This window comes from Triticum urartu, chromosome 3 (genome assembly GCF_003073215.2).
Source record: "Triticum urartu cultivar G1812 chromosome 3, Tu2.1, whole genome shotgun sequence".
In the NCBI taxonomy this organism is placed as follows: domain Eukaryota; kingdom Viridiplantae; phylum Streptophyta; class Magnoliopsida; order Poales; family Poaceae; genus Triticum; species Triticum urartu.
The window spans coordinates 239,043,143-239,115,231 of record NC_053024.1 but is presented as its reverse complement, the minus strand read 5'-3'; the positions used below and the strand labels follow the sequence as shown (position 1 = coordinate 239,115,231).

The window sequence follows — 72,089 nt, the reverse complement described above, 5'->3', positions numbered from 1 at the left end:
AAATCAACCAAGGAATATCTCATACCGGCATGGTGCATAAAAGAAAAATGAAAACTAAATGCAAAAGACGCTCCAAGATTGCACATATCGCATGAAAGAAACGAATCCGAAAACATACCGATACTTGTTGAAGAAAGAGGGGATATTTCAAGAGAATCAACGGGATCATAACAATCGTCATAGCAATCATCATTCAGTAAGCACGAAGGGAAATTAAACAATGTATGAGTTGGAGAGTTACTCTCATTATAAGGTGGGCACGGGTAGCTAATCCGCTCTTCCTCCTTTTGTTCTTCGCTCTCCTCATCATCTTTTTCATCCAATGAGCTCATAGTTTCATCAATTTCTTCTTCCATAAACTCCTGCAAAATATTAGTCTCTTATTGGACAGCGGAGACTTTCTCAATAAGTGCATTAATATCATAATTGTATTCATAATTCTCATAACAATATTTAAGGATACCTAAATTTTCAGGTCTATAAACTGAATCATCAAAAATTTCAAACTCTTTAAACAAAGATTCAATTTCATAAGCACCCATAAAAGCAACAAATTCTTCTATTTGTTCCACATCATAGTAATCATATATACCTCTAGCATAAGAAGCTAAGGTTTTATTATCATTAAATTCACATGAAAAGGGAAGGTGTGGATCCTTCACCTTAGAGCAACAAGTATAATCATATCTCAAGCATAGTTGCCTAGCATACCAATTCAATATATGAATTTGATCCCATAATAATTTCCCTTTTTGTGTCAAGCGGAATCCCTAAAGTATTCACGTTGATCCAACGTTACTCCCATTACATAATTGAATGGGGTTTTCTCAGGATTATTAAAGTAGTACATAATATTTTTCACATAACCAGCATCAAGGGTTTTAGGAGGCTCCCCATCTCCATGAGTAGCAAGTACACCTATTTTTTTGGTATTTCGTGTTCCATATCCATAACTAAAGATAGAGAACAACTAAGAACATCAAATAAAAATTACTTAGTGATAAAGCAAACAAGCACACACGAGAATATTCACCCCACGCTATTGCTCCCCGGCAACGGCGCCAGAAAAAGGGTCTTGATAACCCACAAGTATAGGGGATCGCAACAGTTTTCGATAAGTAAGAGTGTTGAACCCAACGAGGAGCTAAAGGTAGAACAAATATTCCCTCAAGTTCTATCGACCACCAATACAACTCTACGCACGCTTGACGTTCGCTTTACCTAGAACAAGTATGAAACTAGAAGTACTTTGTAGGTGTTGTTGGATAGGTTTGCAAGATAATAAAGAGTACGTAAATAAAAAGTAGGGACTGTTTAGATAAAGAAACAATAAAGTAAATATAGCGAGTGTGGAAAAGTGGTGATAGGAGTTGCGAAATTGCCCCTAAGCAATTGACTACTTTACTAGACCGATAGCAAGTATTATGTGGGAGAGGCCACTGCTAGCATGTCATCCCTGACTTGGAATTCTATGCACTTATGATTGGAACTATTAGCAAGCATCCGCAACTACTAACGTTCATTAAGGTAAAACCCAACCATAGCATTAAGATATATTGGTCCCCCTTCAATCTCGTATGCATCAATTTCTATGCTAGGTTGAAGCTTCTGTCACTCTTGCCCTCCAATACATAGTACTATCAACATACAACTAACCCTAGGGTGTGATCCACGCGCGCAATCATATGATGGGCACCAAAGGACAGCAACATAACCACAAGCAAATTAAATCAATCATAGCAATTCATCAACCACCGATATGACAACGAAAATCTACTCAGACATCATAGGATGGCAACACATCATTGGATAATAATATGAAGCATAAAGAACCATGTTCAAGTAGAGGGTACAGCGGGTTGCGGTAGAGTGGACCGCTGTAGATAGAGGGGGAAGGTGATGGAGATGTTGATGAAGATGGCGGAGGTGTTGGTGTAGATCGCGGTGATGATGATGGCCCCCGGTGGCACTCTGGTGCCACCGGAAGCGAGGGGGGGAGAGCCCCCCTCCTTCTTCTTCTTCGTTGACCTCCTCCCTAGATGGGAGAAGGGTTTCCACTCTGGTCCATGGCCTCCATGGCAAGGGAGGGGCGAGATCCCTTCCGAGATTGGATATGTCTCTCTGTCTCTCTCTGTTTCTGCGTTGTCAGATTCTTCCCTTTCACCGTTTCTTATATTCCCAGATATCCAACTCCGATTCGGCTGAAATTTTGACATGATCTCTATCCGGATATTAGCTTTCTTGCGGCGAAAGAAGGGCATCAACCGCCTTACGGGTGGCCCACGAGGGTCAGGGGCGCGCCCCCTGCCTCGTGGCCTCCTCGGGCACCGTCTCGCGTGGATTTTTCTTTCCAAAAATCATATATATCCCAAAAAAATCTCCGTCAATTTTTATCCCGTTTGGACTCCGTTTGATATGGATATTCTGCGAAACAAAAAACATGCAACAAACAGGAACTGGCACTGGGCACTGGATCAATATGTTAGTCCCGAAAATAGTATAAAAAGTTGCCAAAAGTATATGAAAGTTGCAGAATATTGGCATGGAACAATCAAAAATTATAGATACGACGGAGACGTATCAACATGTAAAATAGCCTTGATGGTTATGGCATTATATGTAATAGCACGTTTTGACGTATCAATCAAATTATAAGGGAAACCGTTTTTACCAACCCTTGTTCGGTATTGGTTCATTTCACAATCTATATTCCCCCTTTGCGTTAGACTGCCATGTATACTCTGGTACAGCCTAAGTGCCAGGGGGCTCTATTCGGCCACATATATTTTTTTAAAAGTCTGAACACTTCTGTAGTAGACTTCGGCGTCCCAAACATTGCATTATATGCATCAGCTCTGAATCATGTCTTTGGTCAATAGTTGGGTTGCCCGGCTCCTGTGGTTACTACCTTATGTTCCGCTTGTTCCGCTAGGGTAGTAAAGGGAGAACTACTGCGACTGTGTTTCCGGTTCGCCTGGTCAAACACCTCAGTAGAGAAAGGCAAAAACTGACTGTCATGATAAGGCGAGAGCTGGTCGGCGGTTTGGCGACTTGTTATAAATCTTTTGTGATTTCTTCTGTATTATACGAAGGACTATGCTTCATCCAGTCACGCGTCTCAGGCATCCCAGTTCGGATAGCTGCATACGCACCAGGGGCTAGTACTTCGCCCAACTGTCAAACTCCTATGGCGAAGTGAAAGTGATAAAGCAACATTGTCTGATTGCCTGGTTCGCTATGCAGACACCTCCTTTACGGACCAAGATGTTGTGTCAAGCGTGATCGTGCATTCTACCGAACACCCCCGTAGCATCTACGTGGGGGCTGAAGCCGACGACTGGCAAACTTCTAGAATAATAAAATACGGCCGCACAGGAGGAAAGTAATTTCAGACAAAAGCATACACATATTACATGCCCTGGTTAATAACACAAAGTCTGGATAACTATATTACATTTACTCAAAGATGATATCCTTTGAGCATTGGCCCTCTACTATCCGGGCACCCTCCAGGACGTCGTCAAAATACCGCACCGGCTTGCGGTGGTCCTTGCCTTCGGGCGGGCCCTCCGTCGCCACGATGGTGGCCTTCATATTCGCCTAGTGCATCTTGACACGTGCAAAGGCCATCCACGCACCCTCTATGCACGCCGAGCGCTTTACAGCTTCGACTCGAGGCAGGGCGTCGGCGAGTCGCTTCACCAGGCCGAAGTAGCTGATAGGAATGGGTTCGGCTGGCCATAGCCGGACTATGATGTCCTTCATGGCCAAGCCGGACATCCTATGCAGCTCCGCCAGCTGCATCATATGGTTGTTCCACAGCGCCGGATGCTCCAGTGCCAGGTACTGTGACCAGAAGAGCTTCTCCGTTGTGTTTCCCTCTTGGGCCCGGAAAAACCGCGCAGCGTCAGCAGTGCTCTTTGGAAGATCCGCAAAGGCATCTAGAGAACTCCATAGTCGAGTAAGCAAGGCATATTTATGACTGCCAAAATTACTCTGCAAAAGAAAGGGCTTACCAGCCGCTATCTGTTCGGCCTGCCGGATCTCCTCGCGAGCCGCCCGAGACTCGTTCCGTGCCTCCTTAGCCTCTTGGAGGGCCTTGGCGAGATCGATCGCTTGGGTCGTATTCTTCTCCTCCAAGGCCTCGCACTTGCTGGCGGCGTCCTTAAGCTCTTGCTCCATCTCGGTCACCCTCTCCTCATACTGGCGGCGGGCGATCTGCTCGGCCTTTAAATTCGCAGCCTCTTTGTCTGCGGCTGCTTTGCTCACTCTCGCCTGCTCTTTGGCTTGCGCAAGGGCGCCCTTGAGGGTCTCGACCTCGGTGGCGCTACCTGCAATCATATTCATGGCAGCGCATGAGCTTAAACTACGCATTTGAAATATCACTTCAGGCGCGTAAAACAAATCTTTTGAAACATACCTTGCGCCTCATCGAACCGCTTGTTGATGCGGTTGATATCATCATCGGCCAGCTTCAGTTTCCGCTTGAGTTTAGAAACTTCAGCGGCCTAAGCGGTCGCCGCCAACAGGGAAGCCTATTTACCAATAGACAAGTATGTTACCTCCTGTGATTATTACTTGATCCTCTGTTCGGACGTTTTTTCAAAATGAAATAGAGTCTCAGGGGCTACTATCTATACACAGGCATATTTTTCATATGAAAAGCGGCTAAGAATATTACGTCGCGTACCTCGAAGCTTGTTAGCAGGCTGGTGAAGGCTTCGTTCAGCCCGCTCTTGGCGGACTGAACCTTCTCAACCACCACACCCATCAGGGTGCGGTGCTACTCCATGATGGAAGCATGTCACAGTGCCTCCATCAAAGTGTTGGGCGCCTCCAGATTAGTGGAGGTCGCCGCCGGAGTTGACGCTCCCCCTCCTTTGAAGGGGGTTGCTCGCTTGATTCCAGAGCCACATGAGTCTCTGGAATGGTATTCGGCTGGGGGATAGACTGGTCAGGGCCCCCGTCATCAGTTTCCATGGGGATTGCGCCCCCTGTGTTCTCGGTAGCCGAGGCATTACCCTCTAGCGCCGTCTTGGCGGCCTCCCGCACCTATCTATGGCCCATAGAGGCCCTTCAGGACAACACCTCGGTGTTATCCACCGTGGCTGGCGGAGAGGCTCGCGGAGGCATCTCGCTCTCCACCATCTCCAGTGCCAGAGAGTTCCCCTCAAATGATGATGGTTGGGGGAGGTTGCGGGCCGGACTGAAACACACAATATAATATGTTATATTACAATCATAAAAGACGGATATCTGTAAAGTATCCTTTGGCACTTATGATGTGGCCAGGGGCTTTTCCCTGGAGCACCTCTTGGGGGTGTGTTTGGCATCCGTGTCTGAACCATCCGAGAGGGTTATCTTCCCCCTCTTGGATGCCTCTGCCTCCGGGTCTACGGAGGCGACCCTTTTCTTCTTCCTCCCCTTAAGGGGAGAATCGCTTTCTGCCTCCTCCTCCTCTTTGTCTTCATCTCCCTCATGGGAGGAGAGAGCTTCAGTATCTCCGGACACTGCGTCCGGAGTACCTTTATGACGGAGGCCACCCTTGGACTCCTTGCTCTTCTTCTTGGTCTTCTTTTCCGGCTCCTGATACGGCGCTGGGACCAGCATCCTCGATAGCAGAGGAATGGCTAGGTCTTCAGGTAGCGGAGCCGGACACTTAATCCGCTCCGCCTTCGTTGTCCAGCCCTGAAGGAGGAATGAAAAACTCAGTATACCCTTTGATTTGTGAACCAAAGTTATGTTCAGAAACAAAATACTTACCGGAGTGGCCGGATTTGCGCTCTCGAGGCCGATGTCGTCGGCCTTCTTCGGCCACGTCTTCTAGGACTTGAAGAGCCGCTTCCAGATCTCTTCATGTGTTGTGCCAAAGAATCACTACAGGGTCCGCGGCCCTTCCGGGTTGAACTCCCACATATGGAGAGGCCGGCGCTGGCAGGGGAGGGTCCGGCGGAAAAGCACCAGTTGAATCACGTCAGTGAGACTGGTGTTCCTGCCTACGGTATGTTTCATGCGCTTGTGCAGCATCATCACTTTGTTGGTCGACCCCCAGTCCAGACCCTTGTTGGTCCACGACGCGAGCCGCATAGGGGGCCAGATCTGAACTCAGGAGTGGTCGCCCATCCGGCGACGCAAGGTTCGGTGATGTAGAACCACTCCTGCTACCATACCTTGACGGTCTCCATGAAGGCTCCTTTGGGCCAGGTAGTTGATACGTCTCCAACGTATCTACTTTTTCTCACGCTTTTCCTCCTGTTTTGGACTCTAATTTGCATGATTTGAATGAAACTAACCCCGGACTGACGCTTTTTTAGTAGAACTACCATGTTGTTGTTTTTGTGCAGAAATAAAAGTTCTCGGAATGGAACGAAACTTTTTGAGGAATTTTTATACCAATAATAAGAATTTCTAGAGCCAAGACATACCAGAGAGGGGCCCCTGGGTGGGCACAATCCACCAGGGCGTGCCCCCCTCTCCTGGCGCGCCCAGGTGGGTTGTACCCACCTCGTGGCCCCGCTGACGACCCCCTGATACTATAAATTCACATATTTCCAGGAAAAAATCAGGGAGAAAGAATTATCACGATCCACGAGACGGAGCCATCGCCAGGCCCTGTTCTTCCTTGGGAGGGTAGATCTGGAGTCTGTTTGGGGCTCCGGAGAGGGGGGGGGGGTCTTTGATCTTGGTCATCACCAACCTATCTCCATCGACAATTCCATGATGCTCCCCACCGGGAGTGAGTAATTCCTTCGTAGGCTCGCTGGTCGGTGAGGAGTTGGATGAGATTCATCATGTAATCGAGTTAGTTTTGTTAGGGCTTCATCCCTAGTATTCATTATGTTCTTAGATTGATGTTCCTATGACTTTGCCATGCTTAATGCTTGACACTTTGGGCCCAGGTGCCATGATTTAAGATCTGAACCATTTATGTTATCATCATTATATCCATGTTATAGATCCGATCTTGCAAGTTATAGTCACCTACTACGGTTATGATCCGGCAACCCCGAAGTGACAACAACCGGGCCCACTCTCGGTGATGACCGTAGTTTGAGGAGTTCATGTATTTACTATGTGTTAATGCTTTGTTCTGGTTCTCTATTAAAAGGAGGCCTTAATATCCCTTAGTTTCCAATATGGACCCCACTGCCATGGGAGGGTAGGACAAAAGATGGCATGCAAGTTCTTTTAATAAAGCATGTATGACTATTTACGGAATACATGCCTACATTATATCGATGAACTCGAGCTAGTGTCGTATCGCCCTAGGTTATAACTATCTCATGGTGAATATCATCCAACAAGTCATCGATCGAATGCCTACGAGCTTTTCCATATTGTTTCTGCTAAGTTACTACTCCTATCATCACTGTTACACTTGCTAAAAATTACTGCTATCACTGTCACTGTTACCATTGCTACTGTCACTACTATCAAAACTATCAAACTACTTTGCTATTGATCATATTGCTGCAGATAATTAATCTCCAAGTGTGGTTGAATTGATAACTCAGCTCCTAATACCTTCAAATATTCTTTGGCTCCCCTTGTGTCGAATCTATAAATTTGGGTTGAATACTCTACCCTCAAAAACTGTTGTGATCCCCTATACTTGTGGGTTATCAAGACCTTTTTCTGACGCCGTTGCCGGGGAGCATAGCTATATTTGTTGAGTCACTTGGGATTATTATCATATTATCACTATGAATAATCTGAAGGATCCAAAGACCAAGATTTATCCCTCTAAGACAAGGGGAGGTAAGGAGCTGCCATCCAGTTCTGCTTTAGATTCACCTTCTGTTATGAGTAAATTTGCAACACCACCACATGCTATAAATTCTGATATGTCTGAAGTTATTTATGATGCTACTTCTACTATGAATGATGCTAGTACCTTGCTTGATAATGATGATGTGCCACTTGGTGAATTTCTTGATAGACAAATTGCTAGAGTTATACAACATGATGTTGTTGAATCTGATGATGAGCTTGAAACTGAATCTCCTGAAACACCTGCTAGAACTAGCCTTCCTAGATATGAATTGCCTAAGATACCAGAAGGTTATGTTATGAGTGAATAAGCAACTAGAGATATTCTTGCTTGCAATGATAGATATGATCTAGAGAAATTACTATGCAAGTATAAAGAAAATCTTTGAATGCTAGACTGAAATATGATCCTAAGTTTGCTACTTCACCTATGTGTATTGCTGATAAGGATTATGAATTCTCTGTCGACCCAAATTAATCACTTTGGTTGAATCTGATCCTTTCCATGCTTATGAAACTAAATTTGTTGTGGCACATCTTACTAAGTTGAATGATATAGGCACCCTTTTTACTCATGATGAGAAAACTCGTTATTACTTTATTATCAAATTATTTCCTTTCTCATTAAAGGGTGATGCTAAAGCTTGGTACAATACTCTTGCTCCCGATTGTGTGCGTAGTCCCCAGGATATGGTTTATTACTTCTTTGAAAAATATTTTCCTGCTCATATGAAACAAGCTGCCTTACAGGAAATATTTAACTTTGTGCAAACTAAAGAAGATAGTCTCCCACTAGCTTGGGGAGGCTTTGCCAGTTACTTAATGCTTTTCCTGATCATCCTCTTAAGAAAAATGAAATACTTGATATCTTCTATAATGGACTAACTGATGCTTCTAGGGACTTCCTAGATAGTTGTGCTGGTTGTGTTTTCAGGGAACGAACTATTGCTCAAGCTGAAGAATTATTGAATAACATATTGAAGAATTATGATGATTGGACTCTTCCCGAACCACCGCCTAAACCCACTCCAAATAAGAGGGGTATATTATATCTCAGTCCTGAAGATATGCAAGAGGCAAAGAAATCTATGAAGGAAAAAGGTATTAAAGTCGAGGATGTTAAAAATTTACCTCCTATTGAAGAAATACATGGGCTTAATACACCACCATTTCCTAAGGTGGTAGAGGTAAATTCTCTTATGAAGTTTAATGAAAATGACAATCCTCACAATATGCATCCTAGTCAATACCTGTACGAGTTTGAAAACTATATTAGAAAACAAGATCACTTCAATGCAAATGTTATGAAACAATTGAAATATAATTCAAACTCAATTAGAAGAAGTTGTAATTTAGAATATCAGAATTATATTTCAATTGTTTCATAACATGCTTCTATGGTTCAAACTCAATTAGAAGAAGTTGCTAAATCTCAAAGAGAATTACTTGATGAAATGAATCATAATATGCATGACTTTGTTGTTAGAGTTGCAACTAGAGGAGGTAAAATGACTCTGGAACCACTTTATCCTGAGGGACACCCAAAAAGAATTGAACAAGATTCACAAAGAGCTAACACTAGTGCACCTAGACCTTCTAAAAAGAAGAAGAAAAAGAAAAATGATAGGACTTTGCACACTTCTAGTGAACCTGAAATAGAAAAACCTCCTGGCAATGAAAATGAAACTTGTATCTCAGATGCTGAAACTCCACTTGGTAATGAACACTCACCTAATGAAAAAGATAACGATGAGGTTCATGAAGACTCTCAACCAAGCAATGATAAAGAACCAGATAATGATGTTGAGATAGAACCACCGGTTGATCTTGATAACCCACAATCTAAAAATAAAAGATATGATAAAAGAGACTTTGTTGCTAGAAAACACGGTAAGGAAAGAGAACCGTGGGTTCAAAAACCTATGCCTTTTCCACCCAAGTCAACTAAAAATAATGGTGATGAAGAATTTGAACGCTTTGCTGAAATGCTGAGGCCGGTCTTTTTGCGTACTCGCTTGATTGATATCCTGAAAATGCCTCCTTATGCAAAGTATATGAAAGACATCATCACAAATAAGAGAAAAATACCGGAAGCTGAAATCTCCACTATGCTTGCTAATTATACTTCTAAAGATGGAGTACCTAAAAAACTTGGAGATCCAGGAATACCAACTATACCTTGCTCTATCAAAAAGAATTATGTGAAAACTGCTTTGTGTGATTTAGGAGCTGGTGTTAGTGTTATGCCTTTCTCTTTATATAAAAGACTTGACTTGAATAAACTCACATGTACTGAAATTTCTTTGCAAATGGCTGACAAATCAATTGCCATACCTATCGGTATCTGTGAGGATCTGCCCGTTGTTGTTGCTAATGTTACTATTTTGACTGACTTTGTTATACTTGAGATGCCCGAGGATGACAACATGTTGATTATCCTTGGTAGACCCTTCTTGAATACTGCAGGGGCTGTTATTGATTGCAATAAAGCAAGGTCACTTTTCATATCAATGGTAATGAGCATACGGTGCACTTTCCGAAGAAACAATTCCAAGTGAATGGTATTAATGTTATTGAAAGATCTTTGACAATCACTATTGGAAGTTTTCAAATACCTCTACCTACTGTCGAAAAGAAATATGAAATGCTTATTGTTGGGGAAATGCATATCCCCATTGAGGTAACTTAGTGATTTACGAAAGTTCTTCGGTTTCATGCTAACCGAAAGTGGTTGTTAATAAGACTTGATCAACCTTATTAATGAATCATTTTTGAACGGTATGAAGTTGATGAATTTAGTAAGCACTACTTTCTGTCCCTACTTTTTATTCTCTGTTTTTATTAGTTAAATAAAATAAAATACCATGTTTTGTCTGTTTTCTGAATTTCCCGTTCAATAAGAAAGTGACCCAAAAATAAAAGTTCTCAGAATGCCCTGAAAATTGTATATGATTTTTTCTGAATATTTAAGGATTTTTGGTGCAAAAATAACCAGAGGGGGTGCACCAGGTGGGCACAACCCACCTGGGCGCGCCAGCACCCCCTAACACGCCCTGGGGGTTGTGGTCCCCACGTGGGGCCCCCTCACTTATCTCTTTAGCCCACATTGTCACCTACCTCCAGAAAAAAATCACTCACCCTCTCTCTCCAGAGTTCTTGCTCATTTTGCTGCCAAATTCGATCTCTTTGCTCGAAGCTCCATTTCCGGAACTGTTTCGGGAGATTGTTTCTTGATATGTGACTCCACCATTTGTCGAATTAGTTTTTTTGTGGTTTATACTTTGAATAATTAGCTACTCTTGGTGCTGTTGTAGATGTGCTTGCATGTTGAATCCTTAGTGTTCTAAGTTGTTTGAATGCTTGTTATGGCCTCTATGCATCCCATGAGTAGTTGTTATCAATCTTACAAAGTTTTGTTGACAAATTTTTGTCACTCCAAAATTTTTTATTTTTATAAAATTGTACGCGGACATGATGAACCTATTTGGAAGGAGTTCTTCGAGGAGACGATCCTCAGGGGCATCCTCCAGTGACAGTTCTGCCCGACGGTCTTACGTTGAACCAAGTGAAAGTTCCACGCGAGATGCAGCCACCAAAACATGCTTATGGCCTTGCGATGAGTATATGATGCATGTGGGCATTAAGGAGGAATTTGAGCAATATGTTCACAATGCCGGCCTCGGTCCCTACCTATCAGATAAGTGTGCACAACACCATCTTCTCACTGAATCATTTGACAAAGGATTTAAATATTTTTCACGTGAGTCCAGGGTGTCGTTTATGCTTTATGATGAACCATTTACCATTCCACTAGAAAATTTTGCTTACCATTGCAAACTTCCATTTTGGGGTTCGCTTGATGAGCCAACAAAGGCTGAGTATGAGTCTTTCTTGACTAGCCTCTGTTACGGTGAAAATAGGGGAGTGAGACAAGGAAGAATAAAGAGCATTCACTTTCCCGCAATTCAGTACCTTGCATTATTTAACGGGAAATGCATAGTAGGCAAGTAAGACTGTAGCATACTTTGCTCGCTGGACTTGAGCCTCATCCACACCGCTCTCACTGGTGAAAGGAATTATAACCTTGGAGCGATTGTTGCACGTAGACTTCAGAATAACGCCAAAAGTGGTTGGTTCTATGGTGGAATTTATGCAACACGTTTAGCACGAGGACTGGGTGTTTCACCTTTTCCCTTTGACCCTGTCCTACCCACTCGATATTTAGATTTTGATGCTCCAAAAGAGCATAAGATTCTCTCGGGAAGGGCTGATAAATTCACTTATAATTTTTTGTTTAACCAATCACACGTTGTGGACACATATTTGCCTGCACCTGCTCTCTTTGATTATCACAACAAGGAAAGATATTTTGTTCTTGAGAGCGAGCCCGAGCTCACAACGCAGCAGTGTTGGCGGCACGGCGTGCTGAGGCCTCCGCACCGAGAGCCTCCGTGAGCTACCATGCCGACTACTACCCTCCAGGCTACTGATCGACTACCAACTAAGGCCAAAAGCCTAATCTTGGGGGAGTACATGTTTCTCACCGACCTTATATTCATGCTCACATATCATTCTATCTGTCGGTGTTCACACTTTTCCATTGTATCATCCATGTTTAGATTTATTTTCTTGCTTTCTTCTTGTGTGTTTGAAAAACTTTAGAAAAACCAAAAAAATAGTTGTAGTAATTTACTTTCTATGCATGCTTAGTAGTAGTACTAAAAGAAAATCCAAAAAGATTTCCTTGTTCTTCTTTTGCTTGTTGGGAGCTTTCCCGTGTAAATAGTTTTTCTTGTTTTTGCTTTTTATTTGCTTGTTGAAGAAAACCAAAAACTCCAAAAATATTTCAGCGTGTTCCTCCGAATTTCTTTTCTTTTATTTGAGTTGTACCGAGGAGAAGGCCACGATGAAAATGTTGAGTGGCTCTCATATGAATAATTGTTGAACTAATAAGAGCCCATTTTACCTTGTCTTCTCCTGTTGAATAAAATGTTTGCAGATTCCAGCTTAGTCTATGGCACACTTGCACTATTATTATTTTCATATCATTCGGTCGTTCAAGTGAAAGGCAATAATGACGACATTTGATGAGCTGGCCGTGGCAAAGAGAAACTGGTATGAACTCGACATGTCTTGTCTGTGTAAATATGTTTAACCTAGTGCCAATGATTCAGCCCGTTATGATTAAACATGTTTGCAATGACAATTAGAGATTATATTTTCTCATGCCATGCATAAGTAGCTGAGAGTGGATAATGATTTATCTTGGATATCAACATAGTGTTAAAATGATTGTGATGTGGTATGATGATATGGTATCCTCCCCTGAATGTTCGAGTGGCTTGACTTGGTACATGTTCATGCATGTAGTTGAATCAAAACCAACATAGCCTCTATAATATTTATGTTCATGGTGCTCATATCCTACTCATGCTAGTGCCCAATGTTACTTATGCATAATGCCTGGTCATGATCATTGTTGCTCTCTAGCTGGCCGCTTCCCAGTCTTAAAATTGCTAGCCTTCGCCTGTACTAAGTGGGGATTTTTCTTGTACATCAAAAACCTTGAACCCAAAGTTATTCTAGATGAGTCCACCATACCTACCTATATACGGTATTACCCTGCCGTCCTCAGTAAATTTGCATGTGCCACCTCTAAAAACTTCTAAAAAATTATCCGCTTTGTGTGCCTGGATCATTCATGGAATGATAGGAGGTAGTCGATATCTTTCGTGCTAAGCATGTTATCCTCAGGTTGAGTGTCTATTCACTCACCATCGCACGAGGAAATGGGCGGTAATAGGGATTCGCAGTCCCGAACTCAAAAAATGCAAATAATTAAACAAAACTCCCCCGGGACTGTTGTTGGTTTGGACGGCACCCGTTGTTTCGGACAAGCTGTGGAATGCGATTGTTGGTGGAGGGGGAGTAAACCTTTACTTTTATCGCTTGGGAACCCCCACTAGCGTGCTTAGCATGGAAGATGTTGATAACTGATGGTCGTGAAATGAATAAGAAGGGTGCATGTCTCAAAATATCATTTATCTCTATTTTAAAATTTGAACTCTGGCACCTCTGCAAATCACTGCTTCCCTCTACGAAGGGACTTTCTATTTACTTTTATGTTGTGTCGTCACCTTCTAACAAACAAGCACCAGAAACTGAGTAGAGCACAGCGGTCATGATTTATGCATTGTGTATAGCTAATGTTGGGTGCATCATGACTAGATCTTTTCTACCATGAATTACAATGTTTAGTCGCTGCTTGAACTTCGGAGGTGCTCTGCTTTTATGTTTTGTAGAATCAGAAAGGGCTAGTGAGATACCATTATTGTCATATTATATCATGATTGTTTTGACAACGTGTTGATGTTTGAGATATCTTATTATTGCTCGCTAGCTCATTATGTCATTGATATGAATCATTATAATCTTTAAGAGTTATTGTTGACATGGTTAGTTATAATGCTGGCTAAAAACCTAGGTGTTGTTTAAGCTTATTTATGCAAACAAGAGCAAAAGAGTTCGTAAAAGTTTTTCTTTCTCACTTTCAGTTTATCAACTGAATTGCTTGACGACAAGCAAAGGTTTAAACTTGGGGGAGTTGATACGTCTCCAACGTATCTACTTTTTCTCATGCTTTTCCTCTTGTTTTGGACTCTAATTTGCATGATTTGAATGAAACTAACCCCGGACTGATGTTGTTTTCAGCAGAACTACCATGGTGTTGTTTTTGTGCAGAAGTAAAGTTCTCGGAATGGAACAAAAGTATTTGATGAATTTTTATACCAATAATAAGAATTTCTGGAGCCAAGACCTACCGGAGAGGGGCCCCTGGGTGGGCACAACCCACCAGGGCGCGGCCCCCTCTCCTGGCGCGCCCAGGTGGGTTGTGCCCACCTGGTGGCCCCGCTGACGACCCTCTTGATACTATAAATTCACATACTTCCAGAAAAAAATCAGGGAGAAAGAATTATCGCGATCCACGAGACGGAGCCACCGCCAGGCCCTGTTCTTCCTCGGGAGGGCAGATCAGGAGTCCGTTTGGGGCTCCGGAGCGGGTGATCTTCGATCTTCGTCATCACCAACCTATCTCCATCGCCAATTCCATGATGCTCCCCACTGGGAGTGAGTAATTCCTTTGTAGGCTCGCTGGTCGGTGAGGAGTTGCATGAGATTCATCATGTAATCGAGTTAGTTTTGTTAGGGCTTGATCCCTAGTATTCATTATGTTCTTAGATTGATGTTGCTATGACTTTGCCATGCTTAATGCTTGACACTTTGGGCCCGGGTTCCATGATTTCAGATCTGAACCATTTATGTTATCATCATTATATCCATGTTCTAGATCCGACCTTGCAAGTTATAGTCACCTACTACAGTTATGATCCGGCAACCCCGGAGTGACAACAACCGGGCCCACTCCCGGTGATGACCGTAGTTTGAGGAGTTCATGTATTCACTATGTGTTAATGCTTTGTTCCGGTTCTCTATTAAAAGGAGGCCTTAATATCCCTTAGTTTCCAATATGGACCCCGCTGCCACGGGAGGGTAGGACAAAAGATGTCATGCAAGTTCTTTTAATAAAGCACATATGACTACTTACGGAATACATGTCTACATTATATCGATGAACTGGAGCTAGTGCCGTATCGCCCTAGGTTATAACTATCTCATGATGAATATCATCCAACAAGTCACCGATCCAATGCCTATGAACTTTTCCATATTGTTTCTGCTAAGTTACTACTACTATCATCACTGTTACACTTGCTACAAATTATTGCTATCACTGTTACTGTTACCGTTGCTACTGTCACTACTATCAAAACTATCAAACTACTTTGCTATTGATCATATTGCTGCAGATAATAAATCTCCAGGTCTGGTTGAATTGACAACTCAGCTGCTAATACCTTCAAATATTCTTTGGCTCCCCTTGTGTGGAATCTATAAATTTGGGTTGAATACTCTATCCTCGAAAACTGTTGCAATCCCCTATACTTGTGGGTTATCAGTAGTGTTGGGGAACTTGCTCACCATGGCACCGCCGCAGTCCGCGTGCTGCCCATCGACCACCTTAGGCTTCATGTTGAAGACCTTGAGCCATAGGCTGAAGTGTGGGGGATGCGGAGAAGTGCCTCGCACACGACGATAAACGTCGAGATGTGGAGGAAGGAATTTGGGGCTAGATCATGGAAATCTAGCCTATAGTAGAACATGAGGCCGTGGACAAAGGGGTGGAGGGGAAACCCTAGTCCGTAGAGGAAGTGGGGTATAAACACCACTCTTTCGCCAGGCTCCGGAGTGGGGATGACTTGCTTTTTGGCAGGGAGCCTGTGCGCGATGTCCGCGGTTAGGTACCCCGCCTCCTGGAGCTCCTTGACGTCCTTCTTCGTGACGGAGGAGGCCATCCACTTGCCCCGTGAGCCAGATCCGGACATGGCCGGAGAGTTCATGGCGGTGGGAAAGATTGAAGCTTGGGCATTGGAGCTCAAGGATGGGAAAGCAGAGGAAGGAACAAGGCGTGGGGTAAAAAGAAGGGATCTTTATCCACTTATATAGGCGGTGAATATCAAGCGCCCCCTCAAGCCTTAAAACTCGCCTGTTCCCAAGGGGTCGTGCGAATGACACAGTTGGATTACCCAAACCTGTATTGATGAGGATCCCGCAATAAGCGGACATGATACCTGTTTTGACAAGACGTGTCAGTGGAGGTCGTGCCTCGAAACGCGAAGCGGGAGGCCAAAAAATGGTTCGAAAGGATAAAGAGGCCAGACGTGACATTTCACCGAAAAAGTTGTCAGTTGGCAGAACTTATTTTGATTAAGTATTCTTGCCTTCATGATTGAGGGTTGTGATACAGAGCCAGATACAGTTCTCTTACTCAAAAGATTTCTTTGAAGTATTCGGAGGAGGTTCCTGCCTTGCAATGCCGAAGACAATATGCGCGCCGAACACATCGTCATTGAAGACTGGTTCAGGGGCTACTTGTTGGGGAACGCAGTAATTTCAAAATTTTCCTGCGCACATGCAATATCTATCATGGTGATGCATAGCAACGAGAGGGGAAGAGTGTTGTCCATGTACCCTCGTAGACAGTAAGCAGAAGCGTTATGACAACGCGGTTGATGTAGTCATACGTCTTCACGATCCGACCGATCCTAGTACCGAAAGTATGACACCTCCGTGATCTGCACACGTTCGGCTCGGTGACATCCCACGAACTCTCGATCCAGTTGAGTGTCGAGGGAGAGCTTTGTCAGCATGACGGAGTTATGACGGGGATGATGAAGTTACCGACGCAGGGCTTCGCCTAAGCACTATGACAATATGACCGAGGTGGATTATGGTGGAGGGGGGCACCGCACATGGCTAAGACAATTGTCTGTTGTGTGTTCTAGGGTGCCCCCTGCCCCCGTATAGAAAGGAGCAAGGGGAGGCCGGCCGGCCCTAGGGCGCGCCAAGGAGGGGAGGAATCCCCCTCCTAGTAGGAGTAGGATTCCTCCTTTCCTAGTCCTACTAGGAGGGGGAAGGAAGGAGTGGGAGAGGGGAAGGAAAGGGGGGGCGCCACCCCCCTCCTAGTCCAATTCGGACTCAAGGGGGAGGGGCGCGCGGCCTGCCCTGGAAGCCCGTCTCTCTCTCCACTAAGGCCCATCTAGGCCCACTAGTTCCCCGGGGGGGTTCCGGTAACCCTCTGGCACTCCGGTTTTCTCTCAAATCACCCGGAACACGTCCTGTGTCCAAATATAGCCGTGCAATATATCAATATTTATTTCTCGACCATTTTGAGACTCCTCGTCATGTCCGTGATCCTATCCAGGACTCCGAACTATCTTCGGTACATCAAAACACATAAACTCATAATACCAATCGTCACCGAACGTTAAGCGTGCGGACCCTACGGGTTCGAGAACTATGTAGACATGACCGAGACATGTCTCCGATCAATAACCAATAGCGGAACCTGGATGTTCAAATTGGCTCCTACACATTCTACGGAGATCTTTATTGGTCAAACCGCATAACAACTTACGTAGTTCCCTTTGTCATCGGTATGTTACTTGCCCGAGATTCAATCGTCGGTATCTCAATACCTAATTCAATCTCGTTACCCGCAAGTCTCTTTACTCGTTTCGTCATGCTACATCCCATAACTAACTCATTACTCACATTGCTTGCAAGGCTTATAGTGTTGTGCATTACCAAGAGGGCCTAGAGATACGTCTCCGATACGCGGAGTGACAAATCCTAATCTCGATCTATGCCAACTCAACAAACACCAATGGATACACCTGTAGAGCATCTTTATAGTCACCCAGTTATGTTGTGAGTTTGATAGTACACTAAGTGTTCCTCCGGTATTCGGGAGTTGCATAATCTCATAGTCATAGGAACATGTATAAGTTATGGAGAAAGCAATAGCAATAAACTAAACGATCATAGTGCTAAGCTAACGGATGGGTCAAGTCAATCACATCATTCTGTAATGATGTGATCCCGTTTACCAAATGACAACTCTTTGTCCATGGCTAGGAAACTTAACCATCTTTGATTAACGAGCTAGTCAAGTAGAGGCATACTAGTGACACTCTGTTTGTCTATGTATTCACACATGTACTAAGTTTCCGGTTAATACAATTCTAGCATGAATAATAAACATTTATCAAGATATAAGGAAATATAAATAACAACTTTATTATTTCCTCTAGGGCATATTTCCTTCAGTCTCCCACTTGCACTAGAGTCAATAATCTAGATTACCTTGTAATGATTCTAACACCCATGGAGTCTTGGTATTGATCATGTTTTGCTCGTGAGAGAGGCTTAGTCAACGGGTCTGCTACATTCAGATCCATATGTATCTTGCAAATCTCTATGTCTCCCTCCTTGACTTGATCACGGATGGAATTCAAGCGTCTCTTGGTGTGCTTGGTTCTCTTGTGAAATCTGGATTCCTTTGCCAAGGCAATTGCACCAGTATTGTCACAAAAGATTTTCATTGGACCCGATGCACTAGGTATGACACCTAGATCAGATATGAACTCCTTCATCCAGACTCCTTCATTTGTTGCTTCCGAAGCAGCTATGTACTCCGCTTCACACGTAGATCCCGCCACGACGCTCTGCTTGGCACTACACCAACTGACAGCTCCACCATTCAATAAAAATACGTATCCGGTTTGTGACTTAGAGTCATCCGGATCAGTGTCAAAGCTTGCATCGACGTAACCGTTTACAACGAGCTCTTTGTCACCTCCTTAAACGAGAAACATATCCTTATTCCTTTTCAGGTATTTCAGGATGTCCTTGACCGTTGTCCAGTGATCCACTCCTAGATTACTTTGGTACCTCCCTACTAAACTAATAGAAAGGCACACATCAGGTCTGGTACACAACATTGCATACATGATAGAACATATGGCTGAAGCATAGGGAATGACTTTCATTTTCTCTCTATCTTCTGAAGTGGTCGAGCATTGAGTCTGACTCAACTTCACACCTTGTAACACAGCCAAGAACCCTTTCTTTGCTTGATCCATTTTGAACTTCTTCAAAACTTAATCAAGGTATGTGTTTTGTGAAAGTCCAATTAAGCGTCTTGATCCATCTCTATAGATCTTGATGCCCAATATATAAGCAGCTTCACCGAGGTCTTTCATTGAAAAATTCTTATTCAAGTATCCTTTTATGCTATTCAGAAATTCAGTATCATTTCCGATCAACAAAATGTCATCCACATATAATATCAGAAATGCTACAGAGCTCCCACACTTTCTTGTAAATACAGGCTTCTCCAAAAGTCTGTATAAAACCATATGCTTTGATCACACTATCAAAGCGTATATTCCAACTCCGAGAGGCTTGCACCAGTCCATAAATGGACCGCTGGAGCTTGCACACTTTGTTAGCACCTTTTGGATCGACAAAACCTTCTGGTTGCATCATATACAACTCTTCTTTAAGATATCCATTAAGGAATGCAATTTTGACATCCATTTGCCAAATTTCATAATCATAAAATACGGCAATTGCTAACATGATTCAGACAGACTTAAGCATCGCTACGGGTGAGAAGGTCTCATCGTAGTCAACTCCTTGATCTTATCGAAAACCTTTTGCAACAAGTCGAGCTTTGTAGACAGTAACATTACCGTCAGCACCAGTCTTCTTCTTGAAGATCCATTTATTCTTTATGGCCTGCCGATCAATGGGCAAGTCAACCAAAGTCCACACTTTGTTCTCATACATGGATCCCATCTCAGATTTCATGGCTTCAAGCCATTTTGTGGAATCTGGGCTCATCATCGCTTCCTCATAGTTTGTAGGTTCGTCATGGTCAAGTAACATGACTTCCAGAACAGGATTACCGTACCACTCTGGTGCGGATCTTACTCTGGTTGACCTATGAGGTTTGGTAGTAACTTGATCAGAAGTTCCATGATCATCATCATTAGTTTCCTCACTTACTGGTTTAGGAATCACTGGAACTGATTTCTGTGATGAACTATTTTCCAATAAGGGGGTAGGTACAATTACCTCGTCAAGTTCTACTTTCCTCCACTCACTTCTTTCGAGAGAAACTCCTTTCTAGAAAGGATCCATTCTTAGCAACGAATATCTTGCCTTCGGATCTGTGATAGAAGGTGTACCCAATAGTTTCCTTTGGGTATCCTATGAAGACACATTTCTCCGATTTGGGTTCGAGCTTATCAGGTTGAAGCTTTTTCACATAAGCATTTCAGCCCCAAACTTTAAGAAATGACAACTTGGGTTTCTTGCCAAACCACAGTTCATAAGGTGACGTCTCAACGGATTTTGATGGTACCCTATTTAATGTGAATGCAACCGTCTCTAAAGCATAACCCCAAAATGATAGCGGTAAATCAGTGAGAGACTTCATAGATCGTACCATATCTAATAAAGTGCGATTACGACGTTCGGACACACCATTACGTTGTGGTGTTCCAGGTGGAGTGAGTTGCGAAACTATTCTGCATTGTTTCAAATGAAGACCAAACTCGTAACTCAAATATTCTCCTCCACGATCAGATCGTAGAAACTTAATTTTCTTGTTACGATGATTTTCCACTTCACTCTGAAATTCTTTGAACTTTTCAAATGTTTCAGACTTATGTTTCATCAAGTAGACATACCCATCTCTGCTTAAATCATCTGTGAAGGTAAGAAAATAATGATACCCGCCGCGAGCATCAACACCCATCGGACTGCATACATCAATATGTATTATTTCCAATAAGTCTGTTGTTCGCTCCATTGTTCTGGAGAACAAATTCTTAGTCATCTTGCCCATGAGGCATGGTTCGCAAGCATCAAGTGATTCGAAAAGTCCATCAGCATGGAGTTTCTTCATGTGCTTTACACCAATATGACCTAAACGCCAGTGCCACAAATAAGTTGCACTATCATTATTAAACTTATATCTTTTGGCTTCAATAATATGAACATGTGTATCACTACTATCAAGATTTATTAAAAATAGACCACTCATCAAGGGTGCATTAGCATAAAAGATATTACTCATATAAATAGAACAACCATTATTCTCTGATTTAAATGAATAACTGTCTCGCATCAAACAAGATCCAAATATAATGTGCATGCTCAACGCTGGCACCAAATAACAATTATTTAGGTCTAAAACTAATCCCGAAGGTAGATGTAGAGGTAGCGTGCCGATGGCGATCACATCGACTTTGAACTATTTCCCACGCGCATCGTCATCTCGTCCTTAGCCAATCTTTGCTTAATCCCTAGCCCCTATTTCGAGTTGCAAATATTAGCAACAGAACCAGTATCAAATACTCAGGCGCTACTGCGAGCATTAGTAAGGTACACATCAATAACATGTATATCAAATATACCTTTCACTTTGCCATCCTTCTTCGCCAAATACTTGGGGCAGTTCCGCTTCCAGTGACCAGTCCCTTTGCAGTAGCAGCACTCAGTCTCAGGCTTAGGTCCAGACTTGGGCTTCTTCACTTGAGCAGCAACTTGCTTGCCGTTCTTATTGAAGTTCCCCTTCTTCCCTTTACCCTTTTTCTTGAAACTGGTGGTCTTGTTGACCATCAACACTTGATGCTCCTTCTTGATTTCTACCTCTGCAGCCTTTAGAATTGTGAAGAGCTCGGGAATAGTATTATCCATCCCTTGCATATTATAGTTCATCACAAAGCTCTTGTAGCTTGGTGGCAGTGATTGAAGAACTCTGTCAATGACACTATCATTAGGAAGATTAATTCCCAGCTGAGTCAAGTGGTTGTGGTACCCAGACATTCTGAGTATATGTTCACTGATAGAACTATTCTCCTCCATTTTGCAGCTATAGAACTTATTGGAGACTTCATATCTCTCAATCCGGGCATTTGCTTGAAATATTAACTTCAACTCCTAAAACATCTCATATGCTCCATGACGTTCAAAACGTCGTTGAAGTCCTGGTTCTAAGCCGTAAATCATGGCACACTGAACTATCGAGTAGTCATCAGCTTTACTTTGCCAGGTGTTCACAACATCTGGTGTTGCTCCTGTAGCGGGTTTGTCACCTAGCGGTGCTTCCAGGACGTAATTCTTCTGTGCAGCAATGAGGATAATCCTCAAGTTACAGACCCAGTCCGTGTAATTGCTACCATCATCTTTCAACTTAGCTTTCTCTAGGAACACACTAAAATTCAATGGAACAACAGCACGGGCCACCTATCTACAACAACATAGACATGCAAAATACTATCAGGTACTAAGTTCATGATAAATTAAAGTTCAGTTAATCAAATTACTTAAGAACTCCCACTTAGATAGACATCCCTCTAATCATCTAAGTGATCACATGATCCATATGAACTAAACCATGTTTGAGCATCACATGAGATGGAGTAGTTTTCAATGGTGAACATCACTATGTTGATCATATCTACTATATGATTCAAGCTCGACCTTTCCGTCTCAGTGTTCCGAGGCCATATCTGCATATGCTAGGCTCGTCAAGTTTAACCCGAGTATTCCGCATGTGCAGAACTGGCTTGCACCCGTTGTATGTGAACGTAGAGCTTATCACACCCGATCATCACGTGGTGTCTCGGCACGACGAACTGTAGCAACGGTGCATACTCAGGGAGAACACTTATACCTTGAAATTTAGTGAGAGATCATCTTATAATGCTACCGCCGAACTAAGCAAAATAAGATGCATAAAGGATAAACATCACATGCAATCAATATAAGTGATATGATATGGCCATCATCATCATCTTGTGCCTTTGATCTCCATCTCCAAAGCACCGTCATGATCACCGTCGTCACCGGCTTGACACCCTGATCTCCATCAAAGCATCATTGTCGTTTCGCCAACTATTGCTTCTATGACTATCGCTACCGCTTAGTGATAGAGTAAAGCAATTACATGGCGATTGCATTTCATACAATAAAGCGACAACCATATGGCTCCTGCCAGTTGCCGATAACTTTGTTAAAAAACATGATCATCTCATACAATAAAATTTAGCATCATGTCTTGACCATATCACATCACAACATGCCCTGCAAAAACAAGTTAGACGTCCTCTACTTTGTTGTTGCAAGTTTTACGTGGCTGCTACGGGCTGAGCAAGAACTGTTCTTACCTACACATCAAAAACCACAACGCGGTATAGTGATTGCTTTTTGATCTTTAGAAAGAACCCTGTTCATTGAATCCGATTCAACTAAAGTTGGAGAAACTGACACCCACGTAGACCTGGCTCGGATGCCACTATTGGGGAATGCGGTAATTTCAAAATGTTCCTGCACACACGCAAGATCTATCATGGTGATGCATAGCAACGAGAGGGGAAGAGTGTTGTCCACGTACCCTCATAGACCGTAAGCGGAAGCGTTATGACAACGCGGGTGATGTAGTCGTACGTCTTCACGATCCGATGATCCTAGTACCGAAAGTACGACACCTTCGCGATCTGCACACGTTTGGCTCGGTGACGTCCCACGAACTCTCAATCCAGCTGAGTGTCGAGGGAGAGCTTCGTCAGCACGACGGCGTGATGACGGTGATGATGAAGATACCAGTGCAGGGCTTCACCTAAGCACTATGACGATATGACCGAGGTGGATTATGATGGAGGGGGGCGCCGCACACGGCTAAGACAGTTGTCTGTTGTGTGTTCTAGGGTGCCCCCTGTCCCCATATATAAAGGAGCAAGGGGGGGCGGCCGGCCCTAGGGCGCGCCAAGCAGGGGAGGAATCCTCCTCCTAGTAGGAGTAGGATTCCTCCTTTCCTAGTCCTACTAGGAGGGGGAAGGAAGGAGTGGGAGAGGGGAAGGAAAGGGGGGCGCCACCCCCCTCCTAGTCCAATTCAGACTCAAGGGGGAGGGGGCGCGCAGCCTGCCCTGGCAGCCCCTCTCTCTCTCCACTAAGGCCCATCTAGGCCCACTAGTTCCCGGGGGGGTTGGTAACCCTCAGGCACTCCGGTTTTCTCCGAAATCACCCGGAACACTTCTGGTGTCCGAATATAGCCGTCCAATATATCAATCTTTATCTCTCGACCATTTCGAGACTCCTCGTCGTGTCCGTGATCCTATCCGAGACTCCGAACTATCTTCGGTACATCAAAACACATAAACTCATAATACTGATCGTCACCGAACGTTAAGCTTGCGGACCCTACGGGTTCGAGAACTATGTAGACATGACCGAGACATGTTTCCGGTCAGTAACCAATAGCGGAACCTGGATGTTCATATTAGCTCCTACACATTCTACGGAGATCTTTATTGGTCAAACCGCATAACAACTTACGTAGTTCCCTTTGTCATCGGTATGTTACTTGCCCGAGATTCAATCGTCGGTATCTCAATACCTAATTCAATCTCGTTACCCGCAAGTCTCTTTACTCGTTTCGTCATGCTACATCCCATAACTAACTCATTACTCACATTGCTTGCAAGGCTTATAGTGTTGTGCATTACCAAGAGGGCCCAGAGATACGTCTCCGATACGCGGAGTGACAAATCCTAATCTCGATCTATGCCAACTCAACAAACACCATCAAAGACACCCGTAGAGCATCTTTATAGTCACCCAGTTACGTTGTGATGTTTGATAGCACACTAAGTGTTCCTCCGGTATTCGGGAGTTGCATAATCTCATAGTCATAGGAACATGTATAAGTTATGGAGAAAGCAATAGCAATAAACTAAACGGTCATAGTGCTAAGCTAACGGATGGGTCAAGTCAATCACATCATTCTCTAATGACGTGATCTCGTTTATCAAATGACAACTCTTTGTCCATGGCTAGGAAACTTAACCATCTTTGATTAACGAGCTAGTCGAGTAGAGGCATACTAGTGACACTCTGCTTGTCTATGTATTCACACATGTACTAAGTTTCCGGTTAATACAATTCTAGCATGAATAATAAACATTTATCATGATATAAGGAAATATAAATAACTTTATTATTGCCTCTAGGGCATATCCGAAACCATTTCGGTGTCCGAATATAGCCGTCCAATATATCAATCTTTACCTCTCGACCATTTCGAGACTCCTCGTCATGTCCATGATCTCATCCAGGATTCCGAACAATCTTCGGTCACCAAAACACACAACTCATAATACAAATCGTCATTGAACGTTAAGCGTGCAGACCCTATGGGTTCGAGAACTATGTAGACATGACCGAGACACATCTCCGGTCAATAACCAACAGCGGAACCTGGATGCTCAGATTGGTTCCTACATATTCTACGAAGATCTTTATCGGTCAAACCGCAATGACAACATACATCATTCCCTTTATTATTGGTATGTTACTTGCCCGAGATTCGATCGTTGGTATCTTCATACCTAGTTCAATCTCGTTACCGGCAAGTCTCTTTACTCGTTCAATAATGCATCATCCCGCAACTAACTCATTAGCATATTGCTTCCAAGGCTTATCGTGATGTGCATTACCGAGAGGGCCCAGAGATACCTCTCTGATACTCGGAGTGACAAATCCTAATCTCGATCTATGCCAACCCAACAAACACCTTCGGAGACACCTGTAGAGCATCTTTATAATCACCCAGTTACGTTGTGACGTTTGATAGCACACAAGGTGTTCCTCCGGTATTCAGGAGTTGCATAATCTCATAGTCAAAGGAATATGTATAACTCATGAAGCAAGCAATATCAATAAAACTTCATGATCATTATGCTAAGCTAACGGATGGGTCTTGTCCATCACATCATTCTCCTAATGATGTGATCTCGTTCATCAAATGACAACACATGTCTATGGTCAGGAAACTTAACCATCTTTGATTAACGAGCTAGTCAAGTAGAGGCATACTAGGGACACTTTGTTTTGTCTATGTACTCACACATGTATCAAGTTTCCGGTTAATACAATTCTAGCATGAATAATGAACATTTATCATGATATAAGGAAATATAAATAATAACTTTATTATTGCCTCTAGGGCATATTTCCTTCAAAAATATTGACATATGGAGAGATGCATGGATCCTGAATTGTGCGAATAGGAGAATTATTACTCCTAGACGAGGGAATCTACCGACGAAAGTTTCTGACCTTATTGATCCAGTCATGAACGGTTGGGATGAAGGTTTGGTGAGACAAACATTGTGGCCAATTGATGCTCGAAGAGTCCTAGCGATCCCTCTCCCTATGCATAATATGTCGGATTTCATTGCTTGGAGCTATACTAAAAATGGTTTGTTTACTGTACGATCAACTTATTTGGAGGAATAGAATAAACAACACAGTAGGAAACTGTAATACACAAATGGTATGGGTAGAAGTAAGGGCAATCCTATTTGGGGTAAGATCTGGAAATTAGCTTTAGCAGTGTGTGTGTGTGTGTGGGGGGGGGGTGTATGAGACAGTTAAAAGAGCTTGTGTGGTCGATCGGGCGGGAGAGACAATCCTTGAATTAGTACTCGTCATGCCAGATCAAGAACTATCTATATTGGGTTTTCAGAATGCACTGGAGATGATCATTATAACCGTGTGGTATCTATGGTGAAATAGACGGAAGCTAGTTCATGAGGGAATGTTTAAAGAGGCGTACTAAACCTCGATGGGGATTTGTGCTAGAACGACAAATTATGTTAATGCCCCCTAATGCAAAGAGAAAAAATGAAGGATGGATCAGACCCCCTAGGGGGTTTGTTAAGCTGAATGTGGATGTTTTTTAATCATGATTTGTTAAGGGGCACATCGGGTGCCGTTCTTAGGGATGACAAAGGAAATTTCATTGCTGGCGGAAATTAGAAAATTGAATGGTGTGTTGATGTGCTGACAGCTAAAGCATTGGCACTTAGGTTCGGCTTATTGCCGACACAAAAGGTGGGTTGCAATCGTCTCGTTATTAACTCTGACAACATTCAACATGAAAGTCATTGACACAATGAAGAATGAAGGACATTCTGCAGGAGCGACGACCGCAGTTTTTGATGATTGCTATTTTATAGCTTGCGATTTTCCACTTACTAGTTTTGAACATTGGAAAGCAAATAAAGTAGCTCATGAACTTGCTAGTCTAGCAAAATGTTTCGTGACAAGGGATTGGGTGGAGGAACCTATGAAACAAATTGTACCTCTTCTTATAAACTACGTAACCATTATTTCTAATTAATAAAGTTGCTGATGTTTTTCAAAAAAAAGAACTTGCTTTTCAAAAGATTTTTTTGTCAAAACATGGCAGTGCGGTATCAGTTTCGAAGATGTCTTGAGAACACACGATGAAAACATATTTTGATTTGGACACACGGTTTGGAGGAATGCATTTTCTAATACTCGACGATCAAGTTTCATATATAACCATGCGCCAACCTTCCGGGGTGATCACAATTAGTATTATTTTCTTTCTTCACTATTATGACAGCCCGAGCCCCAAATGTTATGCTATATACTACTCCCTCTGTTGAAAAATACCCGCTCCGTTTCTAATATATGACGTTTTAGTAGTTCAATGTCACATATTTAGGAATGAAGGGAGTACTAAATATATGATGTTTTAGTAGTTCAATGTCACATATTTAGGAATGAAGGGAGTATAAGATGTTCTAACTTTTTTCTGAATTGGATGTACATAGACACATTTAAGTGTGTTTGTTCACTCATTTCAGTCTGTATGTAGTTCATATTGAAATATCCAAAACATCTTAAGGGATTTTTCTTTATCAGTAGCTTCGAGTAAATATTATGATACGAATGCAGGAGGAACTTAGATCTGATTCATGTGTGCATAATGAAACTGCTTTCAGGCTGCAAAACAATTTTACACTATGATTGAAATGTTTATGTATCACCTATCCTACAAGCTGAATTTCAAATGGTACATTGCCTCTGAGTTGAGAAAACTCTTTAGTATTGACATGTGACCACACTAACTGCAGCAAATGTTTCCCGGCTTCCTAAGCTGTCAACTAGGAAGGAACATGTTCAACTTCTCCAAACCACTACCATGAGTTCACCGATCTGTTGTCGAATGCGCGGGGAACAACCATTCATGGCCAGATATAACCAGTTCAGCCCGCCATATCATTTCTGGCTCAATGAGACTGCGCTTCAAGCAGGATGTTTGTGGCTACATTGATATCATTTCTGGCTCGCACGAGGGCCTGTCTCGCAGCATTGCTGTCAAAGCCCATCGATACCAGCATAGCAATGGAGGACTCTGGGGGCTCCACAACAGGAGCAAACCCAGTAGACGGCTGGTTCTGTTTGCAAAAGGAACATGATCAAAAGATTAACCAGCGTAAATAGCATCAGGTTGTTGATATCCTTTTGTGAAGTGCATAGAAATTCAATATTATTCATAATAAGTTTAAAGTCTTGTAACCCCTCAATCAACAGTTGTCGTGTGCAGTAGAAAAATAATACAGATGATGGTTTGTATGTACCAAATGAAACCTAGTAACCCGTTAGATGTGAACTATCAATAGTCTTGTGAACAATATCAACCATACAGGCAAGTCTGCTATTTATACTTGGGTTAAGGTTAAATATCTAATTGGTCCATGTTCACTTCAGTGACTGTAGATCTTCGACACATATGATTGAATGGTACCACAAAAATAATATCTAACTCGGTGAAAGTTGCCCGTTATAATATGCTTACGTGGCCATCTGCACTTCATGTGAACAGACACTGTCTAAACAATGAACAATCAACGCCAGAATCCAGAATGACGAAGAAAATATTAACCTTGCAGGCATTTTTATATTTATAAAGGACAGTACTTTAGCGTTGCTAATATTTAACCAGGCAATTTCTGAGTTCAACTCGACAGCTGTACTTCACGTGAACAGAATCTAGAGGGATCAATGCATGGAGAAATCAAGCTTCCAAAATAGCATTTCAGAAACTAACCTGAACAGTACGGCCTGTATGCGAAGGCACATTTCCAACAAGACTTCTTGACGGCCGAGATGAGCTTGCTGAAGGAGGTGCAAAAAATCTTGCGAAAAATGATGCAACAATCTGTGGAAGCTGCACAAAGGAGAAGGAACTTAACAAGAAAACAAAACAGGAAGAATAGAGCATCTACACTCTACAGGGATTTATATATGAAAATAATTGCAAAGAACACCGACAATATTAATCAATAATTTGAGCATTAATATACTCCAATTAACACCACCTGCTACCATTAGTCAGCATGGACCATACTGGCTGTCTTGTATGTTTTCTTAATTACTTGATAACACCAGTACCTAGACATAACCTATGCCAACATTACATTACTTGCTGATTGCATATCTAATAATTTGGAAAGCTGGGTCATGGACAGCAGCCAAGGGTATCATCCAAGGGGCACTAACTTCTTTAAATGAAAAGGAGCTAGAACTACCATGGTGCTGATAAGATATAATGCATAATTTCAGGCAAGCCAGAGAACTACACAGAAAAATGAAAATCAACCATATAAAATGACAACCAAAAAGATACAAGGTCAATAGCAGTCCATCACGCAAAGAAAAAGGTAACAGGACTACACAGAAGTGCAAAAGGAAAAAAAAAAAGAGATCTTATAACCTTCCTCCGGCGGATGCCAAACACATTGAGACGATAGAGCGAACCGGCAATCAGGCCACAAATACCAGGAATAAGGGAACGCTTCCAAGAAGATACAAGAAGCTGCCATGAGAAACAGGATAGGTGAGTAATTTAATATTCAAATTTAAATGGTATAGAAATGGTTCAGTTCTGATACAAACTAACCTGCAGGCCAGCTAGGTATATGAATGATTTATCACTGAAATTAATGCCAAAAATACGAAATCGTGAAGTGATGGGAATGTCGAGGAAAAAAGGAATAAACGAGGCAAATATAAGGCCATAAGGTCCAGATGCAAGAGCAGTGATGTAGTTTGTATCTGCAAGAAAAACATGAAAGGGGGTGTCTAAATAATCTCATAACTGGATAACAGAGAACTCAACGAGTACATATGCTCACAATATGCAATGCTCATGATCACACGGGTGAAACAAAGCAATGCTCATGATTACACGACTAATTGCCATATAATATTACTGTGTAACCTCCTAGCACCAGCATTTCTATTGAAAAACTATGTTTGGAAGAAATCAATAGTCTAACTGTATGATGGCATGCAACCAACATCTCTAGATAAGGCTCACTGTAGTTAACTTGAATTAACAGCATACAACAGCAAAGCAGAGTGCAGCCAAAGAAAGCCTAAATCTTAGATTTAACACACAAAAATATCATATGTTAAGGGAAAATTCTGTCTCACAAAGATACATCTACTAAACTCCGCCTATGTTGTCTCAACATAGCCGGTCCCAAGCCCGGGTAAAGGAGGAGGGTTGTGATAGGCTTGGCGAGCCAACATAAAAACTCAGCCACTCTTATGGAGATGAAACCCAAAAGATTTTCGTTGGGGCGTAACCCTCTCAGCGACGCGCTACATCGGAACCCGGGTGTGGTGGAAAATGGGCAAGGGCCGGGCCGTCACCCCAAGGTGGCGCGCTGTATCTTGATCCGGATACGGTGGCAAGTGAGCGAGGATCGGGTCGTCGCATCCTTAGTGGCGCGCTACATCGGCGCCCGGATGTAGTGGAAAATGGGCAAGGGTCTTCGCATTTGACTCGACGAGTGCGAAGGGTAAGGAAGCTAGCCGAGCCTAGGAGGATTCGCTTAGGTAGCTGGAACGTAGGGTCTCTGACAGGGAAGCTTCGGGAGCTAGTTGATGCAGCGGTGAGGAGAGGTGTTGATATCCTTTGCGTCCAAGAAACCAAATGGAGAGGACAGACGGCGAAGGAGGTGGAGGATACCGGCTTCAAGCTGTGGTACACAGGGACGGCTGCAAACAGAAATGGCGTAGGCATCTTGATCAACAAGAGCCTCAAGTATGGAGTGGTAGACGTCAAGAGACGTGGGGACCGGATTATCCTGGTCAAGCTGGTAGTTGAGGACTTGGTTCTCAATGTTATCAGCGCGTATGCCCCGCAAGTAGGCCACAATGAGAACACCAAGAGGGAGTTCTGGGAAGGCCTGGAAGACATGGTTAGGAGTGTACCGATTGGTGAGAAGCTCTTCATAGGAGGAGACCTCAATGGCCACGTGGGTACATCTAACACAGGTTTTGAAGGGGCGCACGGAGGCTTTGGCTATGGCATCAGGAATCAAGAAGGAGAAGATGTCTTAAGCTTTGCTCTAGCCTACAACATGATTGTAGCTAACACCCTCTTTAGAAAGAGAGAATCACATCTGGTGACTTTTAGTAGTGGCCAACACTCTAGCCAGATTGATTTCATCCTCTCGAGAAGAGAAGATAGGCGTGCGTGCCTAGACTGTAAGGTGATACCTGGAGAGAGTGTTGTACCCCAGCATAAGCTGGTGGTTGCTGACTTCCGCTTTCGGATTCGTGTCCAGCGGGATAAGCGTGCCAAAGTCGCTAGAACGAAGTGGTGGAAGCTCAAGGGGGAGGTAGCTCTAGCGTTCAAGGAGAGGGTCATTAAGGAGGGCCCTTGGGAGGAAGGAGGAGATGCGAACAATGTGTGGACAAAGATGGCGACTTGCATTCGTAAGGTGGCCTCGGAGGAGCTTGGAGTGTCCAGGGGAAGGAGAAGCGAAGATAAGGATACCTGGTGGTGGAATGATGATGTCCAGAAGGCGATTAAAGAGAAGAAAGATTGCTTCAAACGCCTATACCTGGATAGGAGTGCAGACAACATAGAGAAGTACAAGATGGCGAAGAAGGCCGCAAAGCGAGCTGTTGGTGAAGCAAGGGGTCGGGCATATGAGGACCTCTACCAACGGTTAGGCACGAAGGAAGGTGAAAGGGACATCTATAAGATGGCCAAGATCCGAGAGAGGAAGACGAGGGATATTGGCCAAGTCAAATGCATCAAGGACGGAGCAGGCCAACTCTTGGTGAAGGACGAGGAGATTAAGCATAGATGGCGGGAGTACTTCGACAAGCTGTTCAATGGGGAGAATGAGAGTTCTACCATTGAACTGGACGACTCCTTTGATGAGACCAGCATGCGTTTTGTGCGGCGAATCCAGGAGTCTGAGGTCAAGGAGGCTTTAAAAAGGATGAAAGGAGGCAAGGCGATGGGCCCTGATTGTATCCCCATTGAGGTGTGGAAAGGTCTCGGGGACATAGCGATAGTATGGCTGACCAAGCTTTTCAACCTCATTTTTCGGGCAAACAAGATGCCAGAAGAATGGAGACGGAGTATATTAGTACCAATCTTCAAGAACAAGGGGGATGTTCAGAGTTGTACTAATTACCGTGGAATTAAGCTGATGGGCCATACAATGAAGCTATGGGAGAGAGTCATTGAGCACCGCTTAAGAAGAATGACAAGCGTGACCAAAAATCAGTTTGGTTTCATGCCTGGGAGGTCGACCATGGAAGCCATTTTCTTGGTACGACAACTTATGGAGAGATATAGGGAGCAAAAGAAGGACTTGCATATGGTGTTCATTGACTTGGAGAAGGCCTATGATAAGATACCGCGGAATGTCATGTGGTGGGCCTTGGAGAAACACAAAGTCCCAGCAAAGTACATTACCCTCATCAAGGACATGTACGATAATGTTGTGACAAGTGTTCGAACAAGTGATGTCGACACTGATGACTTCCCGATTAAGATAGGACTGCATCAGGGGTCAGCTTTGAGCCCTTATCTTTTTGCATTGGTGATGGATGAGGTCACAAGGGATATACAAGGAGATATCCCATGGTGCATGCTCTTTGCGGATGATGTGGTGCTAGTTGACGATAGTCGGACGGGGGTAAATGGGAAGTTAGAGTTATGGAGACAAACCTTGGAATCGAAAGGGTTTAGGCTTAGTATAGAACTAAAACCGAGTACATGATGTGCGGTTTCAGTACTACTAGGTGTGAGGACGAGGTTAGCCTTGATGGCCAGGTGGTACCTCAGAAGGACACCTTTCGGTATTTGGGGTCAATGCTGCAGGAGGATGGGGGTATTGATGAAGATGTGAACCATCGAATCAAAGCCGGATGGATGAAGTGGCGCCAAGCTTCTGGCATTCTCTGTGACAAGAGAGTGCCACAAAAGCTAAAAGGCAAGTTCTACAGGACGGCGGTTCGACCCGCAATGTTGTATGGCGCTGAGTGTTGGCCGACTAAAAGGCGACATGTTCAACAGTTAGGTGTGGCGGAGATGCGTATGTTGAGATGGATGTGTGGCCACACGAGGAAGGATCGAGTCCGGAATGATGATATACGAGATAGAGTTGGGGTAGCACCAATTGAAGAGAAGCTTGTCCAACATCGTCTGAGATGGTTTGGGCATATTCAGCGCAGGCCTCCAGAAGCTCCGGTGCATAGTGGACGGCTAAAGCGTGCGGAGAATGTCAAGAGAGGGCGGGGTAGACCGAATTTGACATGGGAGGAGTCCGTTAAGAGAGACCTGAAGGATTGGAGTATCACCAAAGAGCTAGCTATGGACAGGGGTGCGTGGAAGCTTGCTATCCATGTGCCAGAGCCATGAGTTGGTTGCGAGATCTTATGGGTTTCACCTCTAGCCTACCCCAACTTGTTTGGGACTAAAGGCTTTGTTGTTGTTGTTGTTGTTGTTGTAAAGATACATCTACTAGTTGCAGCACTAAATGACGCTTTACGCTGCTAATTGGTCTACTGACATTTTATCAGGAGTTAGATATCCAGAAAATTGTATTGATCCCTCTGTAAACAAATGCAAATGTTTTAGGTCACTTTTTATATTTGTTTACAGAGGGAGTACAATATTTGTACATTTCCTTTTTGAGCAAGTACAACCAGCCATCTCAAGAACATCTTAATTACAGAGGTTCTAGAGGAGAATGGTAACAGTGTTACAAAGTAGCAGAGCCCATAGGTCATTAGCAATGTCCTCTTTTTCTTTTCCTTAAAGAAGGGTCTAGAGATGTTAGTCTCAGCAGTTTATCTAAATAGCATACCTTTCAGGAGAACCAAAGATAGAATCTCAAGAGGTAATGATACTGCGATAGAGAATAAACTAAAAACCTGCACAGCAGATTGAAATATATAAGCACTTGTGTTGTAGTTTTCTTACTAAGAAGCTTAAATATTTCATCTACTTCAATGTAACTTATTGAACTGAATCTGCTTGTCACGTTAATTGCATTGTATGGCCCCAAACTTTCTTGGGCATAACACAGACTCGTTAACTTGAGAACTTAACATTTAACTCTTTATACACTGCCAAAGTGATTCACTTGGGTCAATTAGGTCAATATTGGAGGCAATGCATACAGAATAGGTTTAAACCACCTTAAAAGTTTATGGACTTGAGTTCTCAAGCCCAGACATAATAATGCGATTTACTCCTGCTTCAGCCGTATTATTGATGTTGTTTATCTATCTTCATTAAATACCCGAGAGAATAACAAGTACTTACAGAGTATTTGTTAGAGCCCATCTGCCTCTCAAACACACGGAAATAATACAGAAGGTAGAGTCCAAACATCAACTCTGGTGTTGACTGAAAGGCAAATACAGATGCAAATATCCTCCAAACTCGAAAGTTCTTTATGATGTCCTGCAAGAATAATAGAAAAATGTTCAAACTTCATAAATATGTAACAAATCTCCAAGTAATAGAACATATGCAGCCGACCACATGTTTTGCATTGAAGTAGCTCGATCTCAAGGATAAATGAAATATTAATTGAACATCACTGACAGCTACAGGTTTGGATGCAATCACTACCGAGATTTAACTATTCACCTCTGGTTCCCCAAGAAAGGCTTGCAACATTTAGTATCACTAAAAGTTTAAAACTGGAAGGTGCACATATAAAATGGAACATAAGAAAGTAGCATCGTGCGCCAAAGGTCATATTGGTCAACTTGTCACCATACAAGTTTCCTAACGATTATCCATAAGATTGGTTAACATTTAAGCAATATGCCCTGTAAATTTTAAAGTTGAAGTGTTCTGAATAAATTTGGAAGACGCGTGCCCAGATTCCAGTAAATGAAAGTTCCATCATGGCCATCAGTCAGTTAACAGTTGAGAAACCTAAGCTGACAACCTTCTGTAGCTCCTTATGGAATTCCAATAGGTGTACTTCAATGAAACTTGTATGCCCCGTAATGAATGAGGGTTAAATGCCTATAGGAGAACTTCCTGACATGCTTTGGAGCAAAGAAATAGTTCATAAGGATTCCTGTCAAATTCTTCAACAAATGGGCTATGAGATAAGAATTTTAGAAGAAAACTACCAGTCTTACCTTAAGTTTTCTTCTCTTTGTCTAGAATTGATGTGTGAAGTCTGACATAAGACATTTGAAGTTCTCCTATGTTTTTGGTTCCAGTAGGATTCTAGGGTACATGACAGCCCAATTACTGTGGCTTTATATTTCTGCGTTTTCGAGTAACTGTCCAAATTGAGTCTTAACAGGTGTTATTGAGATGGGATGCCTCTACTAACTAAAGTACCAATAGCCAATTATTCCTGCTGATTTGTGTACCAAGCCATGTAAGTATGGGGAACCGGTCGTCGCCTCATCGGTATAGCTCCAGTGCAGGCATCGGGGTAGAAACTAAAGTTATTGTCATGAAGGAAAACAAAAAAGGTACGGCCATGTATTGGAATGTCCCAGTAGAAACACCTTAATCCAAAGCCCAGCCCACCAAGGATTCATGCTACTGTGGCACACAACATAGGCCTCCAGCCCAGTAAGGATTCATATAGCTGTGGCACACAACACAGGACATTCTTTTGTACTAGTTCCACTGGTGTGGTTGGAGCTAAAAAAGGGAAATGGATTACAGCAAGCTAACAAAGGGAAATGAACCACAGCAATCCGCAGTTCCACGGTTTAATTTTAAACCAGATTTGAACACCCCTGCCCTAGCATACCAGCAGAATTTACCAACCAATTCTGGAATTTACCAACCAAGCACAATAGGCACGCTAACACCTATAGTTCTTACCACAAAGAAGAACACCACCAATTCGACGATTAGACACCCATCCACCCAAATGGACACATGGGCGAGCAATCCTAGCCACTCCACTTATGACCAAACTTTTGTGTCCGATTACCGGTGTAAAATTCGGAGCCCAAAGTTTTTCCAAGCAAGGCCGAAAAACTTGCTTGGATGTCCGTTTTAGTTTTCTTAAATACCAGCGTTATACCATTCCTGGGCCACTTACACCTGAGAAATGTTATAGACCTCAATGGGCCACACTTATTTTCCGATGAAAGTTGATGACCGGCGGGAGATAGAGGCGAGACGATGCGAAAGAGCTAGTAACAGCGGCGATGACCATGGGAGTGAGCTCTATGGCGGCGGCGGCAGTGAACTCATGACGCTTGGCTGCGACGAGAGTGGGCCCTACAGCAGCAAGCCATGAAGTGGCGGCAAGACGGTGACGAGAGCGAGTTCATGGACGACGAGAGAAGGTCATCTAGACCGCCTGGCAGACTGGAACTAGCACGAGGGCAGCAGTATGTTCAGTTGGTATCCAATCTCTACTTCCCTGTAGCTGTCACTGAATGGCAGTTCATCAAAACAGAACTTTCACAACCGAAAATGTATTCAAGAGTTTTGTTGGTGGCTAGTAGAACACCGGACCGCCCTGTAAAATGTTCACAGGGGTATATATTTCAGAGCTCCTAAGCCGGGCCTAACCAACGGATTCACGCCTAAGGGCATCACGTCGCGTCTAAGGTACCAGAACTACTCAAGATTCGGCCCGAGGCTACCTACTGACCTGGTAGGAGAGGCCGAGGGCGCGGGCTCGGCGGTTCACACTGAAGACGACAGAGAGGAGGCCGCTGGCGAGGACGATCGCCCGCGTCACCGGCGCGTTATCTGCAAACAAGACGGGGCCGTTCCGATCAGGCGATCAGAACACGCCAGCTGAATCGAGAAAGGCGATTTGTGGGGCGGGGGTGAACCCGAGGTGGGAGCTTACGGAATCCGGAGACGCCTCCGCCCTGCATCGTTATCCCGCCGGGAACACGGCCGCCGGGCGGGGAGGCAGATGCGCTGTTCGTCCGATGAGGCGAGGGGGCCGTGGGCAGCCGGCCAGCCGGCCAGTATGCACCCGCGGCCGCCGCCTCCTCTTCTCGGCGGGCTCTCGTTTACTGGTTCCGGCGGGTCAGTCCCCGAGAAGAGAAGGGAAGGAGATGCGTAGGTGCGGCGGCAACAGCTGGAGGAGAACGAGTTTTTGGTTGCAGCCAGGGGTAGATGGCTATAGTCGCGGTATTCTGAGGGAGATGGAACGGAACACGTTGACGGTAGAGGTTGTTCGGGGGAGCTTTGGGCTCTCCGGCGTGGAGATTTCCACACGAATAAAATACACTAAAGGCCTTAGAAGTATTTCAAAGTGTGTCAATTATTCCCCTTAAAAAAATATAAGAGTGTTTAGTGATCTATAAACATTTTTATATTATGGAGCAGCTACCCCATTAGCCGGCGGATCTTTTAAAAAGATTCATCGCCTCACAAGCCTTCGGATGACACAATTGATAAGTCAAACATCTTCATCTACTTTGCAAAAAAGTTATGTTGCGTTTTTTTTTTGTTATATGAAGACATTCGCAACATGAAGACATTCGCAACAGAGGTTATGTTGTGTGTTTTTTTGTCACATAGATTGTGTTGCGGATGGGTCGTGTTGCGGATTTTTTTGCAACATGGGTCGTGTTGCAGGATTTTCTTGCAACATAGGCTGATTTGTAGGATCTAGCCTATGAGGGATCTATCCCTTAGCCGGTTTGCAACAAGGGGATTTTTCGAAAAGGGGCGTTTTATTACTTAAAAGATTTAAGCATTACACCCGATCTCTGCATAACTAAGATGCACATAGCCAAATAAGGTCCTCTCGCACAAACAAAAAATAAATAAAGCGAAATAAAAAATCCATATAACGCTTAAAGCGTAGGGGGCCAATTCTAAGATCATGCTGCCACCCATATTGGGTAAAAGTATTCCTCGCCGTAGCCTCTAATCGTGTACACACCTCCGTAAATAGGTCTCGATTCTCCACGCGCTGTAGAGAGGACCATAAATGAAGAGTCACGGTACATCTGTAGATAACCTGTATCAGAGAAATACTTTTACCATTAAAAACCTTATCATTTCTACATAGCCAAAGCAACCAAATAACGACAAGCGCTCCCACCCTGACAAGAGTTCTAAACTTGTGATCAATCCCATGTAACCAGTTGCCAAATACATTAGCAACACTACAAGGAGGATACCAGCCAGAAGCTATCTGGATGACTGACCATATAGAACGAGCCAATTTGCATTGGAAGAATAAATGTTTTATTGTCTCATCATGGTGACAAAAATCACATTGCGGAATTCCATGCCAATTCCTCTTAATAAGGTTATCTTTAGTAAGAATGACTCCACGACGAAGATACCATGCAAAAAATTTATTCTTAAGAGGTATCTTCATCTTTCAAATCTTCTTATTATTATCAACTGGTGCATCAGATTGGAGCAAAGCTCTGTACATGGACTCCACTAAGAATTGACCATTCCCATGTAGGTTCCAACAAAATACATCAGACCCATGTGACAATTGCACCGTGGACAACCGCTGGAGCAGGATGTTCCATGATTGGAGTCTGGGTCCAATTAAATCTCTTCTGAATGTCACATTTGGTGGAAATGATTCCATTACCGTGGCGATAGTATCACCCTTGTGACACACAATATTATACAGAGTTGGATATTGTTCTGGAGTGTGGCATTTCCTAGCCACTTGTCCTCCCGGAATCTAATTTCCAAGCCGTCCTTGATTGAGAAGGATCCATAGCAGAAGAAATATTTCTTCCTAGCCCTTAGACCCGCCCAACAGTGGGAATTCCCAGACTTCCAATATACTTGGGATACCTCCTTAGAACCCACATATTTCCTTCTTAGGAGGGTTTGCCATAAACCATCTTCTGTCAATAATTTAAACAACCATTTCCCGAGTAGGGCCCTATTCTTAACCTCAAGGTCATGAATGCCCAACCTGCCTTGGTCTTTGGGACGACAAACCACAGTCCATTTAGCCTGTCGATATTTCTTTCTCTCGTTATCTCCTTGCCAAAAGAATCTTGATCGGAAATAATCCAATCTATGTAAAACTCCTTTCGGCAACTGGAAGAAGGAAATCATATATAGTGTAACGCCCTCGATGCGGCTATAGCTCCCACGTGTCGAGGCACGACTTAGAGACATAACCGCATTGAAAGCAATGTCGCAAGTTAGGAAATCATCACAAAACATCCCATGTAATACATAATAAAGGGGAGATACATAGTTGGCTTACACTTGCCATGTCACATCAAAGTACATAAATAACATCCATCATACAAATCACTCATGGCCCGACTACAGTGCCAAAATAGAAAAGACCCCCAACATGCGACAAGGCCCTGAATCGATAACCCCAACTAGGCACCACTACTGATCATCGGGAAAGGAAACATAATAACGCTGAGAGTCCTCGTCGAACTCCCACTTGAGCTCGTACTCGTCACCTGGAGCGGAAGCACCTGGACCTGCATCTGGAGTTGTAGTATCTGTGAGCCACAGGGACTCAGCAATCTCACACCCACGCGATCAAGACTATTTAAGCTTATAGGAAGGATAAGGCAAGTATATGTGGAGCTGCAGCAAGCGACTAGCATATATGGTGGCTAACTTATCCGCAAAAGAGAGCGAGAAGAGGAGGCAAGGAGCGAGCGAGAAACTAGAGGAACAACCTGCGCAAGCATAACTCCAACACCGTGTCCACTTCCCGGGCTCCGCCGAAAAGAGGCCATCACGGTAACACACTCAGTTGATTCATTTTAATTAATTAAGGTTTACGTTGTCTACAACCGGACATTAACAAATTCCCATCTGCCCATAACCGCGGGCACGGCTTTCGAAAGTTCAATCCCTGCAGGGGAGTCCCAACTTAGCCCATGACAAGCTCTCACGGTCAACGAAGGAAAAGACCTCCTCCCGAGACGTTCCGATTAGACTCGGTATCTCGGTAACTCAAGACACTTCGACAGGTTAAAACAAGACCAGCAACACCGTCCGAATGTGCCGACAAATACCGATAGGAGCTGCACATATCTCTTTCTCAGGGCACACTCAGATTGTCCTAGGTACGGGTAGGCCAGCCCAGAGTTGCCCCTGGTGGCCACCGGTAGCTGACAGGTGGACCAACACTCAGAGGAGCACTGGCCCGGGGGGGTTAAAATAAGATGACCCTTGAGTCTGCAGAACCCAAGGGAAAGAAAAGGCTAGGTGGCAAATGGTAAAACCAAGGTTGGGCATTGCTGGAAAAGCTTTAATCAAGGCGAAATATCAAGGGGTTCCCATTATAACCCAACCGCGTAAGGAACGCAAAATCCGGGAACATAACACCGATGTGACGGAAACTAGGGCGGCAAGAGTGGAACAAAACACTAGGCGAGAGGCCGAGCCTTCCACCCTTTACCAAGTATATAGATGCATTAAGATAACATAGAAATATAGTGATATCCCAACAAGCAAATAAAAGATGTTCCAATAGGAACGGCTCCAATCTTCACCTGCAACTAGCAACGCTATAAGAGGGGCTGAGCAAAGCGGTAACATAGCCAGACAACGGTTTGCTAGGACAAGGTGGGTTAAAGGTTCAATCATGCAATTGGGAGGCTGACAAGCAAATGGTAGGCATCGTAGCAGTGGCAAAGCAAAAGAGCGAGCAAACTAGCATAGCAAAGATAGTAGTGATTTCGAGGGTATGATCATCTTGCCTGCACAGTTGTCAGAGTTGACTGGATCCTCACAAGCAAACTCAACGGGCTCCTCGGTAGCGAACTCGTCTCCCGGCTCTACCCAACAAGACAAACAAGCAACAAGGATACAATCAACCACGTGCAAGACCAAGCAATATGATGAAATGATGACATGCTATGCGGGATGCGATGCGGGATGCAAAATGCAAGATATGACAGGAAATGCATGAACCTGGCCTCAACTTGGAATTCCAAGGGTGCCACTGGATATAGGGGATGAAATCGCTTGAAAACGATATAAAGATCATTGGAATCGGAGTTACGGTTTGGAAATGGCAAGCGTTTTAAGATATGACACCGGTCTGCGATTACAGCAAGTAGGCATCTAAATGCAACGAAATGAACATGCTACAGCCACCAAACATGAAAACAAACTACATGGCAGTGATTTACACAAGATGGTTAACAAAACACTAGCACTAAGCCATAGGCAAATTCATCCATTAAGAGGTTCAAACAAGCATGGCAAAAACGAATATGCAAAACAGATTCCAGACTTAGTGAAATTAACACTAGCCTGAAATTTCAGATCACGAAGCCCTCTTCGGAGCAGCAAAACAACATGATAGATAACCTGAACATGACAAGTAAGAACATGGCATGGAGATACTCAACAAGCTTAACAAAACACCCAAAGTGACCTGGGGCCAAAAGGGTTCACAAAATACTCTACCGAGCTCACGAACATAGCTCGAACACAATCAGTTTTCAGACTTAGTGAAAACTGAGACATGCTGAAATTATAACTCACGAAGGCATGTAAACGAGCTCGATGCACTCACTACGGTGCAAGTCATAGCAAGGCAAGCATATAACCAACAAGAAGGCACAATATGCTAGCTACACATGGCAAGAATAAAGACATAGCATGCATGGAACACTAACGGTAGCATCGGCAAAATCGCAAACAAGTTGACGATCTGCCCAGATTAACAACGAAGCAAAAGTTGAGCTCGATTGAGTCAACCTAGAGCACTCCACATATGCAAACAAAGACATGGATGGATAGAGCATAACATAAATATCAAAACTCCCTTACTGATCATCCTCAAAAGAGGCACGGATCACTAGGAAACAAGCTGGACACATAGCATCATGAACTAAAATATCCCAGACTTAGTGAAAATCACTAAGTCCCTGAAATCAGCAATCTCAGGTACCTCTCTTCGCAAGCTTGCACAAGACAACACACACATCCTAAAAATGCATGGGTGGCACCTATGGAAAGAAGACAAAATGCTTAACAATTCATCCCAAAGGGGCACAGGCATATCATGCACGAATTAAACATGGCAAAAATGACAAAAGTGCATGATGAACTAACGGATCTACAATTTAACTCACGAAGCCTCCTTCTAACAGCATTTTGAGCATCAAGATGACCTCAAATGCAAATGATGCAATGGAATGAAATGATGTACATGTCGAGGCGAAGATTTTGATATATTATACGCCCAAATCGGAGCTACGGATGCAAAGTTACGGGCAGTCAAAGAATGCATCATGAGCTAGGGTTTGGGGGAAAAAGTCAACCGATGCCCAGATCCAGATCTGGATCGGCACGCTTCCCGAGGCGGCGCCGGAGTTACTGTAGCTCGCCGGAGAACGTGGGGGGTCACCGGTCGGGGAGGAGGAAGAAGAAGCCGGGGCGAGGCCGGGCGGCGCCGGAGGAGGGGGCAGCGACCGCGGGCGGCGGCGCCCGGGGCGGCGGACGGTGCCGGGGAGCGGCCGGGCGGCGGGCGGCGAGGTCCGGCTCGGCGGCGGTGGCGGCCCGCGGCGGCGGCGCCCTCCTGAGCCGGGGAAGGCGGCGGCGCTGGAGGAGGCACAGGGGCGCGGGGCGCTCGGGCCGGGGGGGGCTCCCCGCGGGCCTGGCGGGCCCGGCGGCGGCGATGTGGGCGCGGCCCACGTGGCGGCGCGCGATTTGCTGCGGCGGCGGGGCGGACAACGTCCGGCGCGGGCGGACACGTCCGGCCCGGCGCGGGGAAGGAGATCTGTTTTTTTAGGAGGGGGACGGGGAGGAAGACGAGATCCGAAATGGGGGGGTGTTTAAATAGGCATAAGTGGAGCTAGGAGAGTCCAAAAGAGGTGCGGTTTTCGCCCACGCGATCGTGATCGAACGCTCTAGGACATGGATCAGAGTTTGGTGGGTTTTGGGCCAAATTTGGGGGGTGTTGGGCTGCAACACACACGAGGCCTTTTCGGTCCCTCGGTTAACCGTTGGAGTATCAAACGAAGTCCAAATGATACGAAACTTGACAGGCGGTCTACCGGTAGTAAACCAAGGCCGCATGGCAAGTCTCGGTCCAATCCGGAAATGTTTAATCCCCACACACGAAAGAAAGCTCGAAATGGCCACCGGAGGAGAACGAAGCGCCGGAATGCAAAACGGACAACGGGGAAAATGCTCAAATGCATGAGATGAACATGTATGCAAATGCAATGCACGAGATGACATGATATGCGATGCACGAAAAACGAAAACAACACACGGAGACGGAGACCCGAACCCGAGAAATAAATATAAGTTAACGCCGGAAACGGCAAGAGTTGGATACAAATATGGAAAGTTACATCCGGGGTGTTACATATAGTACCATATTACTTAGTACTGAATTTATGCGGACCAATCTTCCACCCATAGACAACAGTTTACCTTTCCAACAGCTAAGTCTTTTTTGCAGTCTCTCCTCGATGTGTTTCCATTCAGCATTTGTGAGTCTCCGATAATGTATCAGTATCCCTAAATATGTGATCGAAACTGTCCCAACCCGCATCTGAATAGTTCAGCATACATGTGGGCCTTGTCCTGAGCGTCGTCAAAGCAAAATAATTCACTTTTATGAAAAATGATCTTAAGACCTGAGAGTTGCTCGAATGCTGATAAAATCCGTTTCATATTTCTCGCTTTCTCGAGGTCATGATCCATGAAGAGAATCGTATCGTCGGCATACTGAAGTATAGAGAGACCGCCATCAACTAAATGATTTACTACCCCATCAATTTGGCCATCAACCTTGGCACGCTCAATCATGACTGCTAGCATATCCGCCACTATATTGAATAGCATGGGCAATGCCGAGTCACCTTGTCGTAATCCCTTGTTCGTTTGGAAATAGTTTCCAATGTCATCATTGACCTTAATGGCAACACTACCTCCAGAAACGAAGCTATGGATCATAACGCGCCACTCTGCAGAAAATCCTTTCATTCTGAGAGTCTGTTGAAGAAAGTGCCAATTGTCTTTGTCATAAGCCTTTTCAAAGTCAATTTTGAGTACCACCCATTCAACTTTTTCCGGTGTAATTCATGGATTGTTTCATGAAGGATAACAACTCCATCTAGGGCGTGTCTGCCTTGCATAAAAGTTGTCTATGATGGACGAACCACATGTTCAACAACCAAATTTAGCCTAATAGTCGCAACCTTCGTGAATATTTTGAAACTAACATTAAGGAGGCAAATAGGTCTATATTGTTGTATCCTTTCAGCCTCATTAACCTTAGTTAATAAAATAATCTCACCGAAGTCTAAGTGAAACAATTCTAGTTGGCCAGCATGAAGGTCGCTAAACAAAAGTAGGGGATCCGGTTTGATGACTTCCCAGAAGTTCTGATAGAACTCTGCGGGAAATCCATCTGGACCTGGGGCTTTGTTACGCTCCATTAGGAAAACCACCTTTCTAACTTACTCCTCGGAGTATGGGGCTGTTAGAAGGTTATTTTCCTCATGAGAGACCTGGGGGATGTCATCTGTTCGGGATTCATCCATCAAGAAGTTTCCTTCCTCTGATGCTCCGAACAGATTTTTGTAATAATTAGTGATATAAGATTTAAGTTGCTCATGTCCCTCAATCGTGTCCTCATCCTGTTGTAGTGAATGAATAATTTTCTTCTGGTGTCTGCCATTGGCGACTCCATGAAAATATCTAGTATTCGAATCACCTTTCAGGATAAACTGAGAGTTGGAATGTTGGTACCATTTGCATTCCTCCTCACGCAGCATGTTAGCTATCTGTGCATCCGAATGATTCTTGATCTCAATTTCATACTCAAATAGAGGTCTAACCTCTGCCAAAGCTTCTAATTCATCGATGATAGATGAAAGACGAAGGTTCTCTTTTTTGAGGATGCCCACCGTATGCCTAGCCCAACCACCAAGGAATTTACGTAATGCACGCATTTTGTTATTCCATCTGTGTATTGGGGTAGACCCATCCACCGGTTTCTCCCACACCTCCTTGACCATGTCATGGAAGCCATCACGAAGCAACCACCCAAGTTCGAACTTGAACTTGCGTCTATGTTGTGGTCATGGCAAACCAGTAGTTAGGAGAATGGGTGCGTGGTCTGATATAGCCTCGATACGAGGTAGAGCACGAACAGACACCATAGGAAATTTTGATTCCCAATCGGTATCCATTAAAATGTGATCTAGTTTCTCATATGCCAGTTCTGGAAGACTATTCGCCCAAGTGAATTGTCTTCCAATCATGGAAACCTCTCGATGATCCAAACTATCGATGACAACATTGAATAGGAAAGGCCAATGATTATCAAACCTACCGCAGCTTTTATCATTTGGGAAACGAAGCAAATTGAAACCCCCACCTATAAGAATGCACTATAAAAAATACACTTCTGTGATGATACGTGTTTGTCACAGTAGGTCACATTTTCTATCATGCATGTACATCCATGACGATTTTATGACAGAATCAAGATAGTCATACCTGTGCTGTCGTAGAAGTGTTCCATGACATTACTGAAATTATCATCACGAAAGTGTCCACTTCCATGACGATAAATCGCGCGTCATAGAAGTGCTTTCGTCAAGAGTAACCGACACGTGGCATCCATCGTAATGGGTCGCCTTTAAGCTATTGGGTTCGGTTTTGGATCCGGTAACCCGCTAACAGCCATGACCAATGCAATTTTCCACGTGTAAAATTCTCATTGGCCGATGGAACCACGTGTCAGCTCCGCGTTGGCATAGGTGTCACTCATCCAATGGGCGAGATGCGCCTATGATATGTTGACACGTGGACCGGCCCAAAAGTGCCCCATAAAGATTAAATGGGCCGGCCCAACTAAAGGCCCACAAGATTTTGCCAACCATAATGGGCCGGCCCAGCTAAAGGCCCATAAGATTTTGCAGACCATAATGGGCCGGCCCAGCTAAAGGCCCACAAGATTTTGAGGACACTAGTGGGCTGGCCTGTTAACAGGGTGCCATGTTTTGGGCCAAATGCCGGCCCATATTTGATCTGGTCCATTAACAGCCTGCCACGTTCTGGGCCTAATAAAGGCCCATATGAGATCCGACCCTTTAATAGCCTACCACGTTCTGGGCCATATTACGGCCCAGATTAGATCCGGCCCTTTAAGAGCCTTTGGGCTAAATTATGGCCCATATCAGATTCGACCCGTCAACTGGACGTTGTGCTTTTGGGCCCACTTGAGGCCGGATCAGGATTTCTGTTTGCTAAAGGCCCATTTAGTAATACGGCATGATATTAGTTCCGGCCTGTTAAAGGCCTGTTTAGCATTTCGGCCCTATATTTATTTTGGTTTGTTAAAAGCCCGTCATATAGTTGGGCCTAACTATGGCCTGCTTTGTATCTGGCCTGCTCACAGCCGATAATCTGATTGGGCCAAATAAGGAACAAGACAATTTTGGCATGTTAACGGCCCATGATGTGATTGGCACAATCATGGGCCGAGGTCTATTTCGGCCTGCTGTCGGCCCGTGAGCTGTTTGGCACGTTTCAGGTCCAACCTACTTTTCAGCCTACTAAAATCCCATTGAATTTTCTTGCGGAAATAGGGCCGGTGATTTACTCGGCCTATTAAAGGCCCGAAACTACTAGTGGGCCAGTTTACATTTAGGCCTTTTAACAGACCAAGATGACTGGGCCCATGATGCGGATCATACATAGTGATTTGCATGACGGCCCGATTATGTAACGTAATTTTACGGTTTGGCCGGTTTACTGCGAAGACAGGATATATATACAGTAAAATAACTGCAGCATCGTGAATAAGAAAAAACCTAGACTATACAATAAAGAAACTATAGCATATTACATCCACCGGGCATCAAAGTTCGCCACTATGAGAATAAAGCACAAGCAGACAACAGATTACATACACTGGGCATCAAAGATCGCCAGCAGTGCAAATAAACACGCCAACAAAATAATATACAAAACCGACAGCACTTCAATAGAGTTCAAGAAAGGTTAGCCCTGCTCGGGAGCTGCAGCGCAAGCAGCTGAGCAAGCTGATGAGACTGCGCTTGTTTGATGCTTATATCCTCCTCACTCTGAAAGAGAAACAAGCAGACAGATGACAGGTTTTGCACATATAAGTATTAGTGTTGACAATTCATTACATTTCTTATTGACGAATAAAGTGACACAGTTTAAAAAAGTATTAACACAATATGGTATTGTTCAGGTTAAGACATGGCAGGAAATGACATTGTGAAGGAGTTGGCAGCTTCATGACACCACTGGATTACAGATCAAGAACTCATAAGTATCAATGGTTAGTGTGTTGTCAATTTATCCCATTTCAGAACGGCAAATAAAGAGACGATTTAAATAATAGTAGAATGATATGACATTGTTCATAGTTAAGACATTGCAAAATATGACATTGTGCTGTAGTGAGTAGGTTCACCACACCACTAGATTACGGATCAAGAACAGAAGCATACATGCAGTGCAAAATAAGATCACTTGCTCTGTATAGTTTAATTTACACTGTATGAAGAAGGAACTTGGTTATACAACTGAAAACTTCAATTGAGAAGGGCAAACTTTTGTTTTATGAACTACATAATAAACTTTAAACATGCAATTTGATTCAAACACCAAAAATAAACAGCTGTTGCAGTCATGCCTAACCAAATATACACAACAAAGTTTGAAGGCTTGAGAAGGACAAACTTACATTAGTGGTGAAGACAGACTCTATAAAACCCTTGTCCATGTTGATGGGGGGGAATTCAAGAAGTTTACAACAGAATCTTCTTCATAAGCATTGCCTTTATTATACATTTTGTTAAGAGTAAATATGGATGTGATAATATAAGAAAAAATGGAGAATATTTAAGATAAGATGAAGAGTGATGCTACATAACCAAGTAGCTATAAATGTAAGTACAGCGATACAGGCAAAAGGTACAGCCAAGAGCAATGCAGAGCTAAACTTCTTCAGTACCATCGGTGTTATCCAACCTTATGGTAAGAGTAAATATATATCTGATGTGTAGAAAATGGAGGGCAAAGGAAAATAAGCTGCAGAGTGATGGTACATGAACAACTAGCTGTCAGTATAAGTACACTGATAAAGGACAGCAGGTACTTACAAGAACAATGTAGAGCTAAAAAAATTCGTTGGCATTGGATATATTCTACACTAATGTAACCATTCATACAGATCAGATAATTTGGAGCGAACAATTTATAAGCAAGCTATCATGCATACTACTGTCACATAATGAACCATGTATGAATGCAAATACAGTGATACAGGACAACATGTACTAACAAGAGCAAAGCAGCGGGCAACATATTTGCGATATCCTGTTGTCCTTTTTAAACCGGAATTCTTCTTCGAGCAGATTTCCTACAAAAGAGATCCATAAGGCACATGCGGAAAAGTAGAAGTTATATCATAGACAATACCTCATCCTGGGAACGAGACTAGTGCATAACAAGGTTTTTCCATTCAATGTCTTCTAAATTTAGCATATGAGACTTCACCGGAAATTCGTTTATAGACTTGTCATCAAAATGTGATTTCCTCAGATAACACCGATACTGCTGCAACGCTTCCTTGAAAAGCGCAAGCAATCTTTGCTCGTCATGACTATCCAGATTGACCCTCGCCTACTTACAACAATGTAATGTAAATCATTGATGTGTTCAATCAGCAGAAAACAGGAAAATAATCACCATGAATACTAGCACTTACACATAAGTGGGACAGGAAGATGTGAAAATGGTGGTTGTCTTTGCTATAATCTTCCCATGATGGGAATATATGCACGTAGTCCCTAACAACATTGAAAGCATTGTCTTTTAAACTAGGAATAACTGAAATGGGGTTCCAATCTGTAGGAATTGGTCATCTCTGTAGTTGGGATAGGTCTTCGGCCGGTGGACTTGCTGTACTTTTTGCTGGAGTGGGATTTTTCTGTGGTACGGCTGATGCTATGGCAACTGAAATCGGCATACCTTTTGCTGGAGTGCAGGTCTTGTATGGTGGGGCTTGTGGTGTGGTAGTGAAGTATGGGTACAGTCTGCTGGAGTCAGTCCTATGTTTTGTGTCACTGGTTGTAGAGCCAATATAAGTGGGGTGCTGTTTGATTTCTCCGGCACCACCACGTTTTCAAGGACTTTGCTAACGCTCCTTCAAGTTCGGCAATTACCCTCTTCCTTTTTGATGTCTGGTGCACAAGAACATCATTTGAGTGGAAAAAAATGGTATGATGACAAACGAAATATGGATTGATAATGGATGGGCATGGCATCTTGACATATATGATGAGTAAACTAAGTAGATGGCGGTGCAACAAAGTAGAAGAAATGCAAGACACCTTATGCAAGATACGCGCAATCAATAAAACCTTGCCAAATTAGAACAGGCACCTCGATGGGTGAATAGGATACGCCATCTGCCTTTGACTCCTCGAGGTCAGAATAGTCATTACGATGATATTCTAAACAAGAATCTATAGGTGGGGAGCGTATGAGTTTCATTGCATCCAGAATGGCACTCAATGCCTTGGTGCCAATTTTGTAAGTCATTGTAGTGTTCCACAATATTCTTCTGATGCGCGGATTCTGATATTCGTTGTGATTACGTATAATATCTGAGAAGCATGAAAACATAAATAGTAGTGAGATTATCTTTGTAATGCAGAGCATATTCTAATATGGGGCACCTTGTAAACCCTTGTGTGCTATCACTGGATTCTGATGAGAGAGCCCATGTGTGCTGTAATATGGTGCGTGCATTAATATAATCTGGCAAAAATACACAAAAAATAGGCCTTGGAAGTAAGGATAGTTGGCAGATGATAGGTCCATAATATACTGTATAGAGAGTTTATTGCAAACCATGATAACAAGAGCACACAACAACTAGGCAGATCGTAGTGTACATAAAAGGGGTACACCATAACCAGGATATATAAATCAGGAAAGTGGAACTGGCTGGAAAATATGGTGTTGTATTGCCGCTACTAATTGAAAGCCTGTCGATCATGTACAGGCCAGCTCTATCAGCTGCTGACTGCAGACACCACTAGGAAAACCCTTACCAGTAGCGCTGGTTTTTTGTCTATTAGTAGCGCGGGCACCCACGCTACTGCTAGGGCGCTACAGCTATTATTTAACAATAGCGCGTTTCTAAACAAGCGCTGCAGCTAAAATACTTAGTAGTAGCACCTCTTTCGCTACCAACGCTACTACTATCATCACGTAGTAGTAGCGCCCTATTTTCTCCCCAAGCTACAACTAGGTAAATAGAAATTAAAAATAATAAAAAGAAGTCAGATGCAATATTCATGGAAATCAAGACAAGTCTAGTGCAAATAAACTAAGTTCACAGAACCATCTCACAAACATTAACGATAATACCACATTTAATATAACCACACAATCTCACAAACTCATACTCCCTCCGTTCCTAAATACTTGTCTTTCTAGACATTTCAAATGACTACTACATACGGATGCATGTAGACATATTTTAGAGTGTAGATTCATTCATTTTGCTCCGTATGTAGTCACTTGTTGAAATGCCTAGAAAGACAAGTATTTAGGAACGGAGGGAGTATATAGTAGTCAACAATGCATGGATAGATCATAGTTGATAAGTCTACTAGGTAGTCATACTAGCATATATATGGTTCAACAACCACATACATGCATATGTAGTTCTAGATGATATTGATGACGATCATCATCCTCAAGCCTGGGCGGTGGGTGTTCCTGACAGTAATTAGGATTGCCTGTCCAACATGAAGATTCTTGCCGATGAGGAAGCTCTTCCACCCAACCGAGTTGAAGTGTGTGCGACCGTCTGTGTCCACGCCGTACGCACAGGTGGTGACGGAGCCCCTCGCGGTAAGGCGTATTCCACCAGAGCCTTCTTCATCAGGCTTGATACCACAACTCTCTGATAGGCTCTTTGGCAATTTCTGAATAAGAAAAAACATATCAATTAATAAGTAGCCTCACACATTCTACACTATCAAAAGACAATACTGCATTTCTACTGATCATGAATTCTACTAATAAGTATATATGGATTCTACACTATTAATAGTTCTTTGGATTCTACACGAAGCATATATATCATCGGATTCACTAAGCATATATATCATCGGACTCTACACTAAGTATAACAATAAAGCATATATATCATCGGATTCACTAAGCATATAGATCGTCAGATTCACTAAGCATATATATCATCGGACTCTACACTAAGTATAACAATAAAGCATATATATCATCGGATTCACTAAGCATATAAGATTCACTAAGCATATATATTATTGGACTCTACACTAAGTATAACAATAAAGCATATAAGATTCACTAAGCATATGTATCATCAGACTCTACACTAAGTATAACAATAAAGCATATCATCAAATTACTACAGTAAATGCAACATACCATGGTATGCCGATCAACCATGGTACTTGTCAGGCGGGTCATGAATGGCACCCCGACGAAGTCAGCACGTGGCGGAATGATGTCCCATGGTTGCACACCTCCTCCTTGCTCAACCTCATTCTTTGAGCTACGATGGCTTCATCAAGTGGGTCGTCATCATCCTCATCATCCTCATCATCTTCATCATCTTCTGCTTTGTTGACATAAATGACGGGCAGCTTGGGTCTTTCTGCTCTGAAGGAGAAGCTGATCAACTCACCACCGGTGATACGCATGTGGGTGATGAAACGGACCCATCCATCTCCTCCCACCTGCGTCATATTTCGTCCTTCCTCGACCTCCATGGTGTAGGGGTCCCCCAGGAGCCTCAAAGGTCATAGAGTCTCCAGCCAGCTTGTTGAATTCCAACCTCACATTGCATGGGACGATTTGTGTACAAAAAGCAAAATGATATATACACGATGCATTGATTCCAATAACACTAAAAACAAAATAGTGGTTACTAGTTTCATACAATCTATTACCGCCGCATGAAGAAAACTAGACTCGAAGTAGATGCCGAACAGCGTGCCAGTTGCAAGGCTGCTAGCGCACCTTGACTTGCACCGTCGACATGGTGGTGGTGGTGGTGGCGCCATTTCCCTAAAGCAATATGATTAAAGAATTAACGATCCAAAAAGTAAGCATAAAGTTTTCAATACACATCAGGTTTTGAATAATATACACATCAGGTTCACATCATAGAGAATACACATCAGGTTCACATGGCAAGCAAAATAATAACTAAATTGTAGTTCAGTTCAGACAATTACCTAATAGAGATCATGTAACCCAAACATAGCCTAATAATAAGATAAATGACATGTTGCCATTATTGCACAAGCAGACAAGCTAAAGTAGTTCAATTGAGAGAGAGAACCCCTCTCTAAACCCTAGAACACTAGGCACCACCACCGCCGCCACTAAACAAAAGCCAAGGCAGGACGAGAGAGAGAACCCCTCTCTAAACCCTAGAACACTAGGCACCGCCGCCGCCGCCACTACTCCAGGGACAACGACCAAGGAAGAAGAAACCAAGCCTCCGCCCTTCTGCTGCCCTTAATCTCCCCCTCGCTTAGGTCACTCGCTCCCTTCTGCCGCCCTCAATCCCCCCCTCCCGCCTCTACCCGCTTCCTTTTCTGTCTCCTGAATTCGACCAAGTTTGGCTGACCCAACTTGTGCATCTGGATTAGTTCCTCACCTAACCCATCTCTCTACTCTCACCTAACGCCTCTCACCTAACCCCTCTCTCTACTTTGTCTACTTTTTTGTCTCTTTTGTGCAAGAGAAACATGCTGCTATGCTCTGCCAAATTAAGTAGCGGAAAACAATGATTAAACTAACATCCCGCTACCACGATGGCAACTGGCACTAAACAAACCATCCCTCCCACTGGTGGTTGCCAAAAACAATCCACACGCGATGATGCCATGGCTCCTCGCATCACTGAGGCTCGGCGCCCCGGGCTACTCTCACCGGGCGGCCCTGCTACTCTTCCGAGCCGGCGGCACCGACGCCGACTACGTGCTCTACAAGGACGCCACCAAGCCTCTGGAGGATCGTGTCTACACTCTCTACACGCTCTTCTTGGGAGGATGACGCTCGCGGAGAAGATAGGGTAGATGACCCAGATCGAGCGGCTCATGGCCACGCCGGACGTGCTCTGGGACAACTTCATCGGCAGCCTGCTCAGCGGCGGCGGCATCGTGCCTCGGAAGGGCGCCACAGCCAAGGAGTGGCAGGATATGGTGGACGACTTCCTATGACCGTTGGTGAGCTGTCACGGCGAATCAATCCGAGCCTAGCTAGTGGTGGCGCGCGCGCAGGGAGGAGGAGATCAAGGGGGACTTACGGGGCTGGAGTGTCGGAGGAGGCGAGAGGCGACCACGCGTGGTGGCGGCGCACGGCGCCGTCGATGGGGGTGAGGCGGCCGGGGAGGAACCCTAACCACGGTGGTGGCGGCGGGCGGAGGGGATCGATAATGTGAGAGTGAGGGGGTGCGGGGGGCGCTCGGGCCGGTTTTCTTTTCCTCTAGTAGTAGCGCTGGGTAGAGGCCGACGCTACTGCTAAGCCCACCAGTTGTAGCGCCCGTTTGAAACAAACTCTATAGGTAAGTGGGCTACCGTTTTTGCCCTGCGGCCCATGTAACAACAACGCGGCCCAAGCTAGCAAACGCTACTGTTATTTAGTAGTAGTAGTAGCATGTTTTGTACTAGGCGCTACTGGTAAATACCAATAGCGTGGGTGCCTAAATAGGCGCTACTGCTAAACTTCTATCTATAAGCATTTTCCTAGTAGTGAGATGTCCCCGCTCCCCTTCCTAACAAGGAACATACTATACGTACTAAATACAGAATAATAAAAGAGGAACATGTTAAAGAACAGAAGAGGAAGCATATTCTTGAGGTTTTGCTTCTTTGCATACAATGTTGGTTGTCCACTCATGATGAATCACATCGCCCAAAGAAATGCAATTCCATGCTATCTCTCTGTATGTGGCCACATGCATTTCGAAAATCAAGTGGGAGCATTACCTGACCAATTAAATGTGTATCTGTTAACTAATATCAGTATCATATCACAATTCATATTTGAAGAAGTAAGCTTTGGACTTATGATTGGTGTGTTGTTTAGCTTGAAGAGTGGACTGCTGCTAGTGCGACACAAAGCAGCTACACAGATCATAGTGTAGATATAACGGGAAAACTGTAAGCATCACAAGTAAAATCAGCAAAGTGGAACTTGCTAGAAAACATAGGCTACTATTACTGGTACGGCTAGAAAGGCTTCGGATACCAGCTCTCTTCAACTGAAGGTGCGGTACTGTTAATATCAGTGTAACTCTCAAAGGCAACACACCTCCCCGAATTTCCTTGCTAATCTTACAGGATTCAAGTGGGCAGGCCACTACAATTCATATTCCTATGTTTACAAAATCCTACGAATCAAAGAGGCCCGAAGAGTTGAAAGTGTCCATCACAACCGACCAAATAGACCTCTACACTACAAATGTCCCTGCTCGTCTTCACTACAAGAACATACTGTACTACTATCATACTCCCTCCGTTCCAAAACATAAGTCTTTGTAGAGATTTCCACTATGGATCACATACAGATGTATACAGATACATTTTAGAGTGTAGATTCACTAATTTTTGTCCATATGTAGTCCATGGTGGAATCTATACAAAGACTTGTATTTAGGAACAGAGAGAGTACTTATTAAAGAATAATGAAAGAGGAACATGCTAAAGAAGAGCAAGCGGATTTTGGATAATAAAATGTTCATTGCGCAGTGCCCACACATGATGAACCAGAGCGCAGTAAGAATGCAACTCCCTGCTGTCTCTCTATATGTGGTGCACGTGCGTTTTGAAAGTAAAAGTAGGAACATTAGCTGACCAATTAAACGTTATCTGTTTTAGTAATATCAGCATCATATCAGATTCGTATTTGAGCAACAAGTATGGAATTATGAGTGGCACGTTGTTTAGCTTGATGGATTCAGGAGCAGTGTTAAGCAGCTACGATGATGGTACTGAATATAAAGGAATGTTTGCATGCAATTCGCGTGACTTTTGTCATTTGGGTCAGTCGACCATTTCAGGCAGTTGGATGATGATCCTACGTCTCCTAACCATTCTTCTTCCTCGTCTCTGATTCTTCCCATACAGAACACCGCACGGGCCACCGGCCGAACCACCGGCCCTGACCCCCCGCCCTCCCCTGAACCGCCCCACCGCATGTGTTCCTCCGCCACCCCCACCCCCACACCCGCCCCACCCGCGTCGAGTTTTCTTCGTTCGATGAGGCCCCACAACCACCATCCCCACCCGAGCCCCTTCCTTCACACCGGCGAACTCTGGCGAGCTCTCAAAAATCGACTGACCTAATTTTGAAATTTAGTCTATTGTCATTTCACTAGTGTGGAATATAAAAGGGGAAAATCATAAGCATTGCGAGTATAGTGTTGAGCGTGCCATGGCGGATCTAAAGGTGCAAACTGGACAAAGGCAACTTCGCAACCAATGTTTGCTTTCAACTAACAAGTAAGTGATGGGCAAGAAATCAGAGTAAAGCAGTGGTGATCTATTTTCTTGCTGCGATAAATAATTTGAGTAGATACGAAAGAGTACCGCCTCTGGTGTGGTGCCGTGTATGCATCTGCTGAGATTGACGGTGCTGCGGTAGCGATGGCTGTCGGCGGCGTGGAAGCAGATCTAGGAGGGTAGACAGTGGCGGCGGGGGAAATATCCTGGCGCGGTGGACGAGACGGTCGTAGGAGCAGCGCCGACAAGGTGGACGATAGTGGGGTTGAAGCGAGAGGACGGGATGCAAGGATCCCGGTCTGAAGCCGTGGATGAGAGAGGTCAATCTGTTGTAATGGACGATGGCGTCGGGGTATCAGCTCCGGCATGGTGGAGGAGGACGACAGTGGATGTGGTGCCGGACGGAGGAGGCTGGGGTGGAGAGGGTGTTTTGGCTCCCACGGAGTACGAATGGGGAAATGGAGGGAGAGAGGAAGGGGGGAACCATGTCTTCAGGGTGCGCTTGTCCCAAATGCGAGGAAATTTACAAACTTAGCACCCGTTTAAAATTTCCTACATCACAACAGTATTACTCGGTTGGGGATAGGACGGTAATCTCGCATACACCGAATATTGCCGACGGAGATTTCGGCCGACGAGAGTTTGTTTTGGCGCCCACCATGTATGAATCAGGGAGGGAGTCAATTTCGGCCCAGGAGACACTGTGTTTTGGCGCCCACTGTGTATTAATCCATGTGAGAGGCGGTTATGTCACGTTTGAGTGAAATTACAAACCTATCCCTATCGAAAACTATAGAAATCGAGCCGATAGGCTTTGCTTGTGAGGGATAGGCAGTAATTTCCATCTCGCAGATTTTGGTTTCGGGCGGTTACTGCGACTTTCCCCGCTTCGTTCAAATTCAGAGCAAGAGTGCACGTTTACCGTCCCAACTCAATTCGAATCCAGTTTGTATTCAATTTTTTTACAGAAAGACTGTAAGGGAACCCCATACAGTATAATTGGTGCAACAAACTCAAATTGCAAGTACCATGCCTTGAACCTGGCTGGGTGGGAAGGCATCAGCCCCTTCCCACCACTAGGCTATGCCTTAGTCTGTGGCAGGATCCATTTTCGATTGGAATAAAATTCTATGTACTCATTTTTTATATATACTTTCAAAAGCACAACAAAGAATTCTACTCCTTTATATATATAATATGATTTACAAATACAATGATCTCAAAATCATTAGGTTGAATTCAAAAAATTTAAACCAAATTATGTTCTACTAAAATGTATGGATCAGTAATATCTACATATTAAGTAACATAGATGCGCGTGAATTCATATGAGTATGCATGTTTGATAGATCAATTTTGGTTTGAGTATGAATTACATGTATCATCATCTCGAATTCAAATATTTAAATCCCTTTTATGTTGACATTTTCTATACATGCAACTAAATATTTGAATCTCCTTTCACGCCCATCTCTGTCGCATGCTCCTTCATGTAGCTATCAGTCTCTTTTCTCCAGCTCACCCACATGCTCACTTCATGTTTCTCCTATTTTCGCAAACATGGTCTCTCAACGTCTCCCTTGAGAAGTGTCACACTCTCCATATCATTATACATTACACAGTTTTCATTATCTCTCATGTCTCTACCGTTCTCTGGTATCACTAGGTACCTAACCTTTCTTTTTCACCACCACACGCACACTCTCACTCGTCTTTCACTTTGTCTTTCTTTCTATAGGGTTCTCTCACACACCCTATATCTCTCTAGATATGACCCATACCACTAAAATTACTCTCTGCCGCAGACACAACATTTGTTGCGGTCTCCTTTCTGTCCCCATCCCAGTTATAAAACTGACATTATTCATTTTTACCGATCAGACAAACCGCCCCCTTCTCTCTCTCTCACTCTCTCTCTCTCACACACACACAACTCATGCTTCCACTCCCCTTCTCGAGTACCATCTCTCTCTCTCACACACACACACACAAAAACTCTCGCTTTCGCACCCCGACTCGTATTTCTCTCACAAACATTGATTGACTAGCCTCCAGATAAGTTTATACACCCGCACACTCGTGCTTCCACTATCTCGTACATGTCTCTCTCATGCTCCTTGTACCTATGTAGATTTTTCGTCCCTTCTTGAGACACGCCCTCTCGATCGTGCACACACACACTATCGCCTCATTTTAAGCTAATACCTCTTGCATACACACTCTTTATGTCTTTGTCACACACGCACTCCGTCCTCCTCCTCTCTTCCTCTCTCTTACACACACAACACACACATGTGTTTTTTGCAACAACTAGCAAGATGCCCATGCGTTGCACGGAACATCAAGATGCATTTGTATGAGTAGTTTATCTTGTAGGAGAAAAGGATGAACGAGGGAAGGCCTTATTTGCAAATGTGGAGAGGGGTGTGGGTATCTTTTTGCAAAATTGCCATAGATATAAATCGGACGGCCTGTGTTACAGGATGGCAGGAACACCATCATCATCAACTCTGTTTTTTATAAGAGTAGAAATTAGAGATATACCACTTCTCGAATCTTGAAACCAACCACATTCCTCGCTTATCTCATCAAAAACGCCAAAGAAAAATATTTTGAGTGAAACATAACATATTTTTTAGTGATATACGTATTTCAAAACTAGATTCTTTTTTCTATCAAATCGGTGAATATGTATTAATCTACTTTGATCGTGTGTCAACGCATTGGCACATTGCTAGTTATTACTAATGTATAATTTTTTGGACACCAGACAAACGGTGGAGTACATATACGAAGAGAAGAGGTGCACACACATAGTCGGTCTCTCATTGTCTTGCACACACGAGAGTTATGTAAAGGCACCGTAAACAAATAAACCCTAAAACCCTAGGTGCACGATCGCTGCATGCGCGGGTACCACGTACGTGGTTGGAGCACACCTTTGTAGGAATAGTCAGCTCGCGTGATAATTTGATCCGTAGGAGTTGATGGTCAGGACCACAGGTGAACGACCTGGGGGCAGTGGCTCGCCAGTCACCACTGATCGAGTAGCCACGTTTAAAATATCATTTTTTAGCAGGCTAAGAGTTCCTATTTTCAATGGCGCGTTATAAGTGTTGGAAATATGCCCTATAGGCAATAATAAAAGCATTATTATTATATTTCCTTGTTCATGATAATTGTCTTTATTCATGCTATAATTGTGTTATCCGGAAATCGTAATACATGTGTGAATAATAGACACCAACATGTCCCTAGTAAGTCTCTAGTTGACTAGCTCGTTGATCAACAGATAGTCATGGTTTCCTGACTATGGACATTGGATGTCATTGATAACGAGATCACATCATTAGGAGAATGATGTGATGGACAAGACCCAATCCTAAACATAGCACAAGATCATATAGTTCGTTTGCTAGAGTTTTTCCAATGTCAAGTATCTTTTCCTTAGACCATGAGATCGTGTAACTCCCGGATACAATAGGAGTGCTTTGGGTATACCAAACGTCGCAATGTAACTGGGTGACTATAAAGGTAGACTACGGGTATCTCCGAAAGTGTCTGTTGGGTTGACACGGATCAAGACTGGGATTTGTCACTCCGTATGACGGAGAGGTATCACTGGGCCCACTCGGTAATGCATCATCATAATGAGCTCAAAGTGACCAAGTGTCTGGTCACGGGATCATGCATTACGGTACGAGTAAAGTGACTTGCCGGTAACGAGATTGAACGAGGTATTGGGATACCGACGATCGAATCTCGGGCAAGTAACATATCGATTGACAAAGGGAATTGTATACGGGGTTGCTTGAATCCTCGACATCGTGGTTCATCCGATGAGATCATCGTGGAGTATGTGGGAGCCAACATGGGTATCCAGATCCCGCTGTTGGTTATTGACCGGAGAGTCGTCTCGGTCATGTCTACATATCTCCCGAACCCGTAGGGTCTACACACTTAAGGTTCGGTGACGCTAGGGTTGTAGGGATATGTATATGCAGTAACCCGAATGTTGTTCGGAGTCCTGGATGAGATCCCGGACGTCACGAGGAGTTCCAGAATGGTCTGGAGGTAAAGAATTATATATAGGAAGTGCTGTTTCGGCCATCGGGACAAGTTTCGGGGTCACCGGTATTGTACCGGGACCACCGGAAGGGTCCCGGGGGTCCACCGGGTGGGTCCACCTGCCCCGGGGGCCACATGGGCTGTAAGGGGGTGCGCCTTGGCCTACATGGGCCAAGGGCACCAGCCCCAAGGGGCCCATGCGCCTAGGGTTTCCAAAGGGGAAGAGTCCCACAAGTGGAAGGCACCCCTAGGTGCCTTGGGGGGGGGAGGGAAACCTCCCTTGGCCGCCGCCCCCTAGGAGATTGGATCTCCTAGGGCCGGCGCCCCCCTGGAACCCCTATATATAGTGAGGGAAGGAGGGCTTTTTCATCCATGCCTTTGGTTGCCTCCTTCTCCCTCTCCAACACCTCCTCCTCCTCCATAGCGCTTGGCGAAGCCCTGACGGAGTACTGCAGCTCCATCACCACCACGCCGTCGTGCTGCTGCTGGAGCCATCTTCCTCAACCTCTCCTTCCCTCTTGCTGGATCAAGAAGAAGGAGACGTTACGCTGACCGTACGTGTGTTGAACGCGGAGGTGCCGTCCGTTCGGTGCTAGGATCTCCGGTGATTTGGATCACGTCGTGTTCGACTACCTCATCCCCGTTCTTTGAACGCTTCCGCTCGCGATCTACAAAGGTTATGTAGATGCATCCGATCACTCGTTGCTAGATGAACTCATAGATGGATCTTGGTGAAACCGTAGGAAAATTTTTGTTTTCTGCAACGTTCCCCAACAGTGGTATCAGAGCCTAGGTTTATGCGTAGTTCTCTTGCACGAGTAGAACACAATTTGTTGTGGGCGTTGATGTTGTCAACTTTCTTGCCGCTACTAGTCTTATCTTGCTTCAACGGTATTGTGGGATGAAGTGGCCCGGACCAACCTTACACGTACGCTTACGTGAGACCGGTTCCACCGACTAACATGCACAAGTTGCATAAGGTGGCTGGCGGGTGTCTGTCTCTCCACTTTAGTTGGAGCGGATTCGATGAAAAGGGTCCTTATGAAGGGTAAATAGAAGTTGACAAATCACGTTGTGGCTTTCACGTAGGTAAGAAAACGTTCTTGCTAGAACCCTACTTCAGCCACGTAAAACTTGCAACAACAATTAGAGGACGTCTAACTTGTTTTTGCAGCAAGTGCTTTGTGATATGATATGGCCAAAGTTGTGATGAATGATGAATGATATATATGTGATGTATGAGATGTTCATGCTATTGTAATAGGAATCACGACTTGCATGTCGATGAGTATGACAACCGGCAGGAGCCATAGGAGTTGTCTTTATTTTTGTATGACCTGCGTGTCATTGAGAAACGCCATGTAAATTACTTTACTTTATGCTAAACGCGTTAGCCATAGTAGTAAGAAGTAAATAGTTGGGCGAGCAACTCATGGAGACACGATGATGGAGATCATGATGATGGAGATCATGGTGTCATGCCGGTGACAAGATGATCATGGAGCCCCAAGATGGAGATCAAAGGAGCTATGTGATATTGGCCATATCATGTCACTATTATATTTGATTGCATGTGATGTTTATCATGTTTTTCATCTTGTTTACTTAGAACGACGGTAGTAAATAAGATGATCCCTCATAATAATTTCAAGAAAGTGTTCCCCCTAACTATGCACCATTGCGACAGTTCGTTGTTTCGAAGCACCACGTGATGATCGGGTGTGATAGATTTCTAACGTTCACATACAACGGGTGTAAGACAGATTTACACATGTCAAACACTTAGGTTGACTTGAAGAAGCCTAGCATGTGTACAGACATGGCCTCGGAACACAGAAGACCGAAAGGTCGAGCATGAAGTCGTATAGGAAGATACCGATCAACATGAAGATGTTCACCCGATGTGACTAAGTCCGTCTCACGTGATATGGACACCGGCCTAGTTGACTCGGATCATGTATACTTAGATGACTAGAAGAGGGATGTCTATCTAAGTGGGAGTTCATTGAATAATTTGGATTAGATTGAACTAATTATCATGAACTTAGTCTAAAATCTTTTACAATATATCTGGTAGATCAAATGGCCAAACGTAGTCCTCAAACTTCAACGCGTTCCTTAGAGAAAACCAAGCTGAAAGACGATGGCAGCAACTATCACGGATGGGGTCCGGAACCTGAGGATCATTCCTCATAGCTGCAAGAAAAGATTATGTCTACAAGCACCGCTAGGTGACGCACCTGTTCTCCCTGCAGAACAAGACGTTATGAACGCTTGGCAGGCACGTACCGATGACTACTCCCTCGTTCAGTGTGGCATGCTTTACAGCTTAGGGCCGGGGCTCCAAAAGCGTTTTGAGATACACGGAGCATATGAGATGTTCGAAGAGCTGAAAATGGTTTTCCAAGCTCATGCCCGGGTCGAGAGATATCAAGTCTCCGACAAATTCTTCAGCTGTAAGATGGAGGAAAATAGTTCTGTCAGTGAGCACATACTCACTATGTCTGGGTTACATAACCGCTTGACTCAGCAGGGAGTTAATCTCCCGGATGACGCGGTCATTGACAGAGTCCTTCAGTCGCTTCCACCGAGCTACAAGAGCTTTGTGATGAACTTCAATATGCAGGGGATGGAAAAGACCATTCCTGAAGTATTTGCAATGCTGAAATCAGCAGAGTTAGAAGTCAAAAAGGAACATCCAGTGTTGATGGTGAATAAAACCACTAAGTTCAAGAAGGGCAAGGGTAAGAAACCCTTCAAGAAAGACGGCAAGGGAGTTGCCGCGCCCGGCAAGCAAGCTGCCGGGAAGAAGCCAAAGAATGGACCCAAGCCCGAGACTGAGTGCTTTTTATTGCAAGGGAAGTGGTCACTGGAAGCGGAACTGCCCCAAATACTTAGCGGACAAGAAGGCCAGCATCACGAAAGGTATATGTGATATACATGTAATTGATGTGTACCTTACCAGTACTCGTAGTAGCTCCTGGGTATTTGATACCGGTGCGGTTGCTCACATTTGTAACTCAAAGCAGGAGCTGCGGAATAAGCGGAGACTGGCGAAGGACGAGGTGACGATGCGCGTCGGGAATGGTTCCAAGGTCGATGTGATCACCGTCGACACGCTACCTCTACATTTACCCACGGGATTAGTTTTAAACCTCAATAATTGTTATTTAGTGCCAGCTTTGAGCATGAACATTGTATCGGGATCTCGTTTAATTCGAGATGGCTACTCATTTAAATCCGAGAATAATGGTTGTTCTATTTATATGAGAGATATGTTTTATGGTCATGCTCCGATGGTTAATGGTTTATTCTTAATGAATCTCGAGCGTAATGCTACACATATTCATAGTGTGAATACCAAAAGATGTAAGGTTGATAATGATAGTCCCACATACTTGTGGCACTGCCGCCTTGGTCACATAGGTGTCAAATGCATGAAGAAGCTCCATGCAAATGGACTTTTAGAGTCTCTTGATTACGAATCATTTGACACGTGCGAACCATGCCTCATGGGTAAAATGACCAAGACTCCGTTCTCATGAACAATGGAGAGAGCAACCAACTTATTGGAAATCATACATACTGATGTGTGCGGTCCAATGAGTGTTGAGGCTCGCGGTGGCTATCGTTATGTTCTCACCCTCATTGATGACTTGAGTAGATATGGGTATGTCTACTTAATGAAACACAAGTCTGAGACCTTTGAAAAGTTCAAGGAATTTCAGAGTGAGGTTGAGAATCAACGTGACAGGAAAATCAAGTTCTTGCGATCAGATCGTGGGCGAGAATACTTGAGTCACGGATTTGGCACACACTTAAGAAAATGTGGAATAGTTTCACAACTCACGCCGCCTGGAACACCTCAGCGTAATGGTGTGTCTGAACGTCGTAATCGCACTCTATTAGATATGGTGCGATCTATGATGTCTCTTACCGATTTACCGCTGTCATTTTGGGGCTATGCTTTAGAGACTGCCGCATTCACTTTAAATAGGGCTCCGTCGAAATCCTTGAGACGACACCATATGAATTATGGTTTGGGAAGAAACCTAAGCTGTCGTTTCTAAAAGTTTGGGGATGCGATGCTTATGTCAAGAAACTTCAACCTGAAAAGCTCGAACCCAAGTCGGAAAAATGTGTCTTCATAGGATACCCTAAGGAAACTATTGGGTATACCTTCTACCTCAGATCCGAAGGCAAGATCTTCATTGCCAAGAATGGATCCTTTCTAGAGAAGGAGTTTCTCTCGAAAGAAGTAAGTGGGAGGAAAGTAGAGCTTGATGAAGTACTGCCTCTTGAAGCAGAGAGTTGCGTAGCTCAGGAAAATGTTCCTGTGGTGCCTGCACCGATTAGAGAGGAAGTTAATGATGATGATCAAGATACTTCGGATCAAGCTCCTACTGAACTTCGTAGGTCCACAAGGACACGTTCCGCACCAGAGTGGTACGGCAACCCTGTCTTGGAAATCATGTTGTTAGACAATGGTGAACCTTCGAACTATGAAGAAGCGATGGCGGGCCCAGATTCCGACAAATGGCTGGAAGCCATGAAATCCGAGATAGGATCCATGTATGAAAACAAAGTATGGACTTTGACTGACTTGCCCGTTGATCGGCGAGCCATAGAAAATAAATGGATCTTTAAGAAGAAGACAGACACGGATGGTAATGTGACCATCTATAAAGCTCGGCTTGTCGCTAAGGGTTATCGACAAGTTCAAGGGGTTGACTACGATGAGACTTTCTCACAATGTAACTAGATGATTGACTCTAGTGCAAGTGGGAGACTGTTGGAAATATGCCCTAGAGGCAATAATAAAATGATTATTATATTTCCTTGTTCATGATAATTGTCTATTATTCATGCTATAATTGTATTATCCGGAAATCGTAATACATGTGTGAATACATAGACCACAATGTGTCCCTAGTGAGCCTCTAGTTGACTAGCTCGTTGATCAACAGATAGTCAAGGTTTCCTGGCTATGGACATGGGGATGTCATTGATAACGGGATCACATCATTAGGAGAATGATGTGATGGACAAGACCCAATCTTAAGCTTAGCTCAAAGATCGTGTAGTTCGTTTGCTGTAGCTTTTCCGAATGTCAAGTATCATTTCCTTAGACCATGAGATTGTGCAACTCCCGGATACCATAGGAGTGCTTTGGGTGTACCAAATGTCACAACGTAACTGGGTGACTATAAAGGTACATTACAGGTGTCTCCGAAAGTGTCTGTTGGGTTGGCACGAATCGAGACTGGGATTTGTCACTCCGTATGATGGAGAGGTATCTCTGGGCCCACTCGGTAATGCATCATCACAATGAGCTCAATGTGATCAAGTGGTTGATCACGGGATCATGCATTACGGTACGAGTAAAGTGACTTGCTGGTAACGAGACTGAACAAGGTATTGGGATACCGACGATCGAGTCTCGGGCAAGTAACGTACCGATTGACAAAGGGAATTGTATACGGGGTTGCTTGAATCCTCGACATCGTGGTTCATCCGATGAGATCATCGAGGAGCATGTGGGAGCCAACATGGGTATCCAGATCCTGCTGTTGGTTATTGGCCGGAGAGCCGTCTTGGTCATGTCTACGTGTCTCCCGAACCCGTAGGGTCTACACACTTAAGGTTCGGTGATGCTAGGGTTGTAGAGATATGAGTATGCAGTAATCCAAAAGTTGTTCGGAGTCCCGGATGAGATCCTGGACGTCACGAGGAGTTCCAGAATGGTCCGGAGGTGAAGAATTATATATAGGAAGTGTAGTTTCACCCACCGGGAAAGATTCGGGGTCACCGGTATTGTACCGGGACCACCGGATGGGTCCCGGGGGTCCACCGGGTGGGGCCACCCATCCCGGAGGGCCCATGGGCTGAAGTGGGGAGGGGAACCAGCCCATAGTGGGCTGGTGCGCCCCCTCCTTGGGCCCCCCTGCGCCTAGGGTTGGAAACCCTAGGGTGGGGGGCGCCTCCACTTGCCTTGGAGGGCACTCCACCCCCTTGGCCACCGCCCCCCTTGGGAGATCCCATCTCCAGGGCCGGCGCCCCCCCTAGGGGGCCTATATAAAGGGGGGGAGGGAGGGCAGCCGCACCTGAAGCCTTGGCGCCTCCCTCTCCCCTGCTACACCTCTCCCTCTCGCAGAAGCTCGGTGAAGCCCTGCTGCGATCATTGCTGCATCCACCACCACGCCGTCGTGCTGCTGGATCTTCATCAACCTCTCCTTCCCCCTTGCTGGATCAAGAATGAGGAGACGTCATCCGCTCCATACGTGTGTTGAACGCGGAGGTGCCGTCCGTTCGGCACTTGGTCATCGGTGATTTGGATCACGGCGAGTACGACTCCATCATCCCCGTTCTCTTGAACGCTTCTGCTCGCGATCTACAAGGGTATGTAGATGCACTCTCCTCTCATTGCTAGTTGACTCCATAGATTGATCTTGGTGAAACGTAGGAATTTTTTTGTTTTCTGCAACGTCCCCCAACAGGAAGAGCATGGGAACGACGGTGGTCACGGTGGCAGCGAACAACGCCGACGGGCATACTCGAACGCGAGCAGAGTAGCGTGGGAGGAAGGGGAAGTGAGATCTGGGGGCGGCTAGGGTTCGTCCGGGGCTTGGGGGCGTCAAGTAGGCGTCACAGTAGGCGTCGTGGGGGAGGGCGGATGGTTGCCATGGCGACATGCCTCGGCCACAGCCGGGGGATCTCAGCCACGATCCCCCCCGTGAACAGGAGGAAGGGGACGGTAGATAGATGGGCCAGCCTGGTTGGCCTGATGGCCAGCTGGGCCGAGGCCCAGCGGGGGAGGGGGGATTTTTTTGTTTTTACTTACCTTTCTTTTTCTTATTTCATTTATTCTTTACTGTTTAAATTTTATTCTTACATTAATCTTAATTCTAAAATATAGGAATAGCTCCTAAATTGGTATAACAAAATATGCTACTTCCACATAAGGGTTAGTCAACAAATAAATTAGTTTAATATTTTATTAATTATAAAAGGCATTTAAATAATTGTTTTTGCTGTTGTTTTAATTAATTTTTGCATCTAAACTCATTATAAAAATGTGGTTTCTTCACCAATATTATTTATGATTTAATTGTCACTGTTTGTACTTTTTAGTTTTGATATTCGAAAACTTTTATTGTTTGACTTTATTTTAAATTTGAATTTTGAATTGGAATCATCGTGAGAACAACAGTAATCGCGATGACGTGGCATCATTAGCAGGGGTTCACTATAGCTTAACTATCCGGGCGTCACACACTGGCACTACAAAAAAAATACACTTTCGTGATGATACGTGTTTGTCACAGTAGGTCGCTTTTTTTGTCATGCATGTACATCCATGACAAATTTATGACAGAATCAAGATAGCCATACATGTGCTGTCGTAGAAGTGTTCCATGACATTACCAAAATTATCATCACGGAAGTGTCCACTTCCATGACAATAAAACGCGCGTCACATAAGTGCTTTCATCAAGGGTGACCGACACGTGGCATCCACCGTAACGGAACGCCGTTAAGCTATCGGGTCGGGTTTTGGATCCGATAACCCGTTAACAGCCCCGACCAATGGGGATTTTCCACGTGTAAAATCATCATTGGCTAGAGGAAACACATGTCGGCTCATCGTTGGGACAGATGTCATCCAGTCACTGGACAGAAGGCGCCTATGATACGTCGACACGTGGCACGGCCCAACAGTGGCCCATTCCTATGAAAAGGCCGGCCCATTTGACTTGGTCAAAAGCTGGCGGGCCGGCCCATGGAAAGCCTGTTAACGGCCTGTTCGCATATAGCCCATTTACAGCCCGCTAATCCAAGGCCCATTACGCCCTATCCGAATTAGGCCCAGTAGCGTCACCTGGGCCATCCAATATGATTCCAGCCCGTTTTCACTTCTGTCCCATGTATAGCCCATGACGTCTTTCGGCCCATATGAGGCCCTTTGTAACTCTTGGCCCATTAGTGGCCCGTGCTGAAACTGGCCCGTAATGAACAGTGTATTACTTTACACCCATTAACGGCCCGTGGTGAAACTGGCCCGTAATGAACAGTGTATCACTTTATACCCATCAACGGCCCGTTATTCCGTTGGGCCGTTTCCAGCCCAAGTTAACTTTCGGCCTTCTGAGGGCCCATTTATTCTTGGGCTCATTTGCAGCAATCGGTTACTTACGGCCCGTTACCGTCATTTTCTGTTTGTGGGCCAAATTCAGCCCGTCATTACAGTCGGCCTGTTTGCGGACCGTTAGTCTGTTGGGCCATTTTCATAGCATCACCAAATACGGCCTATTAACGACCCGTTATGGTCAGCCCATAAAACATACGATTTCCATTAAAGGCCCATCTACGGCCCATTAAAGGCCCGTACAAGACCCATAAATGAGCCGGCGGCCCATGGATCCTACGAGACGTACAAGGCCCATGGATCCTACGAGACATAGAAGGCCCTTGGATCCTACGAGACGTAGAAGGCCCATTGAAAGTGCAACTATCCCTAGGTGGTTTTGGTAATTCATAACAACATATAGCTCATTGAGCTAATGCTATTCCAAGATGATTATTTCAGGAAAGCTCAATGATTGGCATGGCATGGATGTGAAAGTGGAACCCTCAAAATGCTAAGGACAAAGGATTGGCTCAAGCTCAAAAGCTCAAGACTCTTCATTTTATATTTTAGTGATCCAAGATCACATTGAGTCTTTAGGAAAAGCCAATACTATCAAGGAGGGATGAGGTGCTGCTTAATGAACCTCTTGCTTCATGTGCTTAGTGATATGCTCCAAAACCCTCAACTACTTTCCCATATCCACATATGACCTAAACCCTAAGCCAAACTTGGTCCTACCGATTCTTCCTATCCGGCGCCACCGAGTTTCACTTGTCATAAGCCACTGCCAAACCCTAGAAATTCGGTTCTACCGATAGGGATCTCGGTCTCACCGAGATGGGATTGCAAACTCTCTGTTTCCCTTTGTAACTTTTCGGTCTCACCGAAAGAGCAAATCGGTCCCACCGAGTTTGCCTGACCAACTCTCTGGTTAGCTAATTACCAAATTCGGTCTCATCGAGTTTGTGTAATCGGTCTCACCGAGATTACGTTATGCCCAAACCCTAACCATATTGGTCCTACCGAGTTGCATGTCAGTCCCACCGAAAATCTCTAACGGTCACTAGGTTTACATTTTCGGTCCGACCGAGTTTGTTGATTCGGTCCCACCGAGATTGGAAAACTGTGTGTAATGGTTGGATTTTGTGTGGAGGCTATATATACCCCTCCACCTCCTCTTCATTCGAAGAGAGAGCCATCAGAACACATACACCATTCCAACTCATATGTTCTGAGAGAGAACCACCTACTCATGTGTTGAGACCAAGATATTCCATTCCTACCATATGAATCTTGGTCTCTAGCCTCTCCAAGTTTCTTTCCACTCAAATCTTCTTTCCACAAAATCCAAATCCTATGAGAGAGAGTTGAGTGTTGGGGAGACTATCATTTGAAGCACAAGAGCAAGGAGTTCATTACCTACACACCATTTGTTACTTCTTGGAGAGTGGTGTCTCCTAGATTGGCTAGGTGTCACTTGGGAGCCTCCGACAAGATTGTGGAGTTGAACCAAGGAGTTTGTAAGGGCAAGGAGATCGCCTACTTCATGAAGATCTACCGCTAGTGAGGCAAGTCCTGTGTGGGCGATGGCCATGGTGGGATAGACAAGGTTGCTTCTTCGTGGACCGTTTGTGGGTGGTTGCTTCTTCGTGGACCCTTCGTGGGTGGAGCCCTGTGTGGACTCGCGCAACCGTTACCCTTTGTGGGTGGAGCCCTCCGTGGACTCTCGCAACCGTTACCCTTTGTGGGTTGAAGTCTCCATCAACGTGGATGTAGGATAGCACCACCTATCCGAACCACGGGAAAAACATCTGTGTCTCCAATTGCGTTTGAATTCTCCAAACCCTTCCCTTTACATTCTTGCAAGTTGCATGCTTTACTTTCCGCTGCCAATATACTCTTTGCATGCTTGCTTGAATTGTGTGATGATTGCTTGACTTGTCCTAAAATAGCTAAAATCTGCCAAGAACTAAAATTGGGAAAAGGTTAAGTTTTTATTTGGTCAAGTAGTCTAATCACCCCCCTCTAGACATACTTCCGATCCTACACCCATGGATCCTACGAGACGTAGAAGGCCCATGGATCCTACGAGACGTAGAAGGCCCATGGATCCGACGGCCCGTGAAGGGCCATGGTCGGGCGAATTGGCCCCCGTTTGAACGATATAGCATATTCAAAGAATTATCCTACTCAATACTATCACCTCTAAAAAGCCTACACTATTACAACAAAGAGATCAAGGCATAGAAAAGTAGAATAATCCTACACTATACAATAAAGAAATTACAGCCGATTATACCCACTGGGCATTATGGTTCGGCACAGGTGATAATAAAGCATACACAAACAACAAATTACATACACTGGGCAAATACAGCTCATACATCATGGACGCGCATCAACTTAACTCCAATTGAACTATAATCTCTTCAGAAAATAGGATTGGCCGGATTCAGATAGCACAAATTTCAGTCTACAAAATCTCCAATTCCTTCATGGTTACCTCAGTGTCTTGTTTCATTTTTTTGACTCCTGCATCTAATACCTGCATGTCCAGTCTCAACTTGTTGATTATACGTTGACAATCATGTACATGTTGTCTTGCCACCTCTAGTTGATGCTCGAGAACATCAGCACATTCCAATTCCAATCCATAATCATTCGGTAATGGCCATGCCGCACTACTCGCAGATCTTTGTGTTGATGTCACTTCATCCTGAAATGTTTCTGTAAGTACACATGACTAGGGCAAAAATATAGTTACAATAGTGAAGCGAACAAGACACTATTTTGTACTACATGGCAAAACAGGACTAACAATAATGTTACATGTCACTTTCAAAAAAAATGTTACACGTCATGAAGCATAAGCAGGTGATATTTTAAAAATTATAAAAAAGATAGTCTGTGCAGGCTGCATACAGAAATCCCTCTTAGCTCACCAGAGGAGCATGATGTTGGGGCCCAATCAAAAACACAGACAAGTTACAAATTTAGACAGCACGTCGTGTATAAGTAAGCAAGCAGTTGGCCATTCTGTGCCTCAATTAAAGTCTTAGGGAGCATAATGAACAGCAGAGGGTTTCATACAAACATACTACAGCAGGCAAAACTATGCAATCATTAGCGTAGTATAAACTAGATTGTGAGCCTCATGCAATAATAGTTGGTTAATAGACTTCAAAGCTTCAGGCACACTTCGGCAGAGTAATTAAATGGTAAGGCCTTTAATTATGCCAACTAATAGTGATACAAGTACCGAACATTAGGCATGATTATTTGGGCATCTCATTAACTGAGGACAAATAAAGCAATTGAAAAGAGAAAATTAACTATGCCTGAAACAAACAAGGAATTGAACTGTTGAGTTGCATACAATGACTTACCTTAGCAGGTTGAAGAGGCTCAGCGCAGCTCCTACTTCTCTTGCAAGGCTCCTTCCTAACATCTTGTACTTGGACCTCAATCTTATCTTCATTGCACCCCTATGCAAGGTGACACAAACTAGTTACTCGTCTCCTTAGAAGATAAATATGCATACTTTCCAGTCTGTGAACACAAAAGAATGAGATTATAACAAAACAACACCACATAATGAAACATGCCACATCTCTTGCACTTGCACACAATGAAATGAGCATTTACTATGTCTGCACTATGTAAAAACTAGGCATACCTTCGAACTGGATCTCCAGGTACTCTTGGAGAGCCTACTGTAGTGTACAACCAAACCTTTATGTCACCTATGAGTTAGACAAGGCCCCACTATAGCAGCCCTTAGTGTTTAAATCGTTGACAAGCTCTGTTAGAGTGTTATGTCAAGAACAGCAAGTAATCAAAGCAAACAATCCTAGTATGGCTGGCTGATGCAAACAAGCAATTGAACAGATGTGTGAGCAAATCTTACATATCAAGAAAAGAAGCAAAGAAGGAGGCATAAAGACCATCACTTGACTGACCAGATTTAAGGGGCATTTAAACATCATGTGCAACGTATGAACTAACATAAACA

General features: G+C 44.2%; 1 protein-coding gene across 1 annotated transcript; it reads right to left on the bottom strand.

Moving 5' to 3' along the window:
• Positions 1 to 28,032: 28,032 nt before the first annotated feature.
• LOC125543744 (rhomboid-like protein 20) lies at positions 28,033 to 37,561 on the bottom strand. Its single transcript, XM_048707206.1, has 8 exons — positions 37,233 to 37,561; positions 37,029 to 37,129; positions 34,703 to 34,843; positions 34,242 to 34,308; positions 30,020 to 30,174; positions 29,834 to 29,935; positions 29,168 to 29,287; positions 28,033 to 28,514 (listed from the first exon to the last, which is right to left on the bottom strand). The coding sequence occupies exons 1-8, from the start codon at positions 37,258 to 37,260 to the stop codon at positions 28,347 to 28,349; spliced, it is 882 nt and encodes a 293-aa protein (XP_048563163.1). The 5' UTR covers positions 37,261 to 37,561; the 3' UTR covers positions 28,033 to 28,346.
• Positions 37,562 to 72,089: the final 34,528 nt, after the last annotated feature.

Bases quoted from the DNA above. Each gene is read 5' to 3' on its own strand.
- LOC125543744 (XM_048707206.1), bottom strand. From the start codon at position 37,260: ATGCAGGGCGGAGGCGTCTCCGGATTCC. The intron at 34,309-34,702 runs GTAAGTACTTGT...TCTGCTGTGCAG, and splicing joins TGGGCTCTAACAAATACTCT to GTTTTTAGTTTATTCTCTAT. The intron at 29,936-30,019 runs GTTAGTTTGTAT...TTCTCATGGCAG, and splicing joins TATACCTAGCTGGCCTGCAG to CTTCTTGTATCTTCTTGGAA.